At 53.4% G+C, this 70,091-nt stretch overlaps 2 protein-coding genes across 2 annotated transcripts; both read right to left on the reverse strand.

Moving 5' to 3' along the window:
- Window positions 1–21,712: 21,712 nt before the first annotated feature.
- PTGER3 (prostaglandin E receptor 3) lies at window positions 21,713–27,887 on the reverse strand. The gene is made up of 3 exons (XM_088060450.1): window positions 27,028–27,887; window positions 23,368–23,597; window positions 21,713–23,241 (listed from the first exon to the last, which is right to left on the reverse strand). Exons 1-3 carry the CDS (start codon window positions 27,823–27,825, stop codon window positions 23,187–23,189), a joined length of 1,083 nt encoding a protein of 360 aa, XP_087916576.1. The 5' UTR covers window positions 27,826–27,887; the 3' UTR covers window positions 21,713–23,186.
- A 988-nt stretch (window positions 27,888–28,875) lies between these two features.
- On the reverse strand, window positions 28,876–39,910 carry ZRANB2 (zinc finger RANBP2-type containing 2). The gene is made up of 10 exons (XM_005532763.3): window positions 39,804–39,910; window positions 39,429–39,481; window positions 39,145–39,253; window positions 36,983–37,065; window positions 36,043–36,119; window positions 35,608–35,745; window positions 34,633–34,805; window positions 32,510–32,596; window positions 31,002–31,166; window positions 28,876–30,484 (listed from the first exon to the last, which is right to left on the reverse strand). Exons 1-10 carry the CDS (start codon window positions 39,857–39,859, stop codon window positions 30,421–30,423), a joined length of 1,005 nt encoding a protein of 334 aa, XP_005532820.1. The 5' UTR covers window positions 39,860–39,910; the 3' UTR covers window positions 28,876–30,420.
- Window positions 39,911–70,091: the final 30,181 nt, after the last annotated feature.

Consider the following 70,091-nt stretch of genomic DNA (forward strand, 5'->3'; position numbering starts at 1 on the left):
CAAAACCCGGATTATCCCCAGGTCTCAGGTCTCACTCCCCTGCTCCGGGAGCTGAGGCTCAGCATTAATGACCTGAAAATGGCTTTGTCCAGATGAGCTGGAGCCGGCCGGGAGCTGCCAGAGCTGCTCTGGAATCAGCCAGGATGTGCTGGGACGGGGCAGAGGGCAGCAAGAGCAGCCTGACCTAAAACCAGGAGGTCGTGGCAAGGAAAGATTCATTTTGTGGTTTGGGAGGAGGAGGAGGAGGATGAAACCATCCTGCAGTGAGCCCTGGAGCTGCAGCTGGGCAGTTTTCATTGCATCATCTCCACGGGCTCTGCACATGAAAGGGGATTAATTGTAATTTATGGAGTGGTTTGGATAGGAAAGGACCCGAAAGATCAGCTTGTTCTTTAAAGTCCTTCCCAACCCACACCATCCTATGGTTTTATGGCATTCTATGGGTCCCAGTTATTTGCTGCTGGGCCAAAACAAAAAGGGAGTTTTGTTCTGAAGAACACGGATCCTGTTTCCCTTGCTGCTATTGCTACAACCAAAATCTGGGTGATTCTGCTCCAAACCCTGGCCCTGAGCTCGGCAGCTGCTCCTTCTCACGTCCCGGGAGTGATTCCTTCTGCTGAGCTGGGGTGCGGGCGCTGCCTGGGATCCATCCCCCTGAGCCCGGGGAGGGAAGGGGAAGGGGATGGCAGCAAGCAGGGTTAAAACTCCTTTTTCAGCTCCTGCCGAGCCCTTGGTGCTCCCGGGACAGCAGCCTGCAGGAATCCTGAATCAACGGAATCCCCGACTTTTGGCGTGTTTGTTAATGAGCGTTCTGTTAATGAGCCGTGCCCCCGTTAATGAGCCGTGCCCGGAGCATCCCTGCGGAGCAGGAGGAGCTGCAGGAGATCCCCCAGCTCCGATGTCGCAGCCGGGTCCCCAGTGCGCTCCTCCCTCCGCGGGATGGAGTGCTGCGAATGGCCCGAGCGGGATGCGCTTTATCCCGGTGGTTCCCCGTAATTCCCTCCTTGGCTGAGGCTCCCAGGTCGGAGTTACTTCCCGAGAACTTCCCGTGCCCGGGGCCCCGCAGCTCCCGGAGCTCTGCCGGGGGCTGAGGAGCCGCTGCATCCCGCACTCCCTGCCCCAGGCCGTTCCTTATTCCCGCATTCCCGAGCTGGAAGAAAACGCTGTTCCTCCTCTCCAGACTCGCTGAAGAGCAAGAAGCTCATTTTCAGCACAACTCGCAGAAAAGATATTAAATATCGACACTAATGAGATCAGCCTGGCTCAGGGCAATATTAATATTAATTGGATTAGGTCGAGTTTAAGAGGAAGCCATGTTTAACTTAATGCCTGTAACAAATGAGGAGGAAGGGAGGGAAGTTTTCCTCCTCTATTAAAAAAAGCCAGAGCAGGACATAAATAACATTTGAGAGATGCCATTGCAGGGGAGTGACTGCAGGTGAAGCTCTGAGAGGTCCCTTCCACCCAAATCGTCCCTGGATTCTGTCACATGTGGCCAGGAGAAAAGTGTCCCCCTGTCCCAGCCGTGTCCCACGGTCCTGGCGCCGAGATCCCGGCAGGAATTGTGCTTGTTCCTTTACCCGTGGATTTTATTAACTCCTAGACATTACTGAAAGGGAAAACTTTGGCATTCCAGGGGGATTCTTAGGCCAGGTCGAGTCTGTGGTCTGAACAGAGATTTAACCCCCCGATAAATGTGTATGGCCATAACTAACGAGGCCATAATTATGTCCTGTTTAATGCCTTTATTATCTCATAATAGTGCAAACAGGATGTTCCTGCTCCCCTGGGCAGACTTGTGACAGGAGAATAATTTAACTCTGCTTTTCTGCATCTCTTCTCTGTCAGAAACCTCCAGGGTAATTAGTGCAAATGTAATTGGAGCACCCTGGGCTGTGGAAGGTGGCCCTGCCCCACTGAGTTTCCCAACCCTGCCCCACTGAGTTTCCCAACCCTGCCCCACTGAGTGCCCAACCCTGCCCCACATGGTCCCTGCCGTGCTGAGGGTCCCCAAAAGCCACAGGAGGGGGTCTGGGGTCTCGGTGTTGCTCTGCAGCCAGACCCCTCCGTGTGTGGCTCCGGTGGGATCAGCTCTCCTGCCACCACCACTGGACATTCCCGGGAGTGTCCCACACGGTGCCACCGCCCCTCAGCCCTGAGCTGGAATTCCTGTTTCCATCCCCAGGAATTCCTGAGCTGGAAAGCCCAAATGTGATGAGGTTGTGGATTCCACGATCTGCTTTGGGCAGGCCTTGTTTGGAAACAGAGGAGACCTCGGGATGACGTTCCCGATAACCGAAATCCGTGGGAATCCGGCTGCCCAGCCGTGTCTAATCCCCACCGAGCAGCCTGTTGATCCCGCACCTTTCCTTGTTGCTGTGCTGGAAATTCCTCTGCTTTCCAACACAAGCTCTTCTATTTGAAGGATCCTAAAGACCAGGAGAAGGATAAAAGAGATGGAATGAGGGGAGAGACATTCCTGCCATGCCCCAAATAATTCCTGTGCTCCTCAGAGGGCGGGGCTCCCCTGCCAAAGGCCACGTGCATATTCCTGTTTTCCATGGAACAATAATGGATATTTATGGGCTGCCCACTGTGCTCACGTCTTCCAGCTGAGATGACGCTGTTCACTTGGGACGGCTTGTGCCCCAAAACTGGGGAGAAGTGCTCAGGAATTCCAGGCTCCTGGGCTGATGAAGAAAAGCAATTAATTAAATCCCACCTTGGCTAGGCCTGGTTCAGTGGGAGTGATCAAAGGACGAGGTTTTGAGGTGTCATCCTGCACTGATGGATGTTGTGGCTGTTTTATCACAGGGATCACTGATCCAGCTCCCACCCTGCACAGACACCCCAAAATCCCCCCCTGTGCCTGGGAGTGTTTTATGCTGTGTTTTTCCCTGGTTTTCATCCCCCACTGCACCTCCCCTCCACAGGAAAGAATTTCCTCTACCCTGAATTCCTGCTGTTCCACTGCTCCAAGGAGCTGTTATTCATCAAATTCCCGCTTAAAGAGCTGTTTCATGTCTCTAATTTATATCATTTCCATTGCCCTGAAAAGCACTCCTTAAAGCTCATCCCAGCCCTGCCATGGCAGGGACAGCTCCCACTGTCCCAGGCTGCTCCAAACCCATCCAGCCTGGCCTTGGGCACTGCCAGGGATCCAGGGACAGCCCCAGCTGCTCTGGGAATTCTATCCCAGGGCCTGCCCACCCTGCCAGGGAACAATTCCTGCCCAAGATCCCATCCAGCCCTGCCCTCTGGCAGTGGCAGCCATTCCCTGTGTCCTGTCCCTCCATCCCTTGGCCCCAGTCCCTCTCCAGATCTCCTGGAGCCCCTTCAGGCCCTGCAAGGGGCTCTGAGCTCTCCCTGGAGCTTCTCCTCTCCAGGTGAGCACCCCCAGCTCTCCCAGCCTGGCTCCAGAGACTCCTCTGGACTGATTTTGGTTTTTATTTAAATTAAAACATGTTCATAAAGCACACGCAGTAATGTAACTTCCCACTTCAGCGTGTTTATTTTACCAACATTGAAAAAATACTGGCACCTCCTCAGCTGAATTAGCCTCGGTGGGTGTGGCTCAGGAGCCTCATTAAGGGTGACCTTCATCACAGGTGAATCTCATTAAGGATGACCCATCACAGGTGATTCTCATTAAGCATTATCCTCATCACAGGTGAATCTCATTAAGCATTATCCTCATCACAGGTGAAGCTCATTAAGCATTATCCTCATCACAGGTGAATCTCATTAAGCATTATCCTCATCACAGGTGAGTCTCATTAAGCATTATCCTCATCACAGGTGATTCTCATTAAGCATTATCCTCATCACAGGTGAGTCTCATTAAGCATTATCCTCATCACAGGTGATTCCCATTAGGGTCCCTCATCACAGGTGATTCTCATTAAGGGTGACCCATCACAGGTGATTCCCATTAGGGTCCCTCATCACAGGTGATTCTCATTAAGGGTCCCCATCACAGGTGATTCCCATTAGGGTCCCCCATCACCCCCTGGTTTCTGTAAGTGATGAGGGGTTTTGGGGGTGGGCTCTGAGCCCCTGGGCCTGGCCTGGGGTCACTGGGGTGATGTCCCGAGGGTCAGCACACCCCTGGTGCCCTCTGGGGGCTGTACCTGCCCCTCTGTGCCCCCTCCAGTGCCAGGAGCCTCCTGGATCCAGCCTTGGATCCTTCTCCCGGCTCCCTCCCTGCCAGCCTGAAGCCTGAGGGCTGTAATTTATTGTCTCCTGTGGTTTTAGCTGCTCTTAAACACGATCCCCTCCTGTCTGGGGCATTCAGGGTGGCTTTACTGAGCTGCACTCCCAGCCTGGGGTGTCCAGGACACCTTTATCCCAGTCTGGGGTGTCCAGGACACCTTTATCCCAGTCTGGAGTGTTCAGGACACCTTTATCCCAGTCTGGAGTGTTCAGGACACCTGTATCCCAGTCTGGGGTGTCCAGGACACCTTTATCCCAGTCTGGGGTGTCCAGGACACCTTTATCCCAGTCTGGAGTGTTCAGGACACCTTTATCCCAGTCTGGAGTGTTCAGGACACCTTTATCCCAGTCTGGAGTGTTCAGGACACCTGTATCCCAGTCTGGGGTGTCCAGGACACCTTTATCCCAGTCTGGAGTGTTCAGGACACCTTTATCCCAGTCTGGAGTGTTCAGGACACCTGTATCCCAGTCTGGGGTGTCCAGGACACCTTTATCCCAGTCTGGAGTGTTCAGGACACCTTTATCCCAGTCTGGAGTGTTCAGGACACCTTTATCCCAGCCTGGGGTGTCCAGGACACCTTTATCCCAGCCTGGGGTGTCCAGGACACCTTTATCCCAGCCTGGGGTGTCCAGGACACCTTTATCCCAGCCTGGGGTGTCCAGGACACCTTTATCCCAGCCTGGGACGTTCAGGACACCTTTATCCCAGCTTGGGGTTATTCAGGGTGCCTTTATCCCACCCTGCGGTGTTCAGGACGCCTTTATCCCAGCCTGGAGTTTTCAGGACACCTTTTCCCAGCCTGGGTCCTGGCTGCTCTCCTGCCCTTCGGAGGAGCCGGGCTGGGCTGGCCCGAGCAGGCCCCTCCGGCTGCCAGACCATCCTGCACATTTCCAAGGGAAATCAGGCACAGGAAATGTATTTTGGGGGCTGTTTTTCAGTAAACGCAGCTGGGGTCCCTCGGTGCTGCCTCCATCCCACCGCGGTTTTGCCGTGGCCCGGCCGCAGCGGGTTGAGGCCGGCCTGGGCGGGACGAGCGGGGCCGGGAGCGGCCCGGGGCTCCCCTCAGGGCTCCGGGGCTCCCCTCAGGGCTCCGGGGCTCCCCCCAGGGCTCTCCTCAGAGCTCTGGGGCTCCCCTCAGGGCTCCCCTCAGGGCTCTCCTCAGAGCTCTGGGGCTCCCCTCAGGGCTCCCCTCAGGGCTCCAGGGCTCCCCTCAGGGCTCCCCTCAGGGCCCCCCTCAGGGCTCCAGGGCTCCCCTCAGGGCTCCGGGGCTCCCATTAGGGCTCCCGGGCTCCCCTCAGGGCTCCAAGGCTCCCCTCAGGGCTCCGGGGCTCCCATTAGGGCTCTCCTCAGAGCTCTGGGGCTCCCCTCAGGGCTCCCCTCAGGGCTCCCCTCAGGGCTCCGGGGCCATGGCTCAGCTCCTCGGTCACTGCTGCCTGGCCTTGGAGCCTGCCTGGAAAATGTCCTGGGTGTCCAGAGCTCCTGAGAGCCTTTCCAACATGGAACAGCCTAAATCCAGGATTTAAATTTTTCCTGAGGGTATAAAATGACTGTTTCAGAGCCATCGTCAGTTCTGGGATCCCAAAGGCTCTTCTGCAGAGTTTATGTTCCTCAGGATCTGGACTCAGAGGGGCGATGGAACAGCTGATTCATTTAAAAGAAAAAAAAAAATTAAAAAAAAAAGTTCTTTACGTGTGTCCTCTAATAAAAGTCAAAGTTGTTTTGAAAGCTTTCCTCTGTGAAATACAACCACAGAGAGAAGTGACACATGTTAACAAACCCCTGTCTTTTTTATCTGGAAAACTCGTGCACATGGAAATTCCTTCTCCAGACCCAGGAGATGTTTTTTTCCTTGCTGGTGCTCTGCAAAGGGACCGAACCTCGGTGGCTGTGCCAGGTTTGGGAGCTGCAGAGGGACGGGGGAGAGCTCAGCTGTGGGGACAGCGTGGGGACACTGGGGGGACACTGGGGACACTGTGGGGACACTGGGGACACTGGGGGGACACTGTGGGGACACTAGGGACACTGTGGGGACACTGGGGACACTATGGGGACACTGGGGGGACACTGTGGGGACACTGGGGACACTGTGGGGACACCAGGACACCCACGGACACCCCCAGGGATGGGGCAGCCACAGCTCCTCTGTGCCAGGGCCTGTCCCGGTGCTCCAGCCCCAGATTCCGAGGAATGTCCCGCAGCAGTTCCCCAGGCTCTGCCCTGTGCAGAAACCGAGCTGTGAAAAGCCGAGTGTCATTTTGAACAGCTTCAGGGTGAGTTCAGCCTTTTCCTGGCTGCTGCTGGCTTCCCAGAGCTGGGCCACTTCCACTCCTGCTGTGCCTCTGGGACCTGGCCCAGGACCTGGCTCTGGAGCTCGGTGACCCTCCCAGCCAAATTTTCTGACTGCTCCATATCACCAAGCTCAGCAAAGCACATCCCCTTTCAACTCTGAGACCTTGGAGGTCTTTTCCAGCCTTTTCCAGCCTCATTCCACAAGCCTGTGGTTCTCCAAAGCCTCTTGTTCCATGCAGCTTTGTCGGAGAATGTTGCATTTTCTTTCAACGCATTCAGCTTTAACCCCTTGGGTCTCGTGTGCTGAAGCCCCAGGAAAGAGCTGGGAATGGAAAATCTGTGCCCTGCAGAGGGAAATTGCCGCACAGACCCCAGAATAGGAGCTACTAAATAAACTGCAGGACTTAAATAAACTGAGAGGAGCAGCAGGGCTTGGTGGCACTGCCACTGTCCCCTGCTCCTGCCAGCCCTGCTGTGCTCAGATGGATGGAGCTGGAGCTGGGGCTGGAGCTGGAGCAGGAACAGGACAGTCCCCTCTGCAAAGGGACACAGCCCTGGCACCCCAGGGCTTCCCCTGGGCTGGCTCCTGGCACCTGAGCCCCAGATGTGCCACCAGAGCCCCAAATGTGCAAGGGAGAGCCCCCAGCTCCGGGGTGTGACCCCCCCAGTCACCCCCAGCAGCCCAGGAGTGTCCCCTGCTCTGTGACCCCGAGGCCACCCTGCGCTTGCCGCTGGGGCTGCCGCGCTCCTGGGACTGTCACATTTTGTGTATCTTGGCAGGATATCCAGGAGAACAAAACCTGGCTCCCTAGCAGAGGGAAAAAATGGTGTTTTCTTTTTATTTATTTATTTTAAACAACTTCCTTTGCTGCTTTCCATCCCCAGGGCTGTACACAGATCCTGCTGAGCCAAACTCTCTGCTGTTTATTTTTAGGGACAAAAACAATCTCCTGGTGCTGCAGCCCCCGTTGAATCTCCCCAGAGCCCAGCTCTGGAAGAGCTTTCAAATCGCTCCCATGCCTGCAGACGCCTCTGTCGCCTCCTCCATCCTGCACCTTGCAAAACTGGAAGCAGCAACCTTTGAGGCTGGCCAGAAGGAATAAAGTGCACGGGACAGCTCGGGTTACTGCCTTTAAATCAGGCCATTTCCCAGGGGTGGAAATGTGTGGGGGATGTTCTGGGGATGTTCTGGGGATGTTGGTGGAGATCAATGTGATTTTTTGCTGCTGTTTCAGGCTCAGGAGCTAGGGCAGGATGGACATCAGCACTTGGCTGTTCCTGAGGGACCTTGGGACATCACCTCACACTGAGAATTGTCCTTTGGCCACCCTCGGGGACAGGGCCAGGGTCACATCTGTGACACAGCTTCAGTGCCAGGGGTGAAGTGGAAGGGGAGTGAGGGGACCCTGGCACAAGAATTCCCAGAGCAGCTGGAGCTGCCCCTGGATCCCCAGAGGGTCCCAGGCCAGGCTGGAGCAGCCTGGGACAGTGGGAGGTGTCCCTGCCATGGCAGGGGTGGCTCTGGGTGGGCTCTGAGGTCCCTCCCTACCCAAACCAGTCTGGGATTCCATAATTCCATAATCCTAAAATAATTTGGGAAAGGGCTGCACGTGTTGCTAGGGATTGATTGATTGATTGATTGACACAGCTCTCTATTTATTTATTGCATTTCCAGCCAGGTTCTCGCTGAGCAGCCCCAGCTGAGCTCCATCAGAATCCTTGGGCAGGGAAATGCGGAGCTGGGCTCTGAGCACTGGCTGTGTGCTGCAGCTCCAGCTCCCAAATCCACCTCTGCCCTTTTCCCTGTGCTCCTGGCGCTCTGCAGATGCTCCCAGGCTGCCTCTGGATCCCTGGGGTGTCCTGGGCCAGTGGGAGGTGTCCCTGCCAGGGGGGATGATCTTTAACTCTCCTCCCAACCCAACCCAGGATTCCCTAGGTCTGGGTAATTCCCTCTTTTTGAAAGTTGCTAAAAGCTTTTGCCAGCTTTGCTGCTCCAGCTCCACTTCCAGCCCTGTTCCCTTCCCCACACTCCCAGATTCCCTCCCCGTGCTCCACTGGAAGCTCGAGGGCAGCTCCTGACTCTGGATCCTGCTGGACATTGGAACAATGGGATAACCCCACACCTGCCCAGGGAAATGGGAATAAAGGGGTTTAAAAAGGTAAATCCTGATTAGAAAGCAAAGGCTGTCCTGTGGAGAGAAGATGGGGGAGAAAGTGAACGGGATTGTCCAGATGGCAAAGCCTGGGCTGCTGTGCCATAATTGCTATTTATGAGGCAGGGGAGAGCACTGGGATGTTTGGTGCCATGGCAACCGCTGCTGCCAAAGGATGGATCAATAACCAGCTGGAAAGAAATAAACGGCAATAAAGGCAGGATGTGGGGGAGCAGTGCCTGCTCCTGCTGGCCCCGGGTCACAGTGCTGCTGTGCAGAGAGAGGAATAAATTGCAGAGTCCCGAGCTGCAGCCGAGGTGGGGAGCTGGCCTTGGCTCCATCCCTTCCTCAATCCTCAATCCTTCAGTCCTGGGAGCTGCAAGGGTGGAGGCCAGGCTGGCGCATCCACAGCACTTCAGCAGCTGCTTTTAGGGGCTGCAGTGTTTCAGTTCTGAGTTTCCATCCAGGGACAGGAACAGGGACATGAGCAGGATCAGAATCAGGGACAGGAGCAGGGACAGGGGCAGGAATAGGAGCCACGGGCAGGGCCAGGAGCAGGAGCCAGGAGCAGGAACAGGGACAGGAACGGGAGCGGGGACAGGAGCAGGAGCAGGAACACTCCCCAAGCACCACAAGTGCTGCCTGACACCACTGCTCCAGGAGCTTTCACTTTGGAGGGAAGGAAGTGGTTTGAGGTTTGGTTTCTTTCAAAGAACTGTGGCTATTTTGAACGAGGGAAGTTGTCCTGTTCAAGAGCACTCTGAGTCAGGGCTTTTTGCAAGGAAAAAAGTGGTTTAAGGAATAAGTTAATGGCAGACAAGCCACATGCATCTCTTCTGGGAAAGCAAAACCAACCTCCACCCTGTTCTGATCTATTTGGGGGTGTGGATTAGAGGAACCCCAGAGGTCCCTTCCAACCCAAACTGTTCTGTGATTCTACAGCCCTGCAGAAGGCTGAAAAAAAAAGCCTGACAGATGGAACACTGGGGGTTTTGAAGGATTTTTTTGTTGTTGTTGTTTTGCTTGTTTTTTGTTTTGTTTGTTTTGGGGTTTTTTGTTTTGTTTTGTTTGTTTTTAGGGTTTGTTTGGGTTTTTTTGAGGGTGCTGCTATTCGTGCTCTGGTTTAACAATCCAGCCTGGAAGAAAAAAGCATAATTGGAGCCAAGGGGAATCATAGAATCACAGAATATCCTGAGCTGGGAAGGATTCACAGAGATCATCAAGCCCAGACTTCAATATTCACTGGGAAGTGTGGAGATGTGGTTCCAGTATTCACTGGGAAGTGTGGAGATGTGGTTCCAGTATTCACTGGGAAGTGTGGAGATGTGGTTCCAGTATTCACTGGGAAGTGTGGAGATGTGGTTCCAGTATTCACTGGGAAGTGTGGAGATGTGGTTCCAGTATTCACTGGGAAGTGTGGAGATGTGGTTCCAGTATTCACTGGGAAGTGTGGAGATGTGGTTCCAGTATTCACTGGGAAGTGTGGAGATGTGGTTCCAATATTCACTGGGAAGTGTGGAGATGTGGTTCCAGTATTCACTGTGGGGATGTTGTGGTTACAAATACAATGGGAACAAGAACAGGAATGGGGCACTCAGTGCTCTGGCTGGTGCTGAGGTGGGGATGGGTCACAGGCTGGATCTGATGCTCTTGGAGAGCTTTTCCATTTCATTAACTCTGGAAATCAGCAGGTTCTTCCTTTCTTGTGGCCTGTTCTGAAACCAATGGAGATTTCTCCTGTTCCCCATCTGCACCACTGGAGGCTGTGCTGCCTTGGGAGGAGAAATGGTCCCTTCAGAGCAGAGTTCCTGCTGAGGGGACACTGAGCCACCCAGGGGACTCTGCAGGGGAGGCTCGAGGTCTCCTCTGTCCCTGCCCAGCTTTGAGGATCAGCCTTTGCAGGAGCAGCAGCGGTGCTGGGAATGCCGGGCTGGGAATCCCAGAGCTCTGCCCTGCCCAGCTCTGGGGGCTCGGGGGCTTTGTGGGGTTGGTCCCCACGTGGGGCCAGCCCCAAGGAGTGGCTCAGGTCCCCCTCGTGTCCAGAGGGACACTCAGAGCCTGGCTCCAGCTGCCCAGCGCTCAGGAGAGGCACGAGGCAGCCGAGGAATGAGGATTTGAGGAGGCAGGAGAGCGGCTCTGGGGAAATCTGGGTGCTGGGGGGTTGTTCCCACCCAGGGTCACTGCTCTGCTTAATGCAGGGTTTCATTAAGGCCATCGGGGCTCCTGCTGAGGCTCTTTGGTTCTGCCCCCACAGGAAATGAATTGATGTGCTTGGTAAAACGCTGCAGTTAATATTTAAATGCCATGGTTGAAAGGGAAAAGGGAAACAAAAATAAATTACCTTTCTTCAGCGCTTACAGCAGTTTAATTTCACTCTGCAAACACTTAGAATAAAAGAAACACCTTTCAGACTCCAGACTGTGGAATTATTAATGTCTTTATGGGGTAAATGTGCTGTTTGTGTTCTCCCAGGCTGCCCATAGAATAATTCAGTGGAGCAGGGGCTGAATTTCCCTGGGTTGCCCTTCCTGTTGGGAAACGGGAAACGTTCCAGCCCCTTTCCCTGCCAGGGGCCACCTGCCCGGTCTCCCAGAGCCTGTGGGGCTGGAGGAGCAGGGCAGGGTCCCGTGGGCTCACCCCGGTGCCCATCCCAGCACAGGGGGATGGAGCCTCACTCCAGGCTGGAGCTCCGAGCGCTGCCCGGGAGAGGTTCCTGCCCTCGGGAGAGGCAGCTGTTCCCAAAGACCCTGTCCAGAAATCCCTGGAGAAAAATCCCTGTGAAAGATCAGGAAAACAAGGGACAGACATTAAATGTCATCAGTTGGGTCAAGCCCCACAAAATCTGGGAGATGCTCAGGTCCAGCATGGAAACCAAACCAAACCCAGCATGGAAACCAAACCAAACCCAGCATGGAAACCAAATCAAACCCAACTGGAAACCAAACCCAGCATGGAAACCAAACCCAGCATGGAAACCAAACCCAGCATGGAAACCAAACCCAGCATGGAAACCAAACTAAACCCATCATGGAAACCAAACCCATCATGGAAACCAAACCCATCATGGAAACCAAACCCAGCATGGAAATCAAACCCAACTGGAAACCAAACCCAGCATGGAAACCAAACCCAGCATGGAAACCAAACCAAACCCAAACCACACCCAGCATGGAAATCAAAGCAAACCCAACTGGAAACCAAACCAAACTGGAAACCAAATCCAGCTGGAAACCAAATCCATCATGGAAACCAAACCCAGCTGGAATCCAAACCCCACAGGGTGTAGGGAAGAGGTGCTGGAGGGGGCACCTGCATTCCATGTGGGCTGAAGAAAAAGGCTGTGGTGGCCTTTGCAATCAATAAATGTGACCTCACAGTGACATCACAGTGACATCACCATGATTCACCCTCTGCCATGTAATATCTGGGTCACCCCTCGGCTACTCTGAAAAATGCCCCTCCAGGGCTCAGCATTTCCCCTTTTCCCATGACTGGGTGGATGGAAAATGAAACTTGGAACTGGAAGCAGGGTTGGAAGTTGGACAATGCTGTGACAGGAGTTGATTTTCTGCTTTTTTATATTTTTATGTTTATTTTTAAAGAGTTTTTCCTCCTTTTTCAGGCTGTGCTCACCCCTCCTCTCCTCAGCTGAGCTCTGCAGCCTCCTGAGGTCCTGACACGAGGAGCCAGCCCTGATTTGGTGCCTCTGAGCCTCAGCCAGGCCAGGCTCTTCCCAGGTGCTCGAGCTGCCCTGGCAGCTCTGGAGCTGTTCTGTTCCTGTGTCCGTGGGATGCTGTGGAAGGGATGGAATTTGCTGCTGTTCCCAGGGAATGGCTGCAGCTCCCAGCAGTGGAACAGCGAATGAGCTCACCCAGCTCTCAGCAGACACTTGAGGGCAAAAAAGGATCAGACAGGTGAGACTGGGACAAAACCGTTCTTTTTTCAGCGTGGCCACAGAATGTGGCAGAGAAGGGAATTTTGTGGCTGTCCATCCAGCTGGGAGCCAACAGGCTGCTCTGCCTTGGAGAGCCTCACTGGAACTCAAGGAACTCAAGGAAATCAAACTTACTTGGGTATTAAGTAACATTAGAAAACTTAATTTTAAAACCCCATAAATAGTGAGCAAAGCACAAATAAAACCTCTGCAGCCTCGGGCTCAGCCCTCGTGGGCTGGGTTCCCCTCTGCCTTCGGAGCGGGAGGATTTGCAGCGAGGATGTTTCAGAGGAGACAAAAAAGCTTCCCAAAAAAGGAATAAATTGTGGCTCTTGTGCTTAATTTACAGTGCTCCACGATCCTGCTGGGAAAGGCAAGGTGCAGCCCTGAGGCTCGCCTGTGCCCCCTGTCCCTGCCAGGAGGAGCTTCCAGGGAAACCGGAGTGTTGGGAATGGCTTTGGAGCTCACAGCGGGAAATGGGAATTGCTGCCAAAGCCATGCCCTGAAATGTGACGGGGACAGGCAGGGATTGTATCCAGTCCCCTCCCAGCCCATTCCCACTGTAGGGTCTGGGGCAGCCCCAGAGCTCTGTGGGGTCAGGGCCAGGAGAGGCCACGCAAGGGGGGCTCTGGGGCCCAGCCCTGTGCATGGACCTGCCCTGGTGATCCCAGAGGTCCTGGTCATCCCCAGCCCTCAAATCCCTCACAAGCCCCAACTCCAAAGCCAGCAGAGCCCTCCAGGCAGCCTGAGCCCAGCCACAGGATCCATCCATGGCAGGGGGTGAGGAAACCCTGGCAATGGGAAGTGAAATCAACAGGTGGAAGGTTCTGGAATCCCAGAATCCCAGACCGGTTTGAGTTGGGAGGGAGCTTAAATCCAGCCATTCCCAGCCCTGCCATGGCAGGGACACCTCCCCCTGTCCCAGGCTGCTCCAGCCCAGTGTCCACTGGGACACTGCCAGGGATCCAGGGCAGCCCCAGCTGCTCCCCTGTGGCTCTGGTGTGAGGGGCTCTCCAGGAGCCGGGGCTGAGGGATGGGCTGGGCACAGAGGGGCCAAGCCCTGTCTGTCCCCATTCCTGCTGTTCCCAGTGCTGGAGTGTGGCTCCCTTCCCTGGGGCTCAGCCCGGCCTCATCCCCTGGGAGAGCCTGGCAGCAGCTCCTGCTCCGGCCTCGTGCCATCGGCATTCCTCGGCATTCCCCTGTGCCCCCCCGAATACACAGAGCTCACCCCAAAGCAGGGATTGGGGCATGTGAGGGACATCCAGGATGGATCTGATGGGGCTTTGGCTCCAGCTCTGCGGTGTTGGGCACAAAAAAGGGAGGAAAACCGGGGGGAAGGCCACACGTGGCACAGCAGCGCTGGTTTTGGGAACACGTGCTGACAACCAGCTCCAGCCTTGGCATGGATGAACCCCAGGGATTTGGGAATAAAGCTGGGCTGTGCTACAGCAGGGCAGCAGCAGTGACAGCCCCCAGGGCCAGCCTGTGGGGCTGGGGTGACACCTCAGTGCTGGTCGTGGCACACCAGCCCCTGGAACACAGCCCCTGGAACTGCAGCCCCTGGAACTGCAGCCCCTGGAACTGCAGCCCCTGGAACTGCAGCCCCTGGAACAGCACCAGCCCCTGGAACTGCAGCCCCTGGAACAGCACCAGCCCCTGGAACTGCAGCCCCTGGAACAGCACCAGCCCCTGGAACTGCAGCCCCTGGAACAGCACCAGCCCCTGGAACTGCAGCCCCTGGAACTGCAGCCCCTGGAACTGCAGCCCCTGGAACTGCAGCCCCTGGAACTGCAGCCCCTGGAACAGCACCAGCCCCTGGAACTGCAGCCCCTGGAAGAACAGCTCTTGGAACTGCAGCCCTTGCACTCTCACCAGCCTTTCCCAACGGAGGCAGCTCCCATTGTGGGAAAGGTCGTGCCTGGTGTGAATCCAGGGTGAGTCTCCAGAGAGGAGGTGTGGGAAGCAGATTGGGAATGTCCCGTGGGCACCGTGACCCACAGTGAAATCCAGGCTCAGCTTGCACAAACCCCTCTGATGTGGGATAACAGCTCCCATTCCTGGGGCGTTGCTCTCCCGGTTATTTTGGGAAGGAAGGGCCATCAGGCGTTGCTAAATGCCAGTTTGGTCAGGAGACAGCAGCTGGTTTTCCGGAGGCTCTGTCTCCTCCAAAGCCGAGAGCTGTCTGAGTTTCCAGCACTGGGGAACAGCTCTGGCCACACGCAGGGGCAGGACGGAGCTCTCCACCATGTGCAGTGCCTGCCCACATCCCTGGGACCCTCCTGGGGATCCCAGGGAGAGTTTAGGGATGGAAAAGGGCACTGTAAATGCAGTTGAAGGCAGGTGACAGGCTGATGTTAAGACATTTATTTTAACATGCTAATTAAAATTACTTGTGTAAAAATGAGGGGAGTTTGGTCCCTGGTGTTTCTAATAGGACTGGAGAAGATCACGGAATCACAACACGAGATCAGCCAGCAGCACTGAGTGATTTAATTCCAGAGTTACACTCCAGGCTGGCACAAGCTGGGGATGTCTGATGTCCAGGTGGGATCTGGCTCAAGTGGGAAACTGGAATTCAAAAGCCCTCCTGGCCATGGGCATCTGTTCAGGGTGAGCCTGGTGGCTGCAGGGCCCAGCACAGAGCAGAGGGGACACGAGGGGACACGAGAGGACACGGACCCTCCCCGAGGGGCACCTTCCACCCAGCACCGGGCAGCGCCACCGAGAAACTCCTGTCGCTCATCACCTGCATTTCCCAGGCACTGCGGAGGTTTCTGAGCCCACCTGCACCGCTCTGAGCTGTGCCACTGCCCAGCAGGCCCTGGGGACACGAGGGACACTCCAGGCAGGGCAGTGTGACACTGTGGGTGCACTGGGGACACCAGGGACACAGGGACACAGGGACACTGGGACATGGGGACACAGGGACACACGGACACAGGGACACAGGGACACACAGACACAGGGACACAAGGACACACGGACACAGGGACACAGGGACACACAGACACAGGGACACAAGGACACACAGACACAGGGACACAAGGACACACGGACACAGGGACACAGGGACACACAGACACAGGGACACAAGGACACACAGACACAGGGACACAAGGACACACAGACACAGGGACACAGGGACACAGGGACACAGGGACACAGGGACACAAGGACACACAGACACAGGGACACAAGGACACACAGACACAGGGACACAAGGACACACGGACACAGGGACACAGGGACACACAGACACAGGGACACAGGGACACAGGGACACAGGGACACAAGGACACACAGACACAGGGACACAAGGACACACGGACACAGGGACACAGGGACACACAGACACAGGGACACAGGGACACAGGGACACAGGGACACAAGGACACACAGACACAGGGACACATGGACACAGGGACACAGGGACACAAGGACACACAGACACAGGGACACAAGGACACACAGACACAGGGACACAAGGACACACAGACACAGGGACACAGGGACACAGGGACACAGGGACACAGGGACACAAGGACACACAGACACAGGGACACAAGGACACACAGACACAGGGACACAAGGACACACGGACACAGGGACACAGGGACACACAGACACAGGGACACAAGGACACACAGACACAAGGACACACAGACACAGGGACACAGGGACACAGGGACACAAGGACACACAGACACAGGGACACAAGGACACACAGACACAAGGACACACGGACACACAGACACAGGGACACACAGACACACAGGGACACAGGGACACAAGGACACACAGACACAGGGACACAGGGACACACAGACACAGGGACACAAGGACACACAGACACAGGGACACAGGGACACAGGGACACAGGGACACAAGGACACACAGACACAGGGACACAGGGACACAGGGACACAAGGACACACAGACACAGGGACACAAGGACACACAGACACAGGGACACAGGGACACAAGGACACACAGACACAGGGACACAGGGACACAGGGACACAAGGACACACAGACACAGGGACACAAGGACACACAGACACAGGGACACAGGGACACAAGGACACACAGACACACAGGGACACAGGGACACAAGGACACACAGACACAGGGACAGGCAGTTCTTGGCTGTCTCAGTGTAAACATCCCCGGAGGTGGAGCTGGGCGGCCGGGCTGGTTCTGCTCGGGGCCACCGAGCCCTGCTGGATTTTCCTCAGCCACAGGAGGCCGAGCCCCGCCCTTTGGACAGCCGCAGCAGATCTGATGTTTCAAAGATCCACAGAATCACAGAGTTATTTAGGTTGGAAAAGACCTCCAGGATCCCTGAGCCCAAGCTTTGGCCGATCCTTTGGGTTTGAATGTTTAAAGTCGTGGCATTACAGGCTGCAGATCCCTCTCAGTCCCGGGGCACAGAGCAGAGCCCCAGTGCTCTGGGGAGGGGGTGGAGGGGGGCTGGGATCCAGGTTTGGAGCATTCCCATCCCGGGTGATGCCCTGGGGTGGTGGGGCTCTGTGCCAGGGCATTTCCAGCCCAAAGCCCTGCAGGTGCAGCCCTGGCTCAGTGAAGCCTCTCTGGGCACTGCACGGGCTCAGCCCTGGCCCTGTGCAGCTCCCTCGGCGTGGGGCTGGGCACAGCTGGGCACTGCCAGGCTCTGACCTCCCCCCGAGGCCAGGATGGGACAAAGCCGTGCCCAAATGTGGGCAGAGGGTTTTTCCAGGCCTGCTTTTGTCTCTGTTCACGTTCAGAGCCAGGGAACTACAAACAATCAGGCAAAATGTGCCCGACTCCAACCTGTCACATAAACCACGAGCTGCTGGGAATGACATCCTCCCCTGAAAAGCCACTCCAAGTGGGGATGAACACTTCCCTTCATCTGCCAGCCCAGAGCCATTATAAATGCTGGATTTATTTGTCCTGATGGATGCATGGAAGAACTGCGGCTCCCCGGAGCAAACAGCCCATGTGGGGAAGGGGGGCAAGGTCTGTCCAACCACTGTGTTTACAGAAAGTCAAAATAACTGGGGCTTCTAGCCCTGGCCACGATGGGTTCTTCAAACAAAGCAGCCCCAAACATAAATACATTGTCTTTCACAAAATGCATTTGGGCATATTTGACATATTTCATATTCAGAGCAGCTCTTTCATGTTGTGCCCTGGAGCGCAGGGGGGGCTCAGCTCCTGCACCCCCGTCACTGCTGGGGCTGCTCTGTCTTCCTGACAAGCCTGGATTAATTCTCCTTTTGACTTCATCCCTGAAAAATCCCAACTGCTCCGAGGGAAGGCAGAGCTGGAGGGAACCAGGGAGTGCCCGGGGCTGGGCCAGCCCGGAGTGCTGCCGAGGGGTGCTCGGGCATTCCTGCTGCTCCCTGTTCCCACCGGGAATGCTGGGGAGAGGCAGGAGCACAACAGGCAGAGCTCCTGGAGCCTCCCCAGGGCTGGGCTCGTTCCCCTCAGCGTGTTGGGACAGCCCCAGGTCCCTTCCCCAAGCCCCAGCAGCAGCTGGATGGGAACTCCTCCTGTGCCTCTGTCCTGGGGTGACTTTACCTTTTGGGCCATTAAGAGGCAAAGAGAAAACTTCTGTTTCCAGGCAAGCTCACAGAGACAAATGAAGAGAACTTTTGCCTTTGAATAACCCATCCTTAAAAATGACATCCCTGGACTCATTGACCCATACACACCTCAGAGTGATGTGAAATGGGAGAACTGATGACAGGATTTCCAGGCAGCTGGCATCAGAAAAATAGAAAACTGTAACAGAAATAGTTTCCTTGAGAGAAACTCCATAGATTAGCAGAAGAAGACTTCTGTTTCTCTACAAAGACTGATGGAAAGACCATAGCAAGAATTGGGACTGTTGTAAACACCAAAGTTTTTTTGTCTCTATGTTGTCATGTGAACAAGGGAATGGTTGGGTAGTGGGGGAAAAAAGAATTTTCTGGAGGTTTTATTCTGGTTTTCTTATTCATGTAGTTTTGCTAATAAACTTTTTTTATTCCTTTTAAGTTTTAAACCTGTTTTGCTCTTGTTCTAATCCATATCTCACAGCAAGAAATAAATTTTCTAGTGATTTTTTTAGTTGCTGCTTTAAAACCACAACATTTATTTGGTGTGTTGGCCGGGAAACAAAACTGGCAAATCTAAACCACTACATCCTCCCAGGAGCTGCAGACACACGGACACAAAGCGAGGGGTGCTGGCTGAGGACAGGCAGCAGGGAGCAGGGGGACAGGCAGGGGACAGGCAGGGGACAGGCAGGGGACAGGCAGGGGACAGCCAGGGGACAGGCAGGGGACAGGCAGGGGACAGGCAGGGGACAGGCAGGGGACAGGCAGGGGACAGCCAGGGGACAGGCAGGGGACAGGCAGGGCTTGCTGGGGATGGCAGCAGGGCTGGGAAGGGCAGAGCTGCCCACGGGGAGCAGAGAAAGTCCTTGGGATGCAGGGCTGGGATAGAGCTTGGAATTGTTCCCTGGCAGGGTGGGCAGGCCCTGGGATAGAATTCCCAGAGCAGCTGGGGCTGTCCCTGGATCCCTGGCAGTGCCCAAGGCCAGGCTGGATGGGTTTGGAGCAGCCTGGGACAGTGGGAGCTGTCCCTGCCATGGCTGGGGTGGGATGAGATGGGATTTAAGGACCCTCCCAACCCAAGCCAGTCTGGGATTCTGTGGGATCCCTCCAAGGCTCCTGTAACCCTGGGCACAGAGTGATGTGACTTGAAGGAGCTGTTTGTCCTCACAGCACAATTTTGGGGAGCTTTCTGCTGCCTCTGGGCAACCAAACCTCTCAGCTCAGGCTTTTCCTGCTGCTGCTGAAGGTCACAGAGATATTTCTTTTGTGCTCCCAGCTGTTTTTCTACCTTCACAGCTCTCCTGTGTTCCGCTCCTTATCAAACCCTGGTTCTGATTTGCCTTTTGTTGGTTTTTTTTAAACTCAGATCAAACTGATAAAGGGAAACTCAAACCCAGCTGTTCAGTGGGGGCTGGGGCTGGCTCTGAGGTGTTTCTGCCATTGTCTGGGAAATGTAATTTGTGATTTTGTGGAGTCCCCACCCCTGGAGGTGCCCAAGGCAGACCTGGACGTGGCACTCGGGGCTCTGGGCTGGGGACAAGCTGGGATCAGGCACAGCTTGGACTCGGTGCTCTGGGAGGGCTTTTCCAACCCCAAGAATTCTGGGATTTGCCTGCTTGGAACTCCTGTGTCAGTTCAGACCCAGCAGCCACCAGGGATTTCCCAGTTGGGCTGGGCTAGGTTGGGGTTCCCCACCCCAGTGCTGCTCCCCTGTGTCAGTCCTCCTGAGGAGCTCAAAAACCCAGTAAAATAATGGGAATAATGGGATAAAAACACGGGAAGAGCCGTGGTGGGAGGGGCTGCAGACAGTTCACCTGTGCTGGGACACCCCAGAGCCTGGGCTGGGTTGGGGTGCAGGTGCAGGTGCAGGTGCAGGTGCTGTGCTCCCCTGGGCTGGAATTCCCAGCAGAGCAGCTCCCACAGGCAGTCCCTGGATCACTGGGCAGATAAAATCTGCTCTGGCCCCACCTCCAGCAGCTCCTGCCAAAACCCAGCCAAGGCCAGGGTCACTCTGGTATTTTATTCTCGCTGGTAAACACACACAGGTGGGACACACACCAGTGGTTTGCAGGCAAACCGTGATCTCCAGGTGCATTTTCCGTGCCATACAGCTCCCAGAACACCTCAGGCAGAGGGACAGCACACAAAACCAGGCTGAAAAGGCATCGTGAAAGAACCAGGACACAGACACAGTTTCCCGACCCACAAAGATGGGAATGAAAGCTCCCAGGTGCACCTCAGCTCCTTGGATCAGGTTTAGGAAGTGCAGCCCCTCACAGAGCCAGGGCTGGAGGGCACAACTCCCACCCCTCTCCTGTAAACAAACGGGAAGCTCCCATCCCTTCCCACCTGGATGGAGCCCCCATCCCTTCCCATCTGGGTAAAGCTCCCATCCCTTCCCATCTGGGTAAAGCTCCCATCCCTTCCCATCTGGGTAAAGCTCCCATCCCTTCCCATCTGGGTAAAGCTCCCATCCCTTCCCATCTGGGTAAAGCTCCCATCCCTTCCCATCTGGGTAAAGCTCCCATCCCTTCCCATCTGGGTAAAGCTCCCATCCCTTCCCATTCAGGTAAAGCTCCCATCCCTTCCCACCTGGATGGAGCTCCCATCCCTTCCCATCTGGGTAAAGCTCCCATCCCTTCCCATCTGGATGGAGCCCCCATCCCTTCCCATTCAGGTGAAGCTCCCATCCCTTCCCATCTGGGTAAAGCTCCCATCCCTTCCCATTTGGATGGAGCTCCCATTCAGGTAAAGCTCCCATCCCTTCCCACCTGGATGAAGCAGCTCCTTCATTTTACCCCCCAGAGGGACAGAAGTGCCCATCCCAGCACTGACTATTGGTGACAAAAGCAGTTTCATGTGAGTGCAGTGAACCCACCCTGACACCAGGAATCAGCTCAATCTGCTGGAGGGCCCTTCCCAGTGTCCCATCCCCAGATTTCCACGCTCAGGAGGCACAGCACCCTGCTTTTCCCATCAAGGGGGGGATAACAGGCGTGGGTTCCCTCTCCCTTCCCTCCATCCCAGCCGTGACTCCAGACAATCCGGGAGCCAGGAATGTGCTGGCCAGGGCTGGTCCAGGCAGCTGAGGTCATCCCGACATATTTCACAAGTGAGCGGCTCTGCTGAGCTCTTTCCCAAAGGAAAAGTACACAGAGGGAACAGAAGGGATCCTCTGCACACAAGAGGCTTTTTCCAGCCCCAAATAATCCCAACAACGCAGAGTCTGACTCCTGCAAGGCACTTTTTAAAGCGTTTTTCCCCTGAAGCACTGATGAACCTGTAGTTGTTACACCAGGAGTGGCTCAGCACAGAGCAGGGTCCAGCAACTCAAACTGAAAAAGGCATTTAATCCATTAAATTTAGGCTGGGTCTTCAATTAAAGCTAAACCTTGGCTTTTAGGCTGGACTCACACATCACCTGCATAAAATCAGATTTATGTGGACAAGAATCAGACAATGCAAGACAAAAGTGAAGGCACAGATTCTTTGCTGAGGAATTACTTTTATAAACAAATTAAAAAAAGTAAAGGTTGTGTAAGTAAAGAAATTCCTCACAGATGCAGGACTTCATTTGCCTGTAAGACCCCTGAATTCCACAGCACCTGGCACATGGAATATCAGCTGTATTTTATTGTATTTGCACTTGATTTCACCCCAAAGGCTACAAAACAGGAGACATGAGAGGCTGTCAGCCCCAGAAGGGTGAAGAAAATGCCTTAAGACACAGCTTTTTAAAAAACAAGCCTCAGATGTGGCACCAATGGATTGGAACTGAGTTTGTAACTAAACCATGGAAGTTTCTTTGGGAAAAGACCTGACAAATTCACACACTTCCACCCACTGCTTCCAGTCTGCTGCAGTTTAAAAACTCCCAGAGCTGCCACATTTGTGTTTCTGGAGGAAGAGCTGAACTCTTTGGGATGCTGCTCTGGGCTCTCTGCAGGCCCCAAGTGCCAGCCCCATTCCTCCCACAGCATTTGCTGCTCATGGACTCGGCACTTCCCAGGAAAGCAGCTCCTGTGGCAGCAGTGGGTCTGCCTCTGACTCTCCTCCTCTCATCTGCCCCCCTCAAGCAGCAACTCCAGCCTCCCTGCACATTCCACAGGCTGCCAGGGAAAAATCAGGGATTTCTCCCCTTGCCCCGGTGCTGCACCCTCCTCAAGCTCCCTTCAGCTGCCACACGGATCAGCGTTTATCAGGAGGCAGGAGACTCGTGCTGCCTTCAGTCCTTGGAAGAGATGGATGTTCCATCACTGCTCAGTTTTAAAACACTGAAATCCAACCAAATTTAACTTTTTTTCCTTATTCCTGTGTTTTTTCTCCCTCTTTCTGTACCTCCAGCAAAAAGGAGGAAGGACTCTCTGAAGGAGGTAATTTTAGTATTAAATACTCTCAGTAGTATTTAAGGGAGTATCTCCCTTCAGTAATTCCATCTGGAGAATCTGCTGGCTGTCAGGAAAACAATTTCTTCCACCTTAAAGCACGAGAAGCTCCCTCAGGCTCTACTTTAGGCTCACAGAACCTTCCTCTGTGCATCTCAGCCACGAGTGGCAGTAACCATGGAACGTTCTCATCCCGTTCTGCAGTGACCATGGAATGTCCTTCTCCTTCTGTGCAGTAACCATGGATGAGGATGTGTCCTCCTGTTGTGCAGTGACCATGGAACGTCCTCACCCTGTTGTGCAGTTACCATGGAATGTCCTTCTCCTGCTCTGCAGTGACCATGGATGAGGACATGTTCTCCTCCCATTGTGCAGTGACCATGGATGAGGACGTGTTCTTCTCTTATTCTGCAGTGACCATGGATGAGGACGTGTTCTTCTCCCATTCTGCAGTGACCATGGATGAGGACATGTCCTCCTCTCGCTGTGCAGCTCAGCCATGACTGCAGAGGGTCGTGTCCTACTGTATCCCAGCACTTGTGGCACCTGCAGGAAGAATTTGGCACTCTGGCTCCAGCAGTGACACCGTGAGGGGTCAGCAGGCTCCCAGGTTCCCCGCAGGGAACACCCTCAGGCCGCAGTCCGGCGGATCTCCTCGGGCAGGGAGACAGATGTGTCCCTGTCCCTGTCCCTGTCCCTGTCCCTGTCCCTGTCCCTGTCCCTGTCCCTGTCCCTGTCCCTGTCCCTGTTCCTGTCCCTGTCCCTGTCCCTGTCCCTGTCCCTGTCCCTGTCCCTGTCCCTGTCCCGGCACTCGGCGCTGGAGCACTTGGACACGGCGCTGGCTGCCTGGCAGACCTTGCGGAGCAGGATCTTGCGCAGCAGCAGGTACACCCAGGGGTCCAGGATCTGGTTGAGGGAGGCCAGGCGCACGGCGGTCAGCGACAGGTCGCACTCCTGGCGCGGCTCCCAGCGCCGGGGCTCCCCGGAGCCGGCCCGGCAGGGCCCAGCCGTGTGCTCCGAGATCATCCTCAGCATGGTGATCTGGGCAGGGAGGGAAAGGGACACAGGGTAAGGGGCTGAGTGTCACCACAGCGGTGCCACCGCCGTCCAGAGAGGCCGCGGCTGCCCCCGCATCCCTGCAAGTGCCCCAGACAGGGCTTGGAGCAGCCTGGGATGGTGGGAGCTGTCCCTGCCCCTGGAACTGCATGAGCTTTACTCCCAACCCCAGCCAGCCTGGGATCCTGAACACCTCATTTTCCTGAACAGATCCTTGTTTTGCTCACAAACCTTTCCTGGGTATGACCCAGCGGCCCCGGCTGTGTGCCTGTGCTGCCCAGGATCCCTGCGGAACCGGGGCTGTCCGTGTGCTCCCAGTGCCACGGAGATGGACACGCACCCAGCACTGCCCTGGGGCACAGAGCAGTGCTCCCAGTGCTCCCAGTGCTCCCAGTGCTCCCAGCGCTCCCAGCCCCTGGATAAACTGGCAGCCAGTCCCCAGAGCGCTGGGAACAGCCCGAGGGAGCGGATCCGCAGGGAATCGCTGCCAGTCCCGTGGCTCCAGCCTTTGGGAAGGGCCAGGCCAGGCTGCGATCCCACAGGAAAGCTCCTCAGAGCTGTGTCACAGCTGACCACAGAGGTCACAGCTGGGCTGCTGCTGTCCCCACACTGCCCAGGAGCACAGGCTCCAGGGAGGATTCTTCCCTTCCAAGGGATATTGTGGGTGCCAGATCAATAACCATGTGCTGACCTTGGAAAGCCTGGGCTCTGTCTGGAGGGCAGGGCAGCGTGGACAGCACAGAATTGTTTTTGTTTCTTTAAACAGAAGCAGCTGAGGATTCTACCCACGACATTTCATTGACATCAGTGGCCATGGATAGAGCCTTGTGAAAACATGGACACAGAGCCTTGTGAAAACATGGATACAGAGCCAGAGCACAGCAGGAGCCACTGGGGCACCAGCCCCACACTGCCAGAGCCACTGCCTGGCTCTTCACACACCACCCCAGTCCTGGCCCTGCCAGACTCTGCCATCTCTTTTTCACATGGAGCTCCAAAACCACCAGGCTAATAGAATACATTTCCCAAGCACACAACTGCTGCTCGTTCCTGGCTTTATTATGTAATATCTCTTTATTGGAGTAGCTGTTGGGCCAACAGCTGCTCTACTGGAAATTTTGTTTGTTTGATATCATTAGAGGTTGTTTATCATGGTCTCTATTGGTCTTCTAAATGGATTAAAAGGCTGCACAAGGCAGAGGAACAACATCAGGTGGAATAAAGTCAACATGATTTATGCCATTAAAAATCTGGCTTAAAATGCATGCAGAAATATGGCTGATGATTGGATTTATTCAACTAAAGCAGCTAAAACTTTACTGTTATTATGAATAAGATTTTATACGTCTTTAGTTTCTGTCTGCCAGGAGGGATAAGGAGCAGAAGCATTTTAACAGGAAAAGCAGCAGAAGTCCTGAGCATCTGGATTTAAATAACTTTGAAACAACTCTGACGAGGAATCATTTTGTAGACTGCAAATCCAAAATTATTATTGTGAGAATTCCAGTTTGTGCTGCAGTGGAGTTTCTGTGCAATCAAGGAACAGCTTCCCTCATTTCACCTCGGAGACATTTGTGTGCTGCCATCCAGCTCCAGGGCTACCCCAGAACCCCAGACTGGTTTGGGCTGGGAAGGACCTCAAATCCCACCCATCCCACCCCAGCCACGGCAGGGACAGCTGCCACTGTCCCAGGCTGCTCCAAACCCATCCAGCCTGGCCTTGGGCACTGCCAGGGATCCAGGGGCAGCCCCAGCTGCTCTGGGAATTCCATCCCAGGGCCTGCCCACCCTGCCAGGGAACAATTCCTGCCCAAGATCCCATCCAGCCCTGCCCTCTGGGAAGCCATTCCCTGTGTCCTGTCAGCACATGCTCCAAAACAAACAGATCAGTGTGAACTGGAAACCAGCAATGCCACTCTGGAGTGGGGTGTCCCCCCAGGTGCTCCCTGGTGAGTCCAACAAGCTCCTGGAAAAAGGGAACAATTCCTGCCCTGTCTGCTCTCCTCCCTCCTTCCCAAGCCAGCACAGAGCCAGACGTGCAGGACACTCCAGAGCACAGCCACGCTGTCAGAACTTTCCCTCTGCTGCTAAATCACATTTGATTTTGTCGTTTACATCAACAGATCAGCTCTAAAAATACCGTGTGTGGCGAGGGCGTTGTTTACCTCTCAGCAGCAGCTGCCAGGATCCATTAGTTCTCAGTTACAAAACTCAGATGTCTTTGAAAAAGCCACAGAAACAAAAAAGCCTCCTCTGTAAAGCCCTGGATTTCTATTTCAGCTCCGTTTCTCGCAACTGCTGAGTGCTGCAGCTACAGGTTAAATGATTGCTATGGGCTGGCTTTCACTGAAAAGTGAAAATTTGCGTTCTCCCTGGTCACTTCTCCAAAAATCTGGTCTCTGATTCCTGACCTGCACTTCAGAGCTGTACAGAATAATCCGGGCTGCATGTTTGGAAATGGAGCTTTAAGTATAAAAATGGAGATATATTTATAAAAATACCCCTGCACCACGAGTCTGGATTTTGAGAACTCCACAGAAGAAGTTCCACATTCCAAGTGTTGCTGCTGCCGGGGGAAGGGAAGTGCTGATGGATCCCCTGGTGCTTGAGGGTTGACTTCTGCCTCTGAAAGCACAGGAATGCCCAGGGCACCAAAGCACCAAGCGGAATCCCAGCTTCCTCACCCGTCTGTGTGAGAGCCCTGCTCTTGGGGGAGGAGGAAACGCTTCCCCATCTCAGGGATCTCCTCTCAAGGCTGGTGAAACCCTCGGGGGTAACAGGACAAGGAGAAAAACCTTCTCCAGCCATAAAGAGCCTTTCACATAACCTCAGCATTTCCCCAACCAGCTTCAGCCCATCCTGCTCAAAGATATCAAGTACAAATCTTAAAAAAATCCTGCTACTCCTTGATAGAACAGCCCAGCCTTTCGGGATGGGATCCCAGCCCCCGGGTGTGCCCTGGTCCCACACGGCAAAGATGTGGATTGTGCCTCCCCCACTCCTACATCACAACGAGGGGTTCTTAAGGAAGGAATAATAAAATAGTGGAAAGCAATGAAAGGATCCTTAAAACCCAGAGTGGCCGAGGCCGGGAGGCTGCTGTAAATCAAACCCAGCGGGCTCTCAGAGTCACGGCTCGTGCGTTTTCTCATAAAACACTGAAGGAAGTTTTGCTGCAAGGCGGGAGCAAATAAAACCCCCCAAATCCCGTCTGACTGCTCCCAGAGCCGCTCCTCACATCCCGCTTTTCTCTCTGCACGAGAACCTCCTTCTCCTCCTCCGCCCCCCGGCTCCTGCAGCCCGGCTCTCCTCGGGACCTCTCCCCGCTCCTGTCCGGCAGGCTCAGCACCCCCGGCCCCGCTGTCCCGGCCCGGGGTGTCCGCAGGGAGGGCAGGGCAGGGCGGCTGTCACGTACCAGCAGCGGTGACCAGCAGGCGGACAGCACGCACATGATGCCCAGCAGCTGCAGCAGCGTCTCGGTGGCGATGCGGCCCCAGCGCGAGCCGGCCTTGGCCCGGCAGCGGGCCACCAGCGCCGCGATGGTGGCCAGGTTACAGGCGCCGGTGACCACGAGCGACAGCAGCCCCAGCGCGGCGAAGGCGGCGGCGAAGGCGCTGCCGCCGGCGGTGCTGATGAAGCACCAGGTGCCGGGCCACTGCACAGCGTAGCGGCCCAGCCCGGCCAGCGGCAGCAGCGCCAGGGCCACGCCGGAGGCCCAGATGGCGACCAGGCCGCGCTCGGTGGCCCGCGGGCTCATGTGGCTCGCGTACCAGTGCGGGGCGCGGATGGCCAGAGCCCGCTCCACGGCCATGGCGCTGGCGATCAGCAGCGGGCACAGCCCGAACACCGTCATGCTGAAGCCGAAGAAGTCGCAGAGGCGGCCCGAGGGGTCCATGGTGGCCCAGGGCCGGCCCGACAGGTACACGGAGATGACGATGGGGCTGGTGAGCAGCTGGCCCAGCATGTCGGTGAGCGCCAGGGAGCCGATGCACAGCAGGAACGAGCGCTTCCTGCGGCTGCCCTTGGCGCGGTAGCTGCGGGACACGAGCAGCATGGCCAGGGCATTGCCCACGACGCCCGTCAGCATCATGGTGAGCGGGATGGCCACGGACACGGCGCTGCCGCGCTCGGCCGCCCGGCCCGTGCCGTTCCCCCGCGGGCCCGGCCCCACAGCCGCGCTGGCGTTGGGCGGCCGCTGCTGCCAGGGGCTCATCCCGGAGCCGGCAGATCCCGCATGGAGCGGGCACCGAGCCGGCTCGGAGCGACACAGGAGCACGAACACAGCGAGCCCGGAGCCGGCTCGGAGCCGGCAGCGCCCCGGCTGCCCCGCGCGGCCGCTTTATGTGAGGGACGGGCAGGACCCGCCCCGGGGCCGGGAGAGGCGGAACGGGACAGAGCGGGCAGGGCCTGAGGGAACGGAGCCCCAGGAGGGCTGAGGGAGCTGGGAAAGGGCTGGAGAATCCCTGAGGGAGCTGGGAAGGGGCTGGAGAATCCCTGAGGGAGCTGGGAAAGGGCTGGAGAATCCCTGAGGGAGCTGGGAAGGGGCTGGAGAATCCCTGAGGGAGCTGGGAAGGGGCTGGAGAATCCCTGAGGGAGCTGGGAAGGGGCTGGAGAATCCCTGAGGGAGCTGGGAAAGGGCTGGAGAATCCCTGAGGGAGCTGGGAAGGGGCTGGAGAATCCCTGAGGGAGCTGGGAAAGGGCTGGAGAATCCCTGAGGGAGCTGGGAAGGGGCTGGAGAATCCCTGAGGGAGCTGGGAAAGCTCAGCCTGGAGCAAAGGAGGCTCAGGGGGAATTTCTGGCTCTGCACAAGTCCCTGGCAGGAGGGGACAGCCGGGGGGATTTGGGATCTGCTCCCAGGAACAGGGACAGGAGGAGAGGGAACGGCCTCAGGCTGGGCCAGGGGAGCTCAGGGTGGATTTTGGGAAAGGTTCTTCCCCCAGAGGTGCTGGCACTGCTCACATCCCAGGGAATGGTCCCGGCCCCGGGGCTGCCGGAGCTCCAGCAGCGTTTGGGCAGCGCTGCCAGGGATGCCCAGGCTGGGGTTGTTGGGGGGTCTGGGTAATGACCCTGATGGGTCCCATCCAGCCCAAGACACTCCACGATTCTGTGAGAACACCTCGTAAAAGCTCATTTTCTGTTGCAATGGAAAGCCGCTCACGATGTGAACACGCGGGTACGTGGGCCAGGTGAGCTGACACACAGCACCAGGGGCAGTGCAGGTGACGGGGAAGGCCGAGTGTTCCCAAGACAAAGCACTCGAGAGCACGGTTGACTCACAGGTTTTATTTACACTTGTCTACAGCATTATTTTGCCTTACACGTTCTCTAAGCCAAATGAACCATCCTCCTCCTCTGCCTGTGGCCTATCAGTTGCTAAGTTTGAAACCTCTCATCTGTTAAGTACAGCAACAATTGGAATACAAAGCACAAGAAAACCCAAGGCTAACAACAGAGCGTCTACTTGATCTGGTTTTACAGTTTAGTTGGACGTTGAAGTCAGAGGCACAGTTACAGACTAACCTGCTCTTGTGCAACCTACACACATTTAGCATGGAAATTAGAAAGAAAAGAAAGCATTAAAGAAGAAACTGCATTTTTTTCTGCAAAGAGATTTATCAAAATACCTCTACACCAAAAACATTTTGTTTCTAGACCAGTCCATAAGACATGGCTCAAAAAAAAAAATAAGAGGAAAAACAAAAAAAGAGAAAAAAAAGCAGAATGGAGTTTTTAGATTTTGCTCCGTTTGTTTCTGCGCAGTTTATCAAAACAAGCAGCAAATCTGGCAGTTTTATTACTGAAATAAATGAAGGTATATTGCTCTTTGCTTGCTTAAAAAGAATTTTCCTTACCATACTTACCTTGTGATGGCACTGAAGAAACTTAAACCTTTCTTAACCAAACGGAGCTCAAGAGAGACCAAGTTTTATACTCAAATGGATTCCATAAAGCATTTTAAGCCATAAATTATGTTAAAGGGAAAAAATGATCGATGAAGAAGACGTTGAAGATGCCAGAACTTTCTACACAGTTTATTCATTCTCATTGGTAAAGAAAAATAAAATTAAGATACCTTGAAAATTTTAGTCAGCCCCAAAGGGAATTTTACAGGCGGCCTGCGGAAGCTTCCCTTGATTCCAAGGAGCCAGTTCCATACTCCTGCAGCCCAAGAGCAGATCCCAAGTGATCCGTTTGTAAGGAGGGATCCTGGAGTCCGGGCTCTGGAAAGCACCGCAGCCACAGCACTGTGCTGGCTGCAAACGTCCTCCCTCGCCAGGAATGAGGCTAATTCCCTCTGGAATCATGATGGACTGGGGGGTTTGAGCTGCTAGAGGGGTGTCCATCTGCACTGGCACTGCTGCATGGCAAAATAAAAACTGCTCTGCCCAAGGCCCCACTGCTGGCCCCAGGTGCCCCCAGCCCTGCCCCTGCTGTGGTCCCACGGGAGCTCCATCCTGCCCTGGGAAACTCACGGCTTCCTGCTCACACCAAGAGCTGTGCCAGGACATTCCCAACCTGCTCCTCCAGCTGAGGGAGCCAGGAGCGGAGGAACTGATCTTGAGAATTAACAAACCCCCCCCCTACACCACAGAACCTCCCCGTGTGCCGGGGAGTTTATGGCTTAAAATGCTACTGCGGGTTTGGGTGATGGATGAACAAAGCTGCAGTTTGCCAGAAAGCCAGGACAGACATGCACCTCTACTAGCAGATTGAGCACTTCTGACCAAGTAAGACACCAACTTCTTAAAAATGTCTCATGCACTGACTGGAATTTTGGTGGGTTTTTGTAAGTGTGAGCTTTTAGACATTATTTCTTTTTAGAACTCGTACGGGAACCAGAATGGGAGGATCCGGAGGAAGATCTGCGGCGTCTGCAAGATACAAATGGAGAAAGCATGCACAGAAATGAGCTCAGATTCATCCTGGAACCCGCTTTGAGCAGCATCCTACCATAGCTGGAAGCCAAGTATATCTCATGGGGGCCTTACAAGAATATACAAGTAACTTTAAGCCACTAATTTAATACTAAAAGTCTAAATTTAATACTGAGAGTAGAATACAGTTTCTATTTCAATGCAATATTTACTTAAGAAAATAATTCAATAATGAACACATTAACACTGCCACACACTGAAAGTGAGCCAGGTCTTTATACAGAACATGCTCCTACCAGGAGGAATTTCATTGGAGGGGGGAAAATTAGTAAAAAAAAAAAGCGATTACAGAGGGGTTAACAAAAGTAAGAGTAGGGCAAGTGAGGAAACTACTTTTACTACGAGAATAACTGCTCAGATTCAATTGTTTTCCAGTGAATCTTAGTCCTTGGATAACTACAATAAACCATCACACATCTCAATACAGCCATTCTTATTCTACATAAACCCAAACCTTTCGGGTGACCGTGATCTCGAGCGCCTTTTTTTGCGATCACCAGAGGAAGAGGATCTAGAGCGGCTTCGCTTCTTGCCTCTCTCGGGGGAAGACGAGGAGCGAGAGCTGGAGTAAGATCTTTTCCTTGGGGTGGAAGACCCCCTGTAGGACCTGGAGCTGGATCTTTATTGATTGAGAAATAAATCACATTTAATTCTGGGCTCATGGAGAAGGCACAAAGACAGAACAAGCAGAGACAGTTTTCATCAACATTTGCTACTCTGTTTACTCCAGAGGTGTGGAAAATAAACACCAGGGGCTTCCATACTTACTCTGCCAAGAGCACTGCTACTGCCAGGGCAGCTTTCCTAAGAAATTTTGCTAAGCAGTATTTCCTGATAAATGGACCACCAATGGTTTGGAAAGCTCTTCCCAGCATTCACCAAAATGAGACATTTTGGCAAAAAAAAAAAAGCACAGTGAGACTGCTGGGAAGTGGCCTCTGTAAGGACCCTCCTCAGCAGTTAAATTCACTCATCAGAATAACCTGGAAAGCAGAGATCCAAAGCTGATTTAGGATGCTTCACTCTACCCTCACAGACATTTCCCAAACAGCAACAAATCCAGCTGTCATATTTACAGACCTCAAACTACATTTGTGAAGAGACTAAAACCTTCCTCAATCAAAATACTGCAAAAAGCCTCTCAGAACTGGGTCAGAATATTTAAAAACATCTCTTGGAATACAGTGCCCCTCTGGTGGGGCACAGGGACACCTTTCCTCTTCCCAAAAGCACGGATTCCATCCGGTGCTGACCCTCACAGGATAATCCACAGCATGTCCCTGCCCCCCAAGGGGTGGTGGCACCATTTGTGATCGTTCTTCCCAACCCAAGCTCCCTTATTATTTAGAGTTTTGGGATTCTCTGCATGCACGGAGAAGGGACAGCCCTTCATTCCATCACAGAGGGGCTGTTCTGCCAATGGAATGCCTGTGCAAGGACACCACAAAGGTGCTTTTGTTCCTGTGCCCTGCCCAGCTCAGTGATGCTCCAGGCAAATCACTCTGACTGCTCTCAGCCTCTCCCACCATTTTCCTGTCATCCCCAGGTTTATTCAGGAACGGCTGCCCTGTCTCGTGGAAGGTGCAGAGCTCTCACTGAACACAAAACCAGAAGCAGGGCGGCATTTCTAACGCTCCTCCAGCTCAAGCAGCCCCAGTGGAAACTGGAGAAGCACCCGAATGCCTGCAGCAGGGAACCATGCACTCAAATCCTTCTTCCTCCACTGCAGCTCGGTGGCGTCCGCGCGTCCGGCTTAGGCCAGACTTAACCTCCTGCACCACAAGCTCTGCTCCTCAGCGAACACGGCGGTGCTGGCAGCACCTGCTGCAGGGACCCAGCAGCTCTGACTTCCAAGATAAAAAGCAGTTAATGTTTGTCTGAGCAGCACGGCTCTACGTGGGACCAAAGCAGCTGCAGCCTGTGCCCTGTGTCTGTGCAGGGACAGGCTGGTACCTCATTCACCTGGATTTGGACCCACGGGATCGGGACTGTTCCCTGGAGCTGGAGCGGGATCTCGATCTGGAACTGGAAGAACTCCTGGAATGGGACCTGCAACAACATGGGAGATCTTTTTCCAGTGTCTGACTTGCATTTAGCAGAGTCACTGCTCCTGAGAGCAGCAGACACGAGGCAGCAACACAGTCTGAGTCCTAAAATGCCAATCCCGCCCCCCCAGCATCACCACAGCACCCTTTAAACCAAACACCTTCACACAGCAAGATCTCGCAATAAAAACATTAAAAGCTTTACTCAGCTTTAGATTATGGTTCCTAAAACAAAGCACAACAATTAAACAGGACTGCAGTTACCTGGCAAAACGAAATAACTTCCTATCTATTGGTTATTTCATGAAATCAATACAATAATTTGTGCCTTAACTGGAAACCCATCAGTTTCCTTGAAAGGCAGAGCAGATGAGAGCTTTAGGATTGGCCAGCTCAGCTTTCCCCCAGCCAGTTCTCACAAGCACTTTGCAATCAGCTTCAAATTTTAATGAAGATTTTCCCCTGCATTATAAATTAAGTGGTTAATTTGGGGCTAAAATACAGCCACATCCAACACAACCTGTAACTGGCCAAAATTATTTCCCCATTTTTCACTGATGGATTTTCTCTAAAGCACAAACCACAAGAGAAATGTAACAATGGCAGCAGGCTACAGCAACCACTGGAAACAAAAGCATTGAAAACAAATTCTAACAATGTTTTCAGGTAAAATACATTCTACTTGTGTCAGCCTCTCAGTTTATACTGTTACCACAACTTTCCCATTTTACTGGGCAGGACACAGTGGTGTGAACATCTCCTAGTTAGGAAATATATTGAAACGTTTTTAAAACCCACCAAAAAAAAAATAAAAAAAAATAAAAGAAGCATCCACAAATGGCAACTGATATTTCCAAATATCTGTAGCCAGAAGCAAAAGGATCAAGAGGAAGTTGAAGTCTCAGTTAGGACAAGTCACTTTCTATTTCACTGTTAATATTTGTGAATTTATGGCCACTTATGGGCAGGTGAGGTTTTTGAGTGTCCTTGGAGCCTCCCAGCCAAGCACTGCACACAAACTGCCCCGAGGAGTGGGAAGGAGGGGAGGCTGAGGAACAGAAGAGGCAGCAGGAGCAAGATCCAACCATGAGGAGGAGAAGCCAAGCCAGAGGCTGGGGCTGGCCCCTGGTTACCACGAGGGGCTGCAGAATTTGGGCAGTGACACAACTGAGAGCACAGAGGGGCAATGATGAAGCTGGGAGGATCAGAAGAAACTTGAACTTTATATATGTGAATTTAATAAATGACCCTGGGAGCTTGCTCTGATTCATCAGGATCCTCCTTGCATGAGCTCTAAGGCAGCTCAAAAGCTCCAATATTAATGACATCACCAATTTCAAAGCAGTGACTGAATTTAAACAGTAATTCATTTATTACTGAATTTAAATAGTAATGAAAGAGCTTGAGCCTGCCCAGCAGACCTTTGTGAGGTCCCATATAAACCTTCAGTGCCATCAGAGAATTCCAGACTGGTTTGGGTTGGAAGGGACCTTAAAGCTCATCTCATTTCACTGTTCCATGGGCAGGGGGCTGCTCCAAGCCCTGTCCAGCCTGGCCTTGGACAGCTCCAGGGATGGCAAGGTTGTGACAACACTGCCACTGCATTTTAAGCTTTGTCACTTGCCATTAACTCAAGTTCAAGTTTCTTGTCGTTATTCCCAGGATACTCCCATTGTGTCCTTTCCCTGAGTCTGCCTGGGCTGCATCGTCTCTGCCTCTGCTGCCACCTCCTCCCACTCCAGCAGTGCCCCCCTCTGTCCAACAACAGAACCACCCACGGCCAGCGAGCCTGAAAACCTGAAAACAAACTGCATTATTCCCTGTCTTTGAGGGATTTCACCAAACATCAAGTCAAAGCACTAAAACAAGCCCCAGACCCCACAGAGCCTCCCTGCTGCAGCTCAGGCAGAGCATCACCACCTCTGTAAACGGAGAGTTATTCACATCATTACACAACTGCAAGGCAATCAAGACAAAGGAAATAAGGAAGTCAGATACTGACATTTTGCCTGGCGTTACCCTGGACCTGTACCCGTTTACCTGGACCTAGACCTTGAGCTCGAGTGAGAGGATGAGCGCGAGGACGAGCGCGAGTGGGAGGAGCGGGACTTGGAGCGGCTGCGCCTCGGCGGCTTCTTCTTCTTGTTGGTGTCCTCCTCCTCACTGGCATCCAGGTTGTACTTGGACAGGTCAGCATCGTCTTCATCCTCATCCTGGCACAGGCACAACACAGCAAACTCAGGCCATGCCTCTAGCTCCCCTTCACTTGTTCCTTATTCTGGCCTTCACCTCGAGCTCCTTCCCAGCCTTTGAGACTGGATCGGGATTCAATGAGACCCCACAATGTTAAGCAAAGAGTGACTGAAAATTGGTGTTTCCAACCAAAGTAATAAAAAACCCTGCAATCCCCCCCAATATTTAACGAAGTTAATGAGCACACTGACACATTTTTACCACTTTAAAAGAATTTTCACCCTCAGAATCTCTAAGCGAAGCCCAGCTCTGCAGAGACAGATCTCATATGCAGTTTGGTGACTGCTGTGTAAAACACGACCATCTGCACACGTCTCTGCAGGGCTGCTGCCCAAAGATGTGGAAAATCCAATAAGTGATGCTCATATCATTCAGAAAAGATGAAAAAACCCCTCAGAATATTTTACTTCATTTTATAAAAAATAAATCTGATGTGGTTTTGAAACCCTAGGAAGAAAAATCAAGAGCACTCGCTGTACATGGTAACCACACATCCAAATTCCAAATAAAGATCTTGGGTTCTGATCTCAGATAAGCTTGTAATTTATGATTTAAGAAGCTGCCCATTTTTGAGTGCAGTTGCTTAGAATAAAGCAGAGCTTGTGCCCATCTCTTCCACCTGTTATTATAATATATATATATATATATATTCTACAGTTTACCGCCAGAGCTCTGCTCTAAAGGCAGCTGAAAACACTGCCCAGCCCTTCCCCTGCTCCTGGGCAGCACTGAAATCATGATTAAAACAACAAACCATCCTACCTCATCCAATTTATACTTGGAGAGATCTTCATCCTCATCCTCCTCATCCTCCCCCTCAGATTCCTTATCTTCCACTTCCTTCAGGATGGAGGCAGGACCCACCGGCTTCCCCCGGTACTTTTTCTTTTTGCGCCCAAACTGAGGAATTTTGTGCCAGGATTAGAACAGGATTTAACAAAAACCAATCACCAACTGTATTTTTGGTAACACTTCTATAAGAAAAGAAATAATCATCAACTTTAAGTAAGATCTCAGCCCAAGGGAGAGGGGAGCACTGTGGAACATCAATTAGCAACAAGGAGCCTTCAGAGATGCTCATCCTGGGGACAATGAGACTCCACAGAGATGAACGGGAATCTCAGCAGTTTGGGTTTCAATTTTATGGGATATCCTTAAAAAACACAACAAGAGTCTCTCCAGAACAACCTCCCTTACCTCATCATACTCCCCGTCGGACTCCTCCCGCTCTATGTACTCCACGTTCTCCCGTTCATTGAATCCTCCTCCATAGCCTTGAAAAGGGGGCAAAACAACACAATCCCTTGAGCTGCACCTCATCTGAGCACAGAAACTTCCACAGGGGCTCTGGGAACCCTCACAGAACTGTCAATCTGCCATAAGGACGTAACGGGCTCTCAGGAGGAACATGAACTGTTCCCACGTGCGTTTATTAAATGCAGTTCCTCAGAAATCCAATTAAAAGAATGGAATAGGACCACTGAAAGTATTTATCTACTTAATTAATTACTAAGCACTTCAATAAATTATTTAAATAATAAATACATGGATATATTATTTGCAATTATAACAATGATATGAAATTTGATTATATTACTTAATATCCTTTCCTATTTCCACAATATTCAATACTGAAATATTGTTTTTCCTTTTGAATAATAAGCTCTGTGCTCTTCTCTGGGCTCCTTTATTTCTGTGCTTTGTGTTCCACCCTGTGCTCTAAATCCCCTGCCCTGCTCCGCTCCTGCAGTGGATTCCCTGATCCAGGAGCAGAGGGCAGGAGCTGTAAGGAGATCCTGCCCCAGTTCCCTCCGGGCTCACGTTCCCGCAGGAGAGCTGAAACTGAGCCCCAGCCCTCCTGAGCAGATAACAGCCTTATCTGCACGGCCCTCTGCACACCCAGAGCGCACAGGAGGCCTCTGCAGATCAATTCAGCATCGCTGCCAAAGCCCTGACATCAAAATCAACCCAGGGCCAGCTCAGGCTGAACGCTCCCCGATTTCCCACACGGAGCCACCACCTCCCCAGCAGCGGGACTGGCTGAGGGCAGGAACCTGCACCCCTTCTGGGAAAACGAGGAGTGTGCACTGGGACTGCCAGAGCCCTTGTGCCAGCACCTGGGGCTCCCCCAGCTCACCTGTCCTCTCCTCCAGCTTGGCGTACTTGGGGGTGTTGCACATGTTACACTCGGACCGCCGCGCCCAGTTCACATTGCCACAGCTGCAGGGAGAACACACAGAGGGGAATGTCATCCTTCAAACTGGGAATGTCATCCTTCAAACTGGGAATGTCATCCTTCAAACTGGGAATGTCATCCTTCAAACTGGGAATGTCATCCTTCAAACTGGGAATGTCATCCTTCAAACTGGGAATGTCATCCTTCAAACTGGGAATGTTACACTTCAAACTGGGAATGTCATCCTTCAAACTGGGAATGTCATCCTTCAAACTGGGAATGTCATCCTTCAAACTGGGAATGTCATCCTTCAAACTGGGAATGTCATCCTTCAAACTGGGAATGTTACACTTCAAACTGGGAATGTCATCCTTCAAACTGGGAATGTCATCCTTCAAACTGGGAATGTCATCCTCCAGACTGGGAATGTCATCCTCCAGACTGGGAATGTCATCCTCCAGACTGGGAATGTCATCCTTCAAACTGGGAATGTTACACTTCAAACTGGGAATGTCATCCTTCAAACTGGGAATGTCATCCTTCAAACTGGGAATGTCATCCTTCAAACTGGGAATGTCATCCTTCAAACTGGGAATGTTACACTTCAAACTGGGAATGTCATCCTTCAAACTGGGAATGTCATCCTTCAAACTGGGAATGTTACACTTCAAACTGGGAATGTCATCCTTCAAACTGGGAATGTCATCCTTCAAACTGGGAATGTCATCCTCCAGACTGGGAATGTCATCCTTCAAACTGGGAATGTTACACTTCAAACTGGGAATGTCATCCTTCAAACTGGGAATGTCATCCTTCAAACTGGGAATGTCATCCTTCAAACTGGGAATGTTACACTTCAAACTGGGAATGTCATCCTTCAAACTGGGAATGTCATCCTTCAAACTGGGAATGTCATCCTCCAGACTGGGAATGTCATCCTCCAGACTGGGAATGTCATCCTCCAGACTGGGAATGTCATCCTTCAAACTGGGAATGTTACACTTCAAACTGGGAATGTCATCCTCCAGACTGGGAATGTCATCCTCCAGACTGGGAATTCATCCTCCAGACTGGGAATGTCATCCTCCAGACTGGGAATGTCATCCTCCAGACTGGGAATGTCATCCTCCAGACTGGGAATGTTACACTTCAAACTGGGAATGTTACACTTCAAACTGGGAATGTTATCCTCCAGACTGGGAATGTCATCCTTCAAACTGGGAATGTTACACTTCAAACTGGGAATGTTATCCTCCAGACTGGGAATGTCATCCTTCAAACTGGGAATGTTATCCTCCAGACTGGGAATGTTACACTCCAGACTGGGAATGTTACACTCCAGACTGGGAATGTTACACTCCAGACTGGGAATGTTACACTCCAGACTGGGAATGTTACACTCCAGACTGGGAATGTCATCCTCCAGACTGGGAATGCTATCCTCCAAACTGGGGACGTTATCCATCAGACTGGGAATAAGAGGGTGGGGATGCAGCACTCAGGAAGGTGATGGGACTGGACAAACCTGGGGGAAAGTCAAACCAAAGGCAGGCTGGCAGGAGCAGGGACAGGAGCACAACTGCACAGAAAGGGTTCACATTCCTCGTTATGTCTCAGGGTGGCATCCACACCTCAGAGGAGCAAATGAACATGGGAATAATGCTCATGGAATCCCAGACTGGGGTGGGAGGGACCTTTTAAGCCCATCCAGAGCCACCCCAGCCATGGCAGGGACAGCTCCCACTGTCCCAGGCTGCTCCAAACCCATCCAGCCTGGCCTTGGGCACTGCCAGGGATCCAGGGGCAGCCCCAGCTGCTCTGGGCACCCTGTGCCAGTGCCTCACACCCCCCCAGGGAAGGCAGCACCTCCAAACGTCGTGGGGGTGGCACTTCCAGCTCCACACTCCCTCCAAACCTGGGCAGTGTCTCAGCTTATCAAACCTGTCCTTTTTCCTGGGCAGCGCTGCCGTTCCAAACCTTCCTGCTGCCCTATTAATTAAGTGCTGTGCAGCAAACGAGTGCTGACCCCAGAGCACACCCCGGGGCTGTAGCCCTGAGCCCTGCTGTCCCTGCAGCAGCAGGAATTTCCAGGGAAAAGCAGGAGCTGTGTGTTTGGAGCCTACGTTTTGCACTGCCAGTCGTTGGCGCTGAACAGCCCCCGGCTCTTCTCCGCCAGCGTCTTCCCGATCTCCGTCCCCCCTGCCTTCATCATCTTGGCCTCCGTCGTCTTCTCTGCAGGGAGAGACACACAGCTCCTCAAACAGCAGCCGCAGAACTCATGGGAAATGTTCAACAGCTTTTAAATAAAAATAGGTGGACTTCTCAAACAGCTTCGGGTTCGATAGCAATTTTTACTGCTATTTTATGGGGCGGAGAGGGGACAAGGTGTGTGCTGCTGGGAACTCACCTCTGCCGCATCTGTTGCAGCTCGTTCTCCTGGCGAAGTTGACGTTCCCGCACCTGGGCACGGAGCAGAGCACGGGGCCGGGATTAAACCGGGCTGGACTCGCCCATCGGGGGCTCCGCACCCGCCCCGAGCGCCCCGATTTACCCACGCCGAACCCCCTGAGGCCGTGCCGGGCCCGGGGCCGTGTCCCCGCCCCCGAGCCGGCGGCCGCGGCTCCCGGTGTCCCTGCGCCTGTCCCGCTCCCGCTCCCGGTCGGTCCCGGTCCCGGTGCCGTTCCCGTTCCCTGCCTCGCTCCCCGTCCCCGCTCCCGGTGCTCTCCGCTCCCTGCCCCGCTCCGGTTCCGCGCCCCGCCCGGCTCCCGGCCGTTCCCCTCACTTCTTGTCGGGGCAGATCCAGTCCCCGTCGCTCACGCGGAAGTTCTTGGTCGCCATCTCGGGCCGAGCCGGGCCGGGCCGAGCGCCGCCGCCACACGCAGGACCCGGGCCCTGCGCCGCGGGGCTGCCCCGCCGCGCGCCTGCGCCCAGCCCTGCTCCGCCGCGCGCCTGCGCCGGGCCTGCCCCGCCCGCCTTTTGCTCAGGCAGCGCGGCGGACACCTCAGCCTCAGCCGCGCCAGCGCCCCCTGGCGGCGGGAGGAGCCGTGAGGGGATCCGGGGGCGGGAACGGGAAAAGGGAAAAGGAAAAGGGAGCGGGAACGGGAAAAGGAAAAGGGAGCGGGAACGGGAAAAGCGCCCTCTGGGGAAGAACTTTCCCCAATACCTGAAGGGCCCCTGGGGATAACGATCAGTGTTGGAGTCCACGCGTTATTTAAATGAATACTGTGTATGTGGGTTAATGAGCCGTGGTTTGTGGGCGGGATCGTGGCCCTGCCCTCTGAGGGACGCTGCCCGCTGTGCCCTGCGTGTCCCCGGGCTGCCACGGCCGCGCCATCCGCAGCGCTCTCCCGCTGCTCCTTCCCTTGTTCCCTGGGGTCTGTGGGAGCGGGCAGGATCTGCCGAGGTGTGCCCAGCCCCGTCCATGGACAGCGCTCTCCCGCTGCTCCTTCCCTTGTTCACGGTGTTTGTGGGAGCGGGCAGGATCTGCCGAGGTGTGCCCAGTCACGGCCGTGCACAGCGCTCGTTCGCAGCTCACGCCGCTTTCCTGGCACTTCTTCCTCTCCCTTGTATCCACATCCTGGGGAAAAGCACCTGGGATCCGGCTCTGGAGCTGGGCTTTATCCCTCTGGGCGGTGGAGATGGCAGCGCTGCCGCTGGTGATGTATAAAGGTGTAAAACTCCCCGAATCGGCTCCCGGGAGGATTCGTGTCCTGCTGCAGTCGCTACAGCAGGTGGCACTTGAGGAACGCGTTTTCCATGAAAAAAAACCACCCGCTTTTCCACGGAATGCTTCAAATACCAACGTATCAACACGAGGCACCACCAGTGTGGGGCTGGCCCTGGGACCCGAGCCTGGATTGTCCTCGGGCTGCTCCTGGCACAGGACACCGAGCAGCAAAACTATTAATTTTATTCTGAAAAACTACTAATTTTATTCTGAAAAGCTATTAATTTTAATCTGCAAAACGATTAATTTTACTCATGCAATGCAGCTGAAAATCCTAAGTAATTAACAACAAAGAGTCCACAGAAAAGGAGCCGCCTTACAACTGGCTAAAAACCATCTCAATTTAAACCAACTATATAAATTATCTTTTTTACCATACCCGTGCAAGCCATTGATCCATTTTAATCATCTGTCCTTATTTAAAGCTCTTTCCCATAAAAGAAATGTAACAAAACTTTAGATTTCAGGCGTGGCTCCAGGCATGCCTCCTGCCAGCGGGATATTCCCGGTATTCCCTGCCTGCTCCTGACCAACCTGCACTGCCCAGCTGCTCCTGAGGGTTCCAGGGACAGAACAACCTGGAGCTGATTCATTCCCGGGTGCCTTTAGGGACAAGCCTTTCATAAAAGTGGGAATATCCATCAGAAAGTGTCATGTCTGGGAGAGAAAACCAGCGGGGCCCGGGGAGTAAATTAACAAGTGATGGAAGGGATTCTTTAGCTGTGATGTCCTTCTCTGTACCAAAGAAATGTTGGCTGAGCAGGAATGTCAGAAGGAAAGCTGTGCGCTAAACTCTGCTGATTTCATATTTAGGAAATTTGATAGAATCCCAGGGCAGTTTGGGTTGGGAAGGACATTAAACCCCACCCAGTGCCCCCCAGCCATGGCAGGGACACCTCTCACTGCCCCAGGCTGCTCCAAACCCATCCAGCCTGGCCTGGGACTCTCCAGGGATCCAGGGACAGCCCCAGCTCTGAGTAAATCTGAAAAGCCAACTGGGAACTGAAAAATAGTCCCAAACCTTTAATTTACGACTAAAGCAAAGCCCAGGTGGACAAAGGGGGGACCTGGAGTCCCCAGACACAATTCAGTGTCCAGTCCTGTGACTGTCCAGGATGTTCCCCTTCTGAATGAGCAGCTTTGCTCCTGCATTTCTGTGCTGCTGCTCCTCTCTTCCCGTGTTCCTCCCACAAAGCTCCATTTAAATATCTGCCCCCCGTATCCCAATAGCTTGTGAACACTTTTATTGGATTCCTGTTTCTATCACGGCACGTTTGGCCTTCAGACGAGGGTGAGGAATTGATAATAACCCGGTAAATGAGAAATACATCAGCCATCATTTTACCGTAATGAAAGCGAGCAGTTGAGAATGAATCAATGTGCAGAAAACTGTTTAATTGGCCCAGCTCTAGACAGCCAATTCCTACCAAGGAGCCCTGAAAATCAGTTTCCTGAAGAAAAACTAAATGGTACAAAGGCCAGGAAGATCAAAGGCAGGTAATTAAAGGAAGGTTGTGCCTGCAGCCCTTCCCAGCCCTTCCCGGGGTGCTGCGTTCGTGCCACGCTCTTCACTCAGCAGCTCAGGGCTCCCAGGTTTTTAAGCATCACTTTAAAGCACTTAATACATTGTTGATGCCTTCCAAGACACAGTAATAATAATAATAATAGTAATAGTAATAATTCCAGCTCGGAGTTAAAGGAGTGCTTCCAGCAGGGCCATCTGGCTGCTCTGGGCCCTGTTTGATCTCAGTGTTTGCACCGAGCAGGGGCTCAGTGTCCTGCTCCTGGGAGAGCCAGGAACGGGGGCTGTGGGGCTGTGCTGGCCCCTGCAGGTGCCACAGAGCCCTGGGACACTCCCAGCTCTGGGCTTTGTGTGGAACCCAAGCCATGCTGGCCAGGAGGGTGCCCGTGGACAGCTGGCCATCCGTGACTTGTTTGGGTGACACCTTTGGTTGTGGAGCTTCCCACACAGGTGGTGAGGTTTAGATTCAGAGATTGGGCAGGAATTGCTCCCTGGCAGGGTGGGCAGGCCCTGGGATAGAATTCCCAGAGCAGCTGGGGCTGTCCTTGGATCCCTGGCAGTGTCAGGTTGGACATCGGGTTTGGAGCAGCCTGGGACAGTGGGAGCTGTCCCTGCCACACCAGCCTGTGATCCCGTGCTCATCCAAGAAACTGCCCTGTGGTTGCTGTCGCTGTTTTCCTTTCACTTTTCCTTCTGTTCCCCTCCTCTGTGATGTCTTTCAGGAAAGGGCTGCAGGATTCCCCTCTGGAATCAGAGGGCTCTGTCAGACAAGAGAAAAAACCACCAAATCTTGTCATTTGTTCCTCTTCCAGATCATTCCCCGAGGACAGCAACTCCTCCTCCGGCATTCCAGCGTCTCTGGAAACCTCGAAAGGCTTTTCCAGCATTCCAGCCGGGCAGTGCAGGAGGGCAGGGAGCGGTTCCAGCCTGGCACCCGTGGGATGTTTGGGATGGGGCTGAAGGGCTCTGTGTTCCCGTGGCACCGCAGGAGCGGCGCTCCCAGCAGGAAACACTCTCTCCCTGTTCTCTAAACCTGCTCCTTGAAGGGAGGGGATGTGTTCCAGAAAAGCAGACATGAAAAAGGCAATATTTATAAATTTCAAAAGTGCGTTTGGACCCCAGAGGTGAGATGCAGGATAAATAATGCCCCTGCTGACAGCATTAATTAATTACTGTGCTTCAAAGAGCCTGATTTTGATCACAGATTTCTTGGAGCAAAAGCATTTAATGGGCAAGTGTATGAGTAAAGGTCAGGCAGGTAAAAAGAAGATCTAATATATATATTTGTAAAAGGCAGGTTGGAAAAGGTTCATCATTTAGGGAGTGGTTATCAAGGAAAACAGGACGTGATTAACCTTTGCTGTGTGCTGCTCCTGCCCTGCTCTCCTCACACCACCTAACGAGGAATTCCTGGAATTCCTGGCTCATCCTCTCCAGGAATGTCCATCCCCCCTGTCCTCTGAGCACCTCCTGCTGCCAGCCTGCCCCTCCCTGGAGGCTGCAGCTCTTCCTGGGGAGGTTTCTTTGCTTCCAAACCTTCCTCACCTTCGGCTTCGCACCTCCTGTGCAAGGCTTTGCACATCGAGTCCCTCCTGCAAATTTCAAGTTTACTCCTTGAAATTTGGTGTGAAGTCGACAAAACTTGGGCATAGAAATAATTAACCCCTTCACAGCAGTCGATTTTAACCACAATTTCCTACTTTGTTCTTGTAAATTAAATGTATTTGCCAAAGCATCTCTTCCTTTGGCAAGCTGCCTCCACAAACAAGCGCTACAGTCTGTTCACACGGATCCCAGTCCACGGGAATGTGCCAGTTGTACATCCAAAGGGTAAGGAACACTTCCAAAAGAAACTGCACCAACAAGTTTTTGCACTAATTTTAACTAAAATATTATTACTCCCAGCCCTGTTCTTGTTGAAGGCATTGAATTGCACCGAGCTCTGAGGGCAGAATTTGGCTCCTCTGGGAGCTGAAGTGACTCCTCACACCTGGAGTTCACTGCTGCTCTCTGCTTTTTGCATCTCACTGACAGGAAATATTTGGCTTCTTCTCCAAATGGTGTTTTAACAAAATAAAACAAGAAGCAGCCAGAGAGGGGGAGTTTGGCTGAAGGAGCTGAACAGCCCCGAGGAGGGAACAGCACAGAGGGGCCTCCATGGTTTGCTGGGTCACTCCTAGAGCTGTGACCTGATCCTCTGGATGTCCAGCGAGATCCAGGAGTGTTCCTTGGCTGCTGGAGCATCTGGGGATCCCACAGAAGGCTGATTCCATGTCCTGGTTTTTACAGGCAGTCCTGCTGCAGCTCTGCTCAGTGCGGGAGAATGGGTCTCTGCTCCTGCAGGGCTCCCTGCTCCAACAGCCAGAGCCTTCTGCGAGTCCTGTTCACACACACAGGAGTGGCCACCGAGGAGCAGAACCCTTTTAAAACCCCACCTCTTCTCGCTTTTAGCACAAAAGAAAGCTCCTGGCAAACCTTGTAACGAGGAGTTCAAAGTGGTTTCAGTTCACATCGTGCTCAACCCCCCGTGTGACCCCCAAGCAAAGCAGGTCCAGTGGCTCCAGAGCCTGCCCTGGGGATCTCCAGCTCAGGAGGGTTTGTGGGGCTGACAGAGCTTTCCCCCAAACCCTGCTGAGATGTATCAATCACACTTTGCCCTGAGGCTGGACCAGATCCCAAATCCAAACTTCTGGCAAGGAGATGATGCAGACAGGGGGTGAGGCAGAGGTGGAGGCAGGAGGGATCCTGGCGGGTCCCAGGTGAGGCAGGAGGGATCCTGGCGGGTCCCAGGTGAGGCTGGAGGGATCCTGGTGGGTCCCAGGTGAGGCTGGAGGGATCCTGGTGGGTCCCAGGTGAGGCTGGAGGGATCCTGGCGGGTCCCAGGTGAGGCAGGAGGGATCCTGGCGGGTCCCAGGTGAGACAGTTCTGTCCCCAGTGTGGGATCAGGTCACCACGACTTTGTCTGACCCAGATCCCTTCCAGATCCCTTTGTGTGACCCAGATCCCACCCAGATCCCTTTGTGTGACCCAGATCCCTCCCGGAGCCCCCCCAGGCTCCCTGGCAGGCCCAGGCAAGGTGTGACTCTGATTCCTGCTGGAGTCACGGCTCCGCTTTTGTCTGCAGCGGGAATTGGGAGCTCACACTCCTCACGTTGCCATGGTTATGGCAGAGCCGTTCCCAGAGCCCCCAGAAGAATGAGATGAATCCAGGGCCACCCGAGCCATCCCTGGAGCTCGGGGGGTTCAGCTGCTCCTGCTGCTGCCCAGCACTGCGGGGACAGAGCAGGGAAATGCCACCGCCGCCCCTAAGGAACGGAAAATCCACCCCCAGCTGGAAACTTCCATCTAAATCAGCTCCTGGGAGGGATCCAGTTCAACACGCGGGGCTCCTGCCTACAGGTGTGGGCAGTGCTCCCCATCAAAGCTGGAGGTAGCCACGGAGCAGGGAATCATGGAATGCTTTGGCTTGGAAGGGACCTTAAAGCTCATCTGGTTCCATGGCAGGGACAGGGGCGCCTTCCACAGCCCAGGTGCTGCCAGCCCCACCCAGCCTGGCCTGCGAGGTCTCTTTTCTCTTCCCTCTCCTCTCCACAGAAACCAGCCCCAGAAGGCTCATTCCAGCAGAGCTGGTCCCTCTGTGCCAGGCTCCGAGGTGGCTCCCTCAGGTGCATCCACACCTCGCTCCCTCCCTGTCCCTCTGGGAGTGCCCAGCCAGGTAATTGCTGGTGCCAGGTAATGGAGAGTGACAATTCCATCTCTCAGCCGTTGATCAGCCGGGGCTGTGCACATCAGGTGTCCCAGGGACATGACAACCCTTGTCAGTGGAACAGCAGAGCCCCGTGACAGCCTTGCAATTGAATCCCTCACCCAGCGCTCCCAGCATTAGCACTGCCTTAAAACAACTCCATTCATTATTCAAAAAAGGGAAAAAAAACCCAGTGAGATGCTGACAAAATATATCATTTTTTTTGAATCCTAAAAATCCACCTGATTTTGCTTCCTCAGTGCCTTCAGAACAACCTGTCTGGGTTCATTAAGCGCTGCTTTATTTGTTGTCAGTGAAAAGCCAAGCTCAGGTCATCCTGCCAATGAGTGGGAGTCACTTGTTGGCCATGAATGATTCATAACTCTGATTTTTAATAAAATGCTTGTGTTAAAATTCTACATATGCTCAGAAGGCAGAAATAAAAATCCCCATCTCTGTTTTCATTAGAATTTGTAATAAATGACCACGTGGAGATTTATTTGTGTGTTGGAGTGGCCTCCCAGCAGAGGCACCACTCAGGCTCGTCCAGCATCCCTGAACCCCAGCACCCCAGGGTGCTGCTCTACAAACACTGTAGGGTCACACTGAGCTCTGCTTTTACTCCTTCTGAAAAAAAAAATTCAAGAGAAGACTTCCAAGAGAAAGCCAAGGAGGTGGAGTTCATAAATCAGAGAGTCGTGGCTGGTGTGGGTGGGAAGGGACCTCAAACCCACCCAGAGCCACCCCAGCCATGGCAGGGACAGCTCCCACTGTCCCAGGCTGCTCCAAACCCATCCAGCCTGGCCTTGGGCACTGCCAGGGATCCAGGGGCAGCCCCAGCTGCTCTGGGAATTCCATCCCAGGGAACAATTCCTGCCTGCTGGCCACAGCCCCCGTGGCTGAGCAGTGGGAGCAGCTGGGGCTGGGAGGGATGGGCTGAGCCCAGGGGACACCCCCAGCCCTTCTCCAGGCTGGACCGTGAATATTCAGAGATGTAAAGCAGCAGGTGCAGCAAGGCTCTGCTGAGGATGTGTTCAACGGGAGAAGGACTCAAACAACTCTCTATGGAAACTCCATCTGTAGCTTTTCATGGGATGTTGAAGGGGTTTTTTTAAATTAAAAGCACGGTTTATTTTAAAAGGTACAGATACTCTTGTAAAGGATGGTTTACGCAATTAAATGGCAAAGTATTAAGGCCATTGATGAAAATGTAAAGATTTGAGTAATTTTAGGTTTCATCTGAGTATGTTCAGAGCAAAAACCTTGTCCTGTGCAGTTCTTCGTGTTCCATTTCCGATGGGAATATTCTTGCTCACAATTACTCTCTTTCTTTCGGCCTGTTCTTCCTTTTTTTCCTATTTCCCCTCTCTTTTCCCTCCGCTCCTCCAGCTCCTCGTGCTTCCCCAGCAGCTCCTGATGTTCCAGGGACTCATGAACATCTCCCCAGAGCCAAGCAGAGGCTGTGAGCTCCCAGCAGGGCAGCCTGATATTCCCATTTATTTCCCCAAGACGCCTTTACAGCCCCCCAGTGCTCATCTTGTCTTTCATTAATTGCTGCTTGTAGAGTCCTGACATTTACATAGGAAAATTCCAATATTTAGATCAATCTGTACTCCACAGATCTGATTCATTTACTGGGGAGATCAATGGATGTCTCGACTTCTCAGACACTTCCAACTGACCTGAGCTTCCTCCAGAGGAATGTTCCACAGCAGCTGTGGCTGTCCCTGGATCCCTGCAGTGTCCCAGGATGGACACGGGGTCTGGAGCAGCCTGGGACAGTGGGAGTGTCCCTGCCATGGCAGGGATGGGATGGGTGGGCTCTGAGGGCCCTCCCAACCCAAACCAGCCTGGGAATCTCATTCCATGGGGTCTGGATAAGCTGGCCTGTTATTTAGGTACTTTTTGGTAGCAGCGGTGTTGAAAGCACTTTCCATCAATAATTGGAATATGTCCCTGCTGTGGAGGAGATAAATCCCCCCATGGTGTCACCTGCTGTCCCTCAGGAGGGACAAGGGAGACCCTGAGGGGCTGCAGCGTGTCCAGGGCAGGGAATGGGGCTGGAGAATCCCTGAGGGAGCCGGGAAGGGGCTGGAGAATCCCTGAGGGAGCTGGGAAGGGGCTGGAGAATCCCTGAGGGAGCTGGGAAGGGGCTGGAGAATCCCTGAGGGAGCTGGGAAGGGGCTGGAGAATCCCTGAGGGAGCTGGGAAAGGGCTGGAGAATCCCTGAGGGAGCTGGGAAAGCTCAGCCTGGAGCAAAGGAGGCTCAGGGGGAATTTCTGGCTCTGCACAAGTCCCTGGCAGGAGGGGACAGCCGGGGGGATTTGGGATCTGCTCCCAGGGACAGGGACAGGAGGAGAAGGAATGGCCAGGGATGCAGGACCCTTTCCAGGAAGGAATTTTCCCCAAAATACAACCTGACCTTCCCTGGCACAGCTGCCCAGGGCAGGGCTGGTGCCCATGGTGGCATTCAGAGCCATGTGGATGTGGCACTTGGGGACACGGGGCCTTGGCAGAGCTGGCAGGGTTGGGCTGGATGGGCTCAGGGGATTTTCCAGCCTGAGTGATTCAGTGATTCTGTGAATCTGTGATTCAGAGATTCTGTGATTCTGTGATTCAGTGATTCAGTGATTCTGTGAATCTGTGATTCAGAGATTCTGTGATTCTGTGATTCAGTGATTCTGTGATTCTGTGATTCAGTGATTCAGTGATTCTGTGATTCTGTGATTCAGTGATTCTGTGATTCTGTGATTCAGTGATTCTCTCTGTGATTCTGTGATTCTGTGATTCAGTGATTCTCTCTGTGATTCTGTGATTCTGTGATTCTGTGAATCTGTGATTCAGAGATTCTGTGATTCAGTGATTCAGTGATTCAGTGATTCAGTGATTCTGTGATTCTGTGATTCTGTGATTCAGTGATTCTGTGATTCTGTGATTCAGTGATTCAGTGATTCTGTGATTCTGTGATTCAGTGATTCTGTGATTCAGTGATTCTGTGATTCTGTGAATCTGTGATTCTGTGATTCAGTGATTCTGTGATTCTGTGATTCAGTGATTCTGTGATTCTGTGAATCTGTGATTCTGTGATTCAGTGATTCTGTGATTCTGTGATTCAGTGATTCTGTGATTCAGTGATTCAGTGATTCAGTGATTCAGTGATTCTGTGATTCAGTGATTCTCTCTGTGATTCTGTGATTCTGTGATTCTGTGATTCTCTCTGTGATTCTGTGATTCTGTGATTCAGTGATTCTGTGATTCTCTCTGTGATTCTGTGATTCAGTGATTCAGTGATTCAGTGATTCTGTGATTCTGTTATTCAGTGATTCTGTGATTCTGTGATTCTGTGATTCAGTGATTCAGTGATTCTGTGATTCAGTGATTCTCTCTGTGATTCTGTGATTCTGTGATTCTGTGATTCTCTCTGTGATTCTGTGATTCTGTGATTCTCTCTGTGATTCTGTGATTCTGTGATTCTGTGATTCTCTCTGTGATTCTGTGATTCTGTGATTCTGTTATTCAGTGATTCTGTGATTCTGTGATTCAGTGATTCAGTGATTCTGTGATTCTGTGATTCTGTGATTCTGTGATTCTGTTATTCAGTGATTCTGTGATTCTGTGATTCTGTGATTCAGTGATTCAGTGATTCAGTGATCCAGTGATTCTGTGAATATGTGATTCTGTAAATCTGCTGCTCTCCATACCCAGCAGTGGCTGAAGTTTCTTACCAGGACAGAAGTTTTGCCCCACTCCCCATAATTAACAGTAATTAATTCATGCACTAACACATACTGATAATTACTCTTTAGGGTGAGCTCACAATCAAAGCCTTGATTTAAACCCAGATCCATTTCTCTGTGACCTCTGATCCTCCAAAGCATGAAGATATTGATGTTCCAGTAATTAGCTGTTCCTGCCCTGCTAATCCATTAACTCTGTGATTCTGGGCAGGACAGGGATGGGCTGAGTCAGGGCTGAGGACAGGGAAATAAATTCCATGTGCTAAATCAGGAGGGTTGGACCCTGGCTGCATTTACAGCTGCTGCTGGTGGTGTTAACATGGGGAAATGTTATATTGCCGAGAAACTGCTAAAAAATGAAAATAAATGTTGTTCCCGGGAGGTCCCGAGCGTCACTGGTGGGAATGGATAAATAAACGGGGAGGTTTATGGGCTTTAGCAGAGACCTGCACAGCCCAGGCTCCTGAATTCCCTCAAACCTGGCAAATCCCTCCTGCCCAAAACAGAAAATCCTCTGCCTTTGTGCCCCTCTGGCTGTGCTGGGCCAAGCTCCAGACACAAAAACTGCAGCTGGACAGGCAGAGAGCTTCAGAAATTCATCCAAAAACGTCCCAGGATGTGTGGAGAGGAGTTCAAATGAATAAAGAATCCGATTTGAATGAATGCAATGAAATTTACTGTAAGGGTGTTGGGATCCAGGGGTGAGAAATACAACAGGAAACTTCTTGGGGAGGAATTCCTGGCTGGGAGAGTGGGCAGGCCCTGGGATGGAATTCCCAGAGCAGCTGTGGCTGTCCCTGGATCCCTGGCAGTGCCCAAGGCCAGGCTGGATGGGTTTGGAGCAGCCTGGGATGGTGAGAGGTGTCCCTGCCATGGAAGGGATGGGAATAGGATTAAAGTCCCTCCCAACCCAAGCCAGTCTGGGATTCTGACATCTCACCAGTGAAACCAGCTCAGGAGCAAACAATCAGCCCTAAATCCACTTTCTAAACTGAAGCCTCTGCTTTGGACTTGTCTCAGAATGTCCATTAATTCTCTTTACCCCCACTGTATTCCTGCTGCTTGATTTTATCTGTATTTTCCCATTAAAATGCACATCATCTACATCCCCTCCATTCCAGCATCAGCTGGGTTTATTTCCCTGCCCAGTGGATGGGTGTCAGTTCCATTCCAGCAGCTCCAGCCACGGATGGATTTTCCACACAGCTGCCTGGGTATTTGGGGCAGTGAAACAGGAATTCAGAGATTTCTGCCTGGGGTGGCACTTCTCCATGGGCATGGTTTTCTGGCAAGTGTTTCATGCTCTTCTTTTGTCTTCCCCAGACAAAATATTGAAGTTAAAAATCATTTCAAACTGCAGATATTATTCTTCGGGTCTTAGTTAAACTCACATAAATCCTGCCTTGAAGAAATCTCTGTATTTCAAGCTTCATTCTCAGCGACATCAGGAGAGTGAATGTGAAAATTGCAGCTGCATAGGAAACAAAAATCCCTGCTCAGAGGCAGGACATGGAACGCCTTGAGCAGCTCGGAGCAGGGACAGTGGGCTCAGGGCTGAGGAAATGCTGTTTCCATGAGCCTGGAATTGTCACTCCAGAGCCAGCTCACTCACTGTCACACAGCCACCAGGGCCTCCTGATGAGGCTCCACTGCTCAAGGCTCCTCTTCTGTCTCCAGGTATTTGGGCTACATTGTTATTCTGAAATAATTTCCTTTATAATGTGGGGAGTGGGTGGGCACTGAAGACAATCTGACGTCGTTTCCCCCCCCCTTCTGTTTAGTTCTAACTCTTCAAGGCCATTCCCAAATATTTCATTAATTAATTTAGTCTCAGGAGTTGCTATTTTTCAGCATCCAAACCCAATTGTTCCGTGGGTTTCAGTAAATCATCCCTGAAAGCTTTTTTTCCTACTTAGATACTGGTTTTGCACAGCATCAATCATTCTGCTCATTGACAGGAAAAAATGTTTTCTAGATCTGGCCTGCTTTATTGTTCTGCCTTACATAAACAAAATGATTTATGGAGTAAGAGAAGGAAAGGAGGAAGGGTTGGATGATCTTTTTAGCACTATTTCTTCTTCACCTGCAGTTTCATACATTTTTTTCCTCCTGGGCTCACAATTCATGCTGGAGAATTTCCACCTCCCGGTGACCTCTGTGCTGCTGCTCTTGCTCCGTGCCCTGGGATTGGGAAAATCCCAACTGTGGCTGCTCCAGGAGGTGTTGATGGGCTTTAACTGGGGCACTTTTGGGCCCCTCAGGACAAGAGATGTGGAGGGGCTGGAGCGTGTCCAGGGCAGGGAACAGGGCTGGGAAGGGGCTGGAGAATCCCTGAGGGAGCTGGGAAGGGGCTGGAGAATCCCTGAGGGAGCTGGGAAAGCTCAGCCTGGAGCAAAGGAGGCTCAGGGGGAATTTCTGGCTCTGCACAAGTCCCTGGCAGGAGGGGACAGCCGGGGGGATTTGGGATCTGCTCCCAGGAACAGGGACAGGAGGAGAGGGAACGGCCCCAGGCTGGGCCAGGGGAGCTCAGGGTGGGCAGCAGCAGGAATTTCCCCATGGAAAGGGGGGTCAGACACTGGAAGTGCCCAGGGAGGTTTGCAGTGCCCATCCCTGGAGGTGCCCAGGGAATTCCTGGAGGTGGCACTGGGTGCTCTGGGTGGGCATTGGGCACAGCTGGAGCTGCTGATCCTGGAGGGATTTTCCAGCCCAGCTGTTTCAGTGGCTCTGGGATTGTGTCCAGGACAGACAAGGACAGGGGTGCAGCCTCTCCCCACGGATCCTTTCCCCTGCTGCTGCCAGGCAATGGCAGCCCTGGAACCAAAATCCCCCTCTGGCTTCTAATCCCAGATTCTGTTTCAGAACTGGGATGACACAAAGGTCAGCAGCCACAGCTCTTACTTCCAGCTGCCTTCTGTGTTCCTTTGGAGATGGAAGAGTTCAACCTTTAAGCTTCCCTCACACCTCTATGGTTCCATCTCCTTTTCTAAGGATTGTTCAATAATAACAAATCCGATTTCTCCTCGGCAGCCGGCGACGTTCTGCTTCTTAGAAATACTGAAGAAGAAAGGAATCATAAAATATTGAACATATCACACAAGAGCTGCATGTAGGACTCCAGTCACTCTCAAATAGACTTATTTTTTTTTCTCCTGAACAGAAACTCATAGTAAGGAACAAGAACATAAAAGGAGCAATAACAGATAACACAGAGCTGAAAAATTGTTTCTCTGACTATTAGAGGAATGTATTTATGATAAATGATCCTTCCCTGCTACTGTCTGCCCCAGAAAAACCTACCAAGGGCTGTTGAGTTAAACCTCAGCATTTTCCTCCCCAGCCTTTGGAGTGAAGCAGAGCTGGGTGGGGACGGGGCAGGGGCTCTGCCGGTGCCTCCTGCGATGGGATTGTCCAGGGAAAAGCTGGGAATGCAGCAGTGGAGCTGGGCACGGACACAGGACGGGTGTGAGGGGGTCACAGGACAGTGACACATCTGCTGGCAGAGCAGTGACAGCACAGGGACACCCAGCACCCCCAAAAGCCAGGAGCAAAACAACGTGGAAGCACAGAATTGTTTGGGTTGGAAAATCCCTCCAGGATTCCCAGCCCTGCCAAGGCCACCCTGCCCCGAGTCCCCAAGTGCCACATCCACAGGGTTTGAAACCCCGCCAGGGATGGCATTCCAACCCTCCCTGGGCACTTCCAGTGTCTGACCCCCCTTTCCATGGGGAAATTCCTGCTGCTGCCCACCCTGAGCCTCCCCTGGCCCAGCCTGAGGCCGTTCCCTCTCCTCCTGTCCCTGTTCCTGGGAGCAGATCCCAAATCCCCCCGGCTGTCCCCTCCTGCCAGGGACTTGTGCAGAGCCAGAAATTCCCCCTGAGCCTCCTTTGCTCCAGGCTGAGCTTTCCCAGCTCCCTCAGGGATTCTCCAGCCCCTTCCCAGCTCCCTCAGGGATTCTCCAGCCCCTTCCCAGCTCCCTCAGGGATTCTCCAGCCCCTTCCCAGCTCCCTCAGGGATTCTCCAGCCCTGTTCCCAGCTCCCTCAGGGATTCTCCAGCCCTGTTCCCAGCCCTGTTCCCTGCCCTGGACACGCTGCAGCCCCTCGGGGTCAGTTTTGTCCTGAAGACCCCAACTCTGCCCCAGGACTGGAGATGTCTCAGCAGTGCCCAGGTCAGTGAATCCCTCAGCAAGCAGCTCCAGGGGCTCCTCTGAAGCCAGGTCTCCCAGGTTCTGGCAGGAGAAGCATCCCCCGAGGTTCCTGTCCCCACTCCCAGGGCAGAGGATGAGGGTGGGAGAGTGAGGGGAGGGCTCCCATTCCCCTGTAACCCTTTGGCATCCGGAACCTCGGGAAAACCAGCACTGATGGGAATTCCCAGCCTGGTGCCTGAGCCAAAATGAGATGCAGGATATCAAAACCAGCAGGAATTTTTTTAGGGCTGAGCAGGGACAATAATGAGGGGCAGGAAGTGCCAGTGAGCAACTGGGCACCTGAGAGAAATGTCACTGAGCCAGCCTGGGAATGAATTCACTGCCTGGATTGTCCTGACACATCACATTCCAGATGAAATGTGCCTTCCGTGGCACTTCCGAGCTCCAGCCCGAGCCTGGGAACCCTCGGAGCCTCTCCTGGCTCTTTGTAAGATTTTGGACTCAAAGCTGCATTTGTTTAGCTTTAAGCACTACACCACAGGTCCCTGCGATTTGCATTTCAAACTTGGCAGAAGGAGAAGAATAAAAATACAGAAGGGAAATTTGGCCGTTATCTCTGGGTTTCTGTGGGTTTATCGCTTCCACTCCCAACCCAGCACGTCTCAGCAAGCCTGGATTGGACAGATAAAAATAGGAATTTCAGACTGCCAAAGCAAAATGTATTGATTAAAGTGGGAAGGAAAAAATAATGGGGGGAAGAGCACCTAGAGATGCTCTGAAAGGATGCTCCAAAGTGAGGAACGAGGTGGAAAATGGGAATTTTTAAATGTGGGAGGTGTTTCCTGGGGAGAGCCAGTGCAAGCTGAAATCCCGTGGTTGTATTTGGCTGATCCTTGGAGTGGATCCATCAGGGTGGGTAAATCAGCTCCTGCTCGTGAAGCACGTCCTGGCAGTGGGAATAAATGGGATTTACTGGGAAAACAAGGGGGGGAATGGGCCTGAGGGTTTAAAGAGGAAATCCCAGCCATGGTCCAGCCCAGCAGAGCTGCTCCTGCAGTCTGTGATCACTGCAGGACTGAGGAGCTGCAGGAGAACGTCCCTGGGACTGTCCCAGTGTCAGCTGGATCTGCTCAGTGAGTGCAGGGACATTCCCAGGACAGGACATTCCCAGTGCAGGGACATTCCCAGACCCAGCATTCCCAGTGCAGGGACATTCCCAGTGCAGGGACATTCCCAGTGCAGGGATATTCCCAGGACAGGACATTCCCAGAGCAGGACATTCCCAGACCCAGCATTCCCAGTTCAGGGACATTCCTGGGATGCTGTGGCTGCAGGACACGGCTCAGCTCAGCAGAATTGCTCACCTGCACATGGCAGCGTGTGGAGACACCACTGCCGGCTTTTCCCGGGATCCTGCTCGTGCAGAGCGTTCCTGGCAGCAGCAGGATCCAGCCTGGGCTGGGGACAGCAGCAGGATCTAGCCTGGGCTGGGGACAGCAGCAGGATCCAGCCTGGGCTGGGGACAGCAGCAGGATCCAGCCTGGGCTGGGGACAGCAGCAGGATCCAGCCTGGGCTGGGGACAGCAGCAGGATCCAGCCTGGGCTGGGGACAGCAGCCTGGATGATGGCAGCAGTGACAGCAGCCTGGATGATGGCAGCAGTGACAGCAGCCTGGATGATGGCAGCAGTGACAGCAGCCTGGATGATGGCAGCAGTGACAGCAGGGGAGGGCAGAGGAGCCACAGAAAGGCGTCCCGAGGGTCCCTCCTGCCAGGACCCCGCAGGATTTGGGTTGCACAGCTGGGATTGCTGCATCCACCACCCCGGGCTGCCTCAGCCCAGGCCAGGCGCTGCTGGTGACAGCAGTGACAGAGCCATCCCCACCTGCTGCTCCTGTGGATTGACTGTCCCCCGGGGACCCGGCTGGAATTTGTGGCTGCAATCAGCACCACTCCAGTGCCGTAAATAACTCTGCATCCACAGCTTGTGCCTTTGTTTTATGGATCCCCATCAATGATCAAATCAGGTTTTCCCTGGGGAGGGACACACTCACAGAGAAAGAGCTGCCCCGGTGACCTTGGGCTTGAACTTCGGGGTTTTGGCAAAAAAGGTTTTGTAAAAAATAAGGAAGAGCAAGAAGGAACTTCAGGGAGGGTAGGAGATGGTTGCAGTCAACCTGAGGATGCATTTCCTTCTTCCATGTGTTCATAGGATGGTTCTGGGCTCCCCCAAATGCCACTGGCTGTTCCTTTCCTAAGGAAAGAGGCAGCAAATAAAGACAAAGGGTTTTTTTGTGTTGTTTTGGTCCCTTTTTTTAAAGTGTAGAAGACAATCTTCATTCAGAACCTTGGAGAAAATGATCATTTCTGCCAACAAAGGCAGGGTGGGGAGCGTGAGGCAGCAGCAGCAGCAGCAGCAGCGATTTCTTTTTGGGAAGAAAAGGCAGGAAAGCAGCAAGAGTTGTGCTTATTAAAGACAGCACCAGGCCTCGAGGCAACATTTATTAGACACAGCCACCAAAGTCTGGTGTGGGATTTACCAGTGCCTGTCACCGGGAAAATAACAACTAATGAAGGCTGCATTTGTTCAAGCAAGTCAAATATCCCAGTAAAATCCCTGCTGGCTTTTGCAGGTGGGAAAACAAGGAAATGCCTTTCCAGAGGGGTTGTTTGTCAGGAACAAAGGGAAGCTGGGTCCTGCTGGAGCTGGTGCTGCTCCCACGGGAGGGGTTGGGGTGAAGGTGATGGATCAGGCTGGGCTCTGAGTTCAGGCAGCGGTGCCGGGACCAGGGGGGCTCAGGCTGGAAAAGCTCCCTCAGACCACGGGGTCCAACCATTCCCAGCCCTGCCAAGGCCACCAGGGATGGGCAGCCCTTTCCAGGAAGGAATTTTCCCTAAAATCCCACCTGAGCCTCCCCTGGCCCAGCCTGAGGCCGTTCCCTCTCCTCCTGTCCCTGTTCCTGGGAGCAGATCCCAAATCCCCCCGGCTGTCCCCTCCTGCCAGGGACTTGTGCAGAGCCAGAAATTCCCCCTGAGCCTCCTTTGCTCCAGGCTGAGCTTTCCCAGCTCCCTCAGGGATTCTCCAGCCCCTTCCCAGCTCCCTCAGGGATTCTCCAGCCCCTTCCCGGCTCCCTCAGGGATTCTCCAGCCCCTTCCCAGCTCCCTCAGGGATTCTCCAGCCCTTTCCCAGCTCCCTCAGGGATTCTCCAGCCCTTTCCCAGCTCCCTCAGGGATTCTCCAGCCCCTTCCCAGCTCCCTCAGGGATTCTCCAGCCCTTTCCCGGCTCCCTCAGGGATTCTCCAGCCCCTTCCCAGCTCCCTCAGGAATTCTCCAGCCCCTTCCCAGCTCCCTCAGGGATTCTCCAGCCCCTTCCCAGCTCCCTCAGGGATTCTCCAGCCCTTTCCCAGCTCTGTTCCCTGCCCTGGAAGGGAAGAGCTGCTGGTGCCAGGCCAGGTGCTCCCTGGAATTGCCATATGCAAGAAGCCTAGAAGTAACTTGCAGCAAAATTCTATCTATAATATAATTGCTATCAAAGTGTATAATATTTATATGTTAATATTATAAATATTACATTTATATTTAACACTGAACTCCCTGCAGACCAAGCCACTCCAAGCACATTTTCCTTATCCCCACGGAGACCCTCAGAGCACCAGAGCCCACCCATCTCTTTTTGAAATCCATTGGCAGAGATCTTTGGTGGGAGAAATCGCACAGTAAATTTAACTCCTGCTCAGCTTAACCCTGAGGAAGTATTTAAATCGAAGTAAGGATAATTATTAGAGAGGATCCTGCGCTAAAGGTGATGATTAAAGTGTTCTTGGGCACTTTGCCCTCCTCCAGGATTTAATGTGCAAAGCGCCTTTTTCTTGGGGTGCATGAACTCGGAGTTGAGGATCCCGTAAGGGACAGAGATGGTTAAATGTGTGTGGGACACAAAAATGGATAAGCAAATAAATAATCCCAAGGAATTCTTTAATCTCTCTTTAAGGCAGCGTTCTGTGCTGTCCATGTATTAATTAAAGCGTGACCTGTGTGCTGAGCTGACCTGTGCAAAGTCAGAACTGTTCATATTCCCCTTTTTCTGCTCCCTTTCATTGGCCCTGCAGCACGGCTGACCCAATTAAGCGGCTGGAGTACAAGGTTTATTACACACGCTCAGGAATTAAATCCTTCATCACCCACTCACCAGGCACCTTAAAATGCAAGAGAGTGGGCAGGTGCAATCCATCAAAATGAAGCAGCCTGATGCTCTCTGGAAGGGTTTATTGGAGCTGTAGAGCCGGGGTGGAGCAGCAGGGATCAGAACAGAAACCCCCTGATTAAAATTCACTCGGCTTCCCCTCCCCGGCGTGGAGGAGGCTCCGTGGGGAGGGAATTCGGGCTCCGCTCTGGGAAAACCAAAGGTGGCTCAAGGAGGGCATCCCCCCCTGGGGCCTGGAGCATCCCTGGGATGAGGCTGGTGCGGACAGGGTTCAGAGAATCCCACAATCGCAGAGCGGCTGTTCTAGAGAAATGGTGTTGCCTTTGCCTGGGACCGCGTGTTTTGGGCTCCGCTCAGGAACCTGGAGACAGAAAACGGGAATTCCCTGGGAATGCTGCAGTGCCGAATGTTGCAGGGTGGGGATTCTGGGAATTCCTGCGGCTGGGAGGGAGCTGACACAGCCCCCAGTTCCAGCTGCTTTGTCCCGGGGGAGCTGAGCTGCTCACCCTGTGCCCCTGGGGCTGACCCTGCCCACGGGGGTCGGCACATGCTCGGGGCCAGCAGATTTTTGGGGCTGGCAGATTTTTGGTTCAGCAGATTTTTGGTTCAGCAGATTTTTGGGCTCAGCAGATTTTTGGGGCTGGCAGATTTTCAGGGTTACAGCTCAGAGGTGCCATCAGCAGCTCAGCCCTTCAGGGATTCCTGCCGTGCCCAGAACGTGTCCCTGCCCTCAGTTTGTTCCATTCTCACCTCAGGAGATGTTCCATTCTCTCCTTTTGGGATTGGCTGGAATGGGCTCTTGCTCCTCCAGTGGGAATTGCAGTGGGAATTCAGGGCAGGTCAGCAGAGGCCAGGGCTCCCTAAAGCGGGGGTGACACCGAGCCCTGGCTGCTGGACGTGACCCCACGGACCCCACAGACCCTGGCACAGCCCGGATTCCTTCTGGGAGATGAAGGGAACGGCGAGGAAATGCCCCTGGGCCCCCGGCATCGACTCCTTCCCTTTGGATAAATCCCCGCCAGGCGCTGCAAGAGGTTTGGAGCTGAGCTGCTGCCGGCCAGGGCAGGATATTCCTGGGATATTCCTGGGATATTCCTGGGATATTCCTGGGATATTCCCGGGATATTCCCGGGATATTCCTGGGATATTCCTGGGTTATTCCTGGGTTATTCCTGGGATATTCCTGGGATATTCCTGGGATATTCCCGGGATATTCCTGGGTTATTCCTGGGTTATTCCCGGGATATTCCTGGGTTATTCCTGGGATATTCCTGGGATATTCCTGGGATATTCCCGGGATATTCCCGGGATATTCCTGGGTTATTCCCGGGATATTCCTGGGTTATTCCTGGGTTATTCCTGGGATATTCCTGGGTTATTCCTGGGATATTCCTGGGATATTCCTGGGATATTCCTGGGATATTCCCGGGATATTCCTGGGTTATTCCTGGGTTATTCCTGGGATATTCCTGGGTTATTCCCGGCATATTCCCGATCCCGGCTCCCTCCCCCAGGCAGCCGCGGCTCAGCGCCAGGTGAAGCGTTCGGGGCCGTGCAGATGTTGCCGAGGTGTTTCCAGGCCCTTTGGAGATGGAAGTGCCTTTCCAGGCGCTGTTTGATTCCATCCTTACTCTCCTGACGGAATCGTTCCGAGCGGGAGCCCTGGCTCGGCGCGGTTGCCGTGGAAACTGGCGGATGCGGTGGATGCTTTCCCAGGAGTTTCTGTGCCGGGTTCGGGGCACATCCCGATATTCCATCGGCTCCGTGTCCTCTGGACAGCGGCTCCTTCCTCCCGGGAGCGACCTCAGATCCCTCCCGGTGCCACCTCCCGCTGTCCCAGGCTGCTCCAGCCCCAGTGCCCAACCTTGGGCACTGCCAGGGATGCAGGGACAGCCCCAGCTGCTCTGGGAATTCCATCCCAGGGCCTGCCCACCCTGCCAGGGAACAATTCCTGCCCAACATCCCCCCATCCCTCCCCTCCAGCGGTGGGAATTCTCTCCCTTTTGTCCTGAGGCTGAAATGCCACAGCTCAGCAGGGTTCCCCTCGTCCCAAGCTCTGCCTGGGCTGGGGAATCGTTCCTTCCTTCCCAATAAACAACAACACCTAGGAAAATCCATCAGGAATTCATTGTAGGAGCTGCAGCACACGAGGGATGTTCACTCAGGGCAGCTGGAAATTCACTACAGAAAATTTGGTCGCTCCTCTTTCTCTTTCCCTGAATAAAGTCAATTATTGTGAAATGAATGCACTTCCCCCATAAAAAGGAGAGGTAAGAGTTAGGAACAATACAGCCAAAATGTTTTATTTGGGCAATACAAATACAATCAAATCAAAAATATCACAGATTTTCATACATTAGTAAGAAGTTACTGTACACTTGAACAGTTGCCATTTTTTACAGCTAAACAAAGCTTTACCTTTATTAAAATGTATTTTCCTCTCACATAAAATATACACTTTGCACTGACGTATTTTACATGGGACACCTCTCTGGGGAAGAACAGCTCACGAACAACGCACGACAGGGCCACCTTCCCTACCCCACACACGAGCACATCGAAGCGAGACACACGGCTGCTCCAAGGGCTGCGGGAACGGCTGCGGGAACGGCTGCGGGAACGGCTGCGGGAACGGCTGCGGGAACGGCTGCGGGAACGGCTGCGGGAACGGCTGCGGGAACGGCTGCGTCCCCAGCTCGGAGCCGCGCCCGCGCCAGGCACTGCGCCTTGGCCTCAGCCCATTTGGGGTCAGCCCATTTTGGGGTCAGCCCATTTGGGGTCAGCCCATTTGGGGTCAGCCCATTTTGGGGTCAGCCCATTTGGCCTCAGCCCATTTGGCCTCAGCCCATTTGGGGTCAGCCCATGGCTGGGATCAGCCCAATTTGGGGTCAGCCCATGGCTGGGATCAGCCCAATTTGGGGTCAGCCTATGGTTGGGGTCAGCCCATGGTTGAGTCAGCCCAATTTGGGGTCAGCCCAATTTGGGGTCAGCCCATTGTTTGAGTCAGCCCATTTTGGGGTCAGCCCATTTTGGGGTCAGCCCATGGCTGGGGTCAGCCCATTTCGGGGTCAGCCCATGATTGGGCTCAGCCCATTTTTGAGGTCAAGCCAATTTGGGGTCAGCCCATTTCAGGGTCAGCCCATTTCAGGGTCAGCCCATTTTGGGGTCAGTCCATTTGGGGGTCAGCCCATTGTTTGAGTCAGAAGATTTTCAGGGTCAGAAGATTTTTGGGGTGAGAAGAAGGGACTTTGGGGCAGGGGTGAGCGCGGCTCTGGCGGCTCTTCCTGGGGCTCAGCTGCCAGGAAACCCCTCCGGGGACGTTCCTGGCGCCAGGGCAGGGGGGCTGGGATAGGACACCGGGGTGGGACATCCCACAGCTGCCCTGGCTCCCGCGGAATTCCGCACCCATGGAAGTGTTGCCACACAGAACAGAGGGAGCCCTGCAGTGGTGCCGGGTGCCCCGAGCGTCAGGACAAGGCCTGAGGGGCAGAAGCGGTGTGGGAACAGCTCGGGATCGCGGGAGGCTCCGTGGGGGGAGCCCCCCTCGCTCCGGGAGGTTTCGGGGTCGGGTCTGGAGCGCAGATGCAGCGATAAATGCACTCATCCCTACAGGCTGGAGTGAAACCTGGAATGAACTCGGGACTCTGCCAAACCAATCAAAGAAGCAGGGAAAAGGAAATGTCCCCGTGGTTTAATGCTGGGAGAATTCTGCTCTTAACCTAAGGAAAAAGTGATTTTCCTCCCTGCCCCGTTGTACAGCAGTGAGGGGAGTCAGCGAGCGGCTTTGGGGGAAATCTCCGTGTGCTTCCAGGAGGGTTTTTGTGGAATTGCAGATGTGTGGGATATGGGCACAGCCACTCTGTGTGCTGCTGCCTTGGCTGGAGACCCCCAGAGGCAGCAGCCACCTCCTGGGGGCTCGGAGCTGGCAGTGGCAGCCCAAGGCTGGCATCTCCAGGCTCCCCTCAGACCCCATCTCCTCTCTCTGCTCCTGCAGGATTTCCACAGAAACACCTCCCTGCCTCAGGCATCCCTGCCAGCCGTGATTCCTGCAGGGAGCTGGCAGCAGGGGCTCGCTCCTGCACAACCTCCTGCCATCCTCAGGAATAAGGCATCCATTGAGTTGAGTTACTGTAAACCACTTTTGAAAACCAGAAATCCTCACCGTGTCCTGGCATCCCGAGGGGATTTATTTAGAAATGAATAAAAAAGAGTAAAATATATATTTATATATATATATATATAATTATCCTTTGCTAATCGTAACACAATGTACAATCTGCAACCTGATTTGGGAATAAAATACAATCCTGGACAGAAACGGAGGGGATGGAGGGAAAAGGGACTCAACATCTCCCGTTGTTTGTGCATTTCCTGGCTTCAATGGCTTTGTCCTCTCTGGGGGTCCCTCAGGGAGAGGCAGCTCAGGGGTCCTGCACCCCCAGGCTCCCCCCAAGGAGCCAAATCCTCCCTGGGAACAGGGATCAAATCCTCACTGGGAACAGGGATCAAATCCTTAATGGGAATGGAGATCAAATCCTTAATGGGAATGGAGATCAAATCCTCACTGGGAATGGAGATCAAATCCTTAATGGGAATGGAGATCAAATCCTTAATGGGAACAGGGATCAAATCCTCACTGGGAATGGAGATCAAATCCTTAATGGGAACAGGGATCAAATCCTCACTGGGAATAGGGATCAAATCCTTAATGGGAATGGAGATCAAATCCTCACTGGGAATAGAGATCACGTTCTCCCTGGGAATGAGGATGAAGATCCCCCTGGGAGTGAGGATGAAGATTTCCCTGGGAATGAGGATGAAGATTTCCCTGGGAGTGAGGATGAAGATTTCCCTGGGAATGAGGATGAAGATCCCCCTGGGAGTGAGGATGAAGATCCCCCTGGGAGTGAGGATGAAGATTTCCCTGGGAGTGAGGATGAAGATCTCCCTGGGAGCGAGCCCTGCGCTCTGGATTGTTGGGCTGGCAGAGGGATGGCCACACGTGGAACGAGCTCCCAGCCTTGCCTTGGGTGGATGAGGAATTCCCAGCCCCAGGTGCCTCTGGAGCCGAGGCAGGAGCTCCAGGGGCTTTGGGAATGTGTTTCTGCACGGCTGCTGCTGGCTGATGGAGTTTAAGTGGAATTTGATGCAGTTGGAGTGGCCCCGGCCATGGGAATAGATTCCTGCAGCAGTGCAGGGGTGACCAGGGCACTGCCAGGGATTTGATTTCCTTGGATTCGCTTGGCTTGTGCTGCTGTCAGCTGTAAACAAGCCAGGAAACAAATACAGTCTCTGATCTTTCCAAACAGACTTTGGACTGGGCTGGAAGAGGGATTTTGGCAGGGGTGGGTGGTGGGCATCGCCTGGAGTGTGATGCAGTTGTGGCTCTGGAGTTGTGAGAATTGCACATTTTACAGAAACACTTCCAGGTGGATTATCCAGAGCAGCTGGGGCTGCCCCTGGATCCCTGGCAGTGCCCAAGGCCAGGCTGGATGGGTTTGGAGCAGCCTGGGACAGTGGGAGGAGTAGGGAAGAGGAACGGGATGGGCTTTAAGGTCCCTCCCAACCCAAAGCATTCCATGATTTTATGATTATTCTTGGACTTGTTATGAATTCAGGCAGGAATTGGCCTGTGAGGAAGCTGCCCCTGCTGGCACAGGGCTTTGTCTCTCCCTGGAGCTGTTGGTGTGCCTGGGATAGGGCTGGGATTGGTGGCTCTGGATCACCCCTCAGCTCGGGGCTCATTAAGGGTCAGCTCTCGTGCCTGGGTTTTCTTCAGCCCCATCATTAATAGAATCAGAATAAATTGATTTAACCAAGCTGAGGTTTGGGAAATTCTATAAAAACAGGTTTTTTTACAGTTAAGGTGCATGTGTGGGATGTACTTTAGAGGATGGAGAAATCTGCAGATTTTTTATATCTGGGGCTGAGCATTCCACGTGTCCTTGCTTTCCTGGGATCACCGGATCGTTCTCACATTCTGGAGTTGTTTTGGGTTACCTGGCTTTTTTCACAGTCAAACCCCTCCATCTGCAGGCTGCTTTGATTCTTCCCCACGTTTCATTTCATGGTTCTGCCCCCCTTTCTGCAGGAAACGGGAAGGGAAGGCCAATATTTGCCATGAATGCAAATGGAAATTCAGGAGTCAAGAGCCAGGGCCAGCTCTCCCTCTCTGTTACACGAAGCCAGCAGGGTTTGCTTTGTTTAAAGCAGCGAGGTCTGAGCCTCTCTGGTTTTGTGTTGATTTGAATCAGAGCGTTTGGGGGTTGTGGGCGGCTGCTTCTCGTGGCAAACCCGGCAGGTTTTGGGGCTGGCCTCACCTCACTCGCTCACTCTGAAGGAGGAGAACGCTGGGCTTTTGCCAAAGGGCTTTTTTAGCACCCAGGAGATGGAAATGAATGGGAAATATCGGTTTTCATTCATCAGCCTTATGTAAAACCTGATTTAGCTTTGCCAAGGCGGCGTGAGGGGATGGCTGGAATTGCTGATCCTGTGATTCCTTGTGCCTGGATCACAGCAGAGCCCTGGGGTCACACTGCAGCTGTCCCACAGGGAACGCTCCCCACACGCTCCTGCCCCTTCTTTTGAGCTGGTTTGAACCAACAAACCCAGTTTAAATTGTTATTTACTCAGAGCCATCCGCTGGGAATCTCCCGGGCTGTGCTGCATTCCCGGGATGGGGAGATCCCCGGGATCCTGCCGGGCTCCAGAGGCACGGCCTGGCAGCTCCAGGGAATGCTGGCCCTGCCTGGGGGAGCTCCAGGGCACAGAGGGGAGCCTGGAGCCTGCCCGGGGCTGCTGGGGCATCACTGGGGCTGCTGGGCTGGCAGGGTGGGCACCGCACCCAGGGCATCCCAAAAACACCCAGGGCATCCCAAAAACACCCACTGCATCCCAAAAACACCCAGGGCATCCCAAAAACACCCAGGGCATCCCAAAAACACCCAGGGCATCCCAAAAACACCCACTGCATCCCAGGGCATCCCAAAAACACCCACTCCATCCCAAAAACTCCCACTGCATCCCAAAAACACCCACTGCATCCCAAAAACTCCCACTGCATCCCAAAAACACCCACTGCATCCCAAAAACACCCAGGGCATCCCAAAAACTCCCACTGCATCCCAAAAACACCCAGGGCATCCCAAAAACTCCCACTGCATCCCAAAAACACCCACTGCATCCCAAAAACACCCAGGGCATCCCAAAAACACCCACTGCATCCCAAAAACACCCACTGCATCCCAAAAACACCCACTGCATCCCAAAAACACCCAGGGCATCCCAAAAACACCCACTGCATCCCAAAAACACCCACTGCATCCCAAAAACTCCCACTCCATCCCAAAAACTCCCACTCCATCCCAAAAACACCCACTGCATCCCAAAAACTCCCAGGGCATCCCAAAAACACCCAGGGCATCCCAAAAACACCCAGGGCATCCCAAAAACACCCACTGCATCCCAAAAACACCCACTGCATCCTAAAAACACCCACTGCATCCCAAAAACACCCAGGGCATCCCAAAAACACCCACTGCATCCCAAAAACTCCCAGGGCATCCCAAAAACACCCAGGGCATCCCAAAAACACCCAGGGCATCCTAAAAACTCCCACTCCATCCCAAAAACTCCCACTCCATCCCAAAAACACCCACTGCATCCCAAAAACACCCACTGCATCCCAAAAACACCCAGGGCATCCCAAAAACTCCCACTGCATCCCAAAAACACCCAGGGCATCCTAAAAACTCCCACTCCATCCCAAAAACTCCCACTCCATCCCAAAAACACCCACTGCATCCCAAAAACACCCACTGCATCCCAAAAACACCCACTGCATCCCAAAAACACCCACTGCATCCCAAAAACACCCACTGCATCCCAAAAACTCCCACTGCATCCCAAAAACTCCCACTGCATCCCAAAAACTCCCACTGCATCCCAAAAACACCCAGGGCATCCCAAAAACACCCACTGCATCCCAAAAACACCCACTGCATCCCAAAAACACCCAGGGCATCCCAAAAACACCCAGGGCATCCCAGGGCATCCCAAAAACACCCACTGCATCCCAGTACCTCCCAGTGCCTCCCAGCACTCCCGGTACATCCCAGTGCCTCCCAGCACTCCCAGTACCTCCCAGTGCCTCCCAGCACTCCCAGTACCTCCCAGTGCCTCCCAGCACTCCCAGTACATCCCAGTGCCTCCCAGCACTCCCAGTACATCCCAGTGCCTCCCAGCACTCCCAGTACATCCCAGTGCCTCCCAGCACTCCCAGTACATCCCAGTGCCTCCCAGCACTCCCAGTACATCCCAGTGCCTCCCAGCACTCCCAGTACATCCCAGCCATCCCCTGACCCCGTGGCCCCGCTGTCCCAGCAGTAATTCCCGGCGGGATGAGGCTCCCGTGGGAGGAAGGGCTGGAGCAGCCCTGGCAGGAGCTCTGTGCTCCCTTAATGCCTCCCTGACCTGCTTTGCCCGTAAGGAGCTTTTCCTCCAGGCCTGGGATTTCCAGCCTCACTGATCCTGGGGTTCTGTTTGCACCTCACAAATGCGCTGGAGATTCTCAAAACGCTGGATTTGGTGGGGAAAATAAAAAGAAATTGCTGAACAACTACTTTGCAACCCCCTGTTGGGCGATGTCTCGGGGATTTTGTGGGTCTGGAGGATCCAGTTTGCCCTCCCTGGTCCTTGGCAGCGGCACTGGGAGCTCTGGTCCTCATCCACATTTACCAGAGGAGAGAGGCAGGAGCGGGCAGGGCTTGGGGTTTGAGGGGAGTGCAGAACCCAGAGCAGAGCCAAGGTTTGTGCTCTCCCCACGTGGGGCAGCCCCAGCAGGAAGGGAAACCAGGAACCAAATCCCTGGAAAGCTCCTTTCCCCTTGTCACAGGGAGCAGTGCTGCTGACAGGATTCCTAATGGATGATTTATTCTCCAAGCCTGCTGCTGGTAAAAGTCAGGCTCTGACACGGATCCTGCATCTCCTGCAGGGCACAAACCACGAGCCAAAGTGCAGAGGGCACTGAGGAGGATGGGGAGGGCCAAGGGACCAAGGGTTGGGGAAAGGGAGCTCATTCCAGAGGGAGGGAAGCAATTCCAGAGGGAGGGAAGCAATTCCAGAGGGAGGGAAGCAATTCCAGAGCCAGGGAAGGAATTCCAGAGGGAGGGAAGCAATTCCAGAGGGAGGGAAGCAATTCCAGAGCCAGGGAAGCAATTCCAGAGGGAGGGAAGCAATTCCAGAGCCAGGGAAGGAATCCCAGAGCCAGGGAAGCAATTCCAGAGCCAGAGAAGGAATCCCAGAGCCAGGGAAGGAATTCCAGAGCCAGGGAAGGAATTCCAGAGCCAGGGAAGGAATTCCAGAGCCAGGGAAGGAATCCCAGAGCCAGGGAAGGAATTCCAGAGCCAGGGAAGCAATTTCAGAGCCAGGGAAGCAATTCCAGAGCCCCCCCAGCCACGGAACCCTGGGGCAGTGAGGGGTCACAGCCCTGAGCTGCTGTGCCTCAGAATTCCATCCTGGACAGCCCAGGGGGGATTTCCTGCACTTCCCTGGCCAGGAGGGCTTGGAGAGGCTCATGGAGACCTTGGAGAGGCTCATGGAGACCTTGGAGAGGCTCATGGAGACCTTGGAGAGGCTCATGGAGACCTTGGAGAGGCTCATGGGGACTTGGAGAGCTCTGCAAGGCCAGCCTGGAGGGGCTGGAGCAGCCTGGAGCAGTGGGAGCTGTCCCTGCCATGGCTGGGGTGGCTCTGGCTGGATTCAGGATCCCTCCAAACCCAGCCCAGCCTGGGATTCTACAATGAAGAGGGAGCACCTTTGGAATATTGAATTGTTTGGGCACTGGCCACGTGATCTGTGGAATTCCAGCAGCACCTTGGAATGGACGTTGGGCAGAGACAGAGGTTTATTTTATTTTATTTTATTTTATTTTATTTTATTTTATTTTATTTCATTTCATTTCATTTCATTTCATTTCATTTCATTTCATTTTATTATTTTTCTTTTATTTTATTTCTATTTTTTAAATTATTTTATTTTATTTTTTATTTCATTTTATTTTAATTTTTTAAAAATTATTTTATTTAATGTTTATTTCATTTTATTTTATTTTTTTAAAAATTATTTTATGTTTATTTTATTTTTATTTTATTTTATTTTTAATTTTTTAATTTAATTTTATTTTATTTAATTTTAACTTTATTTTATTCATTTTTTCAAGCCTCTGAGCCAGGCCCTGCCATTGCCACTGTCACCTCCCTGGGTTGCTGCTGGAGCTCCAGCTTGTCCCTGCTGTGCCAGGCAGGGATCAGCCTGGCCAGAGGAGGGGAATGGTTCTTTATCCCCTCAGTTGTGCAGATTCCCATTGTCCTGTCCTGCCTGGCAGTTCCCCCTGGCTGCCCAGGAAAGCCTTTTCCTGATTTCCCCCTCCCCAAGCTGTCCTGGACAGGTCCCTGTCCCCACCTGCTGCATCTCCTGCTTAGATAAAGATTTCACCCAAAACCTCTCCTTTACCTCCCTGGGTGCCAGGGAGCTGTGAAATGTCTGGGGCTTTAGAGCAAGTCATTAACACAGCCAGATTATTGTGTTTATTCCAATTTCACCCTTCACAGCTCAGCACAAAGCCAGAGCTGCCTCATAATTCCTAATAAATCACCTCAAAACCACACTTGCATTACTTGTCTGTGAGTATTTTTGTTTTCCTGGGCTGTTTTTGGCTCTGATCTCTGCTGCACGGTTCAGCTGTCTGTGTTGTGCCTGATGCTGGGCTGGGTGCTCAGGGCTTGGAGCTGCCCGAGGAGAGGAGGATGCTCTGAGCCCCAGAGCAGGGATCCTGCGGAACGAGGAGCTGGGAGCCAGGCTCTGCACACCCTGCTGTCCCACAGAGGGGCTCCAACTCCTGCAAGGGCCAGCAGGACCTGCGGGATTCCCAGGAAAACAGGAGGGGAGAACACAAAGTGTGCCAGGGCAGGGGAGAGGCGACAGCTGCAGGCTCTGGGGGACAGCTGGGTGTGAACTGTGGGGCACTGCAGCATCCCTGCCTCCACTGCAGGAGGATTCAGGGGGATCTGGAGAGAAATCCTTCCCTGCCAGGGTGGGCAGGCCCTGGGATGGAATTCCCAGAGCAGCTGGGGCTGTCCCTGGATCCCTGGCAGTGCCCAAGGCCAGGCTGGATGGGTTTGGAGCAGCCTGGGACAGTGGGAGCTGTCCCTGCCATGGCAGGGTGGGAATGGGGGGGATTTGAGGTCCCTCCCAACCCAAACCAGTCCGGGATGATTCCACATCACGCATTTTGTCCTTCCCCACATCTCTCACTGAGGGCAGGGTTGTGCCACACAGCTCTGGCTCCACCAGGGAAAGCTCATTTATGAAAGATTTCCTTCCCAAGCGATGCCACTGGGGCGTATTTGGGCAGCAGGATTGAGATCCTGAATTCCTTTTGCCATTCCCATCATCCCAGCGCCAGCATCTGGCGAGGAGCCCCAGAAAAGCACCCTCAGCCCCTTGGATTGTTCCAGTATCACTCACATCACCTTCCCATCCCACTGCACTTAAAAATCTGTTCGCAGAGAGGAGCTGGAGCTCATTCTCATTTTCCTGGAAGTGGATGTTGGATCGCACGTGCCGGAGCTGCCAGTGCTGGTGGCAGGAGCCTCCCACGCAGCTCTCACTGTCATCACAGGCGCCCACGGCTATTAAGGTATTTTGCTGATGATTGTGGATGAATATTAGGGGAAGAACTCGGTGTAAAATAAACCCATCACCTGGGAATGAGGGGGAAAGAGCAGGAGCGGGGCTTGGCAGCACGGAGCTCAGTGTCTGGGAGCTGCCCGAGGGCAGGGGAGGGCTGTGTTCAGGTTTGGGGATGGGCTCCAGGGGCTGGGCTGTGATCATTCCAGCCATTCCAGGATTCTCTGATGCCTCCAAGCTTCTGCCGTGCTCTGGTGCTGCCCTGAGCCTTCCCAAAGGCAGCGCCTGGGCTCTGGGCAGGGC

Source organism: Pseudopodoces humilis, chromosome 10, assembly GCF_049639895.1.
Source record: "Pseudopodoces humilis isolate 2021_Gansu_Grassland_sample_001 chromosome 10, ASM4963989v1, whole genome shotgun sequence".
In the NCBI taxonomy this organism is placed as follows: Eukaryota; Metazoa; Chordata; class Aves; order Passeriformes; family Paridae; genus Pseudopodoces; species Pseudopodoces humilis.

Coding starts and splice junctions, on each gene's coding strand:
- PTGER3 (XM_088060450.1), bottom strand. CDS start 27,825: ATGAGCCCCTGGCAGCAGCGGCCGCCCAACGCCAGCGCGGCTGTGGGG. Junction 23,598..27,027: donor CCTGCTGGTCACCGCTGCTG/GTACGTGACAGC, acceptor CTCCCTGCCCAG/ATCACCATGCTGAGGATGAT. Junction 23,242..23,367: donor TCCAAGTGCTCCAGCGCCGA/GTGCCGGGACAG, acceptor GGACAGGGACAG/GGACAGGGACACATCTGTCT.
- ZRANB2 (XM_005532763.3), bottom strand. CDS start 39,859: ATGGCGACCAAGAACTTCCGCGTGAGCGACGGGGACTGGATCTGCCCC. Junction 37,066..39,144: donor AACGACTGGCAGTGCAAAAC/GTAGGCTCCAAA, acceptor TTCTCCCTGCAG/CTGTGGCAATGTGAACTGGG. Junction 31,167..32,509: donor TCCCGTGGGTCCAAATCCAG/GTGAATGAGGTA, acceptor CAATCAATAAAG/ATCCAGCTCCAGGTCCTACA.